This window comes from Ranitomeya imitator, chromosome 4 (assembly GCF_032444005.1).
Source record: "Ranitomeya imitator isolate aRanImi1 chromosome 4, aRanImi1.pri, whole genome shotgun sequence".
Taxonomy (NCBI): domain Eukaryota; kingdom Metazoa; phylum Chordata; class Amphibia; order Anura; family Dendrobatidae; genus Ranitomeya; species Ranitomeya imitator.
In genome coordinates this window covers 12,546,332-12,618,420 of record NC_091285.1, presented here as the reverse complement: position 1 = coordinate 12,618,420, position 72,089 = coordinate 12,546,332, and the positions used below count along the sequence as shown (strand labels likewise).

At 46.6% G+C, this 72,089-nt stretch overlaps 1 protein-coding gene, 1 long non-coding RNA gene and 1 pseudogene across 2 annotated transcripts; all 3 read right to left on the bottom strand.

The window, feature by feature from the left end:
- Positions 1-36,325: 36,325 nt before the first annotated feature.
- LOC138675099 (E3 ubiquitin-protein ligase TRIM39-like) lies at positions 36,326-39,944 on the bottom strand (annotated as a pseudogene).
- Positions 39,945-46,167: 6,223 nt separating this feature from the next.
- LOC138675083 (uncharacterized) lies at positions 46,168-61,978 on the bottom strand. The gene is made up of 3 exons (XR_011320639.1): positions 60,794-61,978; positions 60,195-60,284; positions 46,168-46,453 (listed from the first exon to the last, which is right to left on the bottom strand). It is a non-coding gene; the product is annotated as an uncharacterized lncRNA (long non-coding RNA).
- Positions 61,979-67,076: 5,098 nt separating this feature from the next.
- LOC138675075 (E3 ubiquitin/ISG15 ligase TRIM25-like) lies at positions 67,077-70,321 on the bottom strand. Its single transcript, XM_069763049.1, has one exon. It carries the CDS (start codon positions 69,923-69,925, stop codon positions 68,177-68,179), a length of 1,749 nt encoding a protein of 582 aa, XP_069619150.1. The 5' UTR covers positions 69,926-70,321; the 3' UTR covers positions 67,077-68,176.
- Positions 70,322-72,089: the final 1,768 nt, after the last annotated feature.

Sequence of the window (72,089 nt, the reverse complement as noted above, 5' to 3'; positions counted from 1 at the left end):
GGGGGGGGCGTGCAGCGCCCGAGTCCTGGTCATGCAGTATTGTCGCTCTTCCACCAGGGGGAGTGATGGTACGTCTGATTGTACTAAAAGAGTTCACCTGACCAGGCATCACAGTCACACACTACACTTCACACTCCGGCCACCAGGGGGAGCGGTTCTACTATTAGGCCACTCCTCACACTGTGGTAAAACTGGGGGTTGGATAGGAAGTTAGGCAGAAAGCAGCCTGGGAGAGTTCCAGGGAGGACCTGTCAAGTGTGGGATCCTGACAGTGGCCTAGCACAGAAAGATCGTTACGGAGCAGCGCCTGCACTGCACAGCGGCAGCCTCCTAAGAAAGGAAAAGAAGCGAAGTATATTGTGGAGAAGTGAGAAAGGAGATCACAGCATTAGGAGATACTGTATAACCAGGAGGATTCCTGCTCTACGATCGCGGCAACATCCTTCTGAGGCGCGTAGCCGGTGGCCGGAACACCGAGGGAGTACTGACTACACGCATTGCTCCAGATAGCGGCAGGGGCAGCTGTTGTGAATTCTGTTATCGAACTCCCTCCTGTGGTCATGAATGGTACTTCGGCGAGTTCTGTCCATGGACTCCCTCTGGTGGCTGTGAGTGGAGCTGCTGCTTCTGAGGTTCCTTCCACAGGTGACGTAGTTTATTCTTTGGCTGGCTGCTCTATTTAACTCCACTCAGATCATTACTCCATGCCAGCTGTCAATGTTCTTGTACTGGTTCAGTTCGCTCTTGGATCTTTCTGGTGACCTGTCTACTAAGTCCCTGCTAGTTAATTATTTGTTCATTGATTCCTTGTCCAGCTTGCTTTCATGATTTTGCCTTGCTAGCTGGAAGCTCTGGGATGCAGAGTGGCACCTCCGCACCGTGAGTCGGTGCGGAGGTCTTTTTGCACACTCTGCGTGGTCTTTTTGTAGTTTTTTGTGCTGACCGCAAAGATACCTTTCCTATCCTCAGTCTGTTTAGAAAGTCTGGCCTCCCTTTGCTGAAACCTGTTTCATTTCTGTGTTTGTGACTTTCATCTTAACTCACAGTCAATATATGTGGGGGGCTGTCTTTTCCTTTGGGGAATTTCTCTGAGGCAAGGTAGGCTTTATTTTCTATCTCTAGGGCTAGTTAGCTCTTAGGCTGTGAAGAGGCGTCTAGGCAGAGTTAGGTACGCTCCACGGCTATTTCTAGTTGTGTGATAGGATTAAGGGTTGCGGTCAGCAGAGCTCCCACTTCCCAGAGCTTGTCCTGTGTGAGTTTAACCATCAGGTCGTTTCGGGTGCTCCTAACCAACAGGTCCATAACAGTACAGCTGGCCCAAAGTATTAATGCATCTCAATAGAGGGATAAGAGAAGTTCTGAGACCATTTTTTTTCCTCTGCAGTGTGTTTTGTCTTTCTTTTCCCCTTAACCTCTGGGTGGTTCAGGACACAGGTGTAGATATGGACATTCAAGGTCTGTCCTCTTGTGTAGATCATCTCACTGCAGGGTACAAAACATTCAAGATTTTGTGGTTCAGAATCCGATGTTAGAGCCTAGAATTCCAATTCCTGATTTGTTTTCTGGGGATAGATCTAAGTTCCTGAATTTCAAAAATAATTGTAAACTGTTTCTAGCTTTGAAACCCCGCTCCTCTGGTGACCCCGTTCAACAAGTAAAAATTATTATTTCTTTGTTGCGTGGTGACCCTCAGGACTGGGCATTTTCCCTTGCGCCAGGAGATCCTGCATTGCGTGATGTAGATGCGTTTTTTCTGGCGCTTGGATTGCTTTATGATGAACCACATTCAGTGGATCAGGCAGAGAAAATCTTGCTGGCTTTGTGTCAGGGTCAGGATGAAGCGGAGGTGTATTGTCAGAAGTTTAGAAAGTGGTCTGTGCTTACTCAGTGGAATGAGTGTGCCCTGGCGGCAATTTTCAGAAAGGGTCTTTCTGAATGCACATCAGGAGGATATTCGCTTTTTGGTGTTACATAATCTGCATGATGTGGTCGATTTGGGTTTGCCATGGCTACAGGTCCATAATCCAGTATTGGATTGGAAATCTATGTCTGTGTCCGGCTGGGGTTGTCAGGGGGTACATGGTGATGTTCCATTGCTGTCAATTTCACCTTCCACTCCTTCTGAAGTCCCTGACTTTTTGTCAGATTACCGGGATGTATTTGATGAGCCCAAATCCAGTGCCCTACCTCCTCATAGGAATTGCGATTGTGCTATTAATTTGATTCCTGGTAGTAAGTTTCCTAAGGGCCGACTGTTCAATTTATCTGTGCCAGAGCACGCCGCTATGTGGAGTTATATAAAGGAATCCTTGGAGAAAGGTCATATTCGCCCGTCGTCATCACCGTTGGGAGCAGGGTTCTTTTTTGTGGCCAAGAAGGATGGTTCTTTGAGACCTTGTATTGATTACCGCCTTCTTAATAAGATCACAGTCAAATTTCAGTACCCTTTGCCGCTGTTGTCTGATTTGTTTGCTCGGATTAAGGGGGCTAGTTGGTTCAACAAGATAGATCTTCGAGGGGCGTATAATCTTGTGTGAATTAAACAGGGCGATGAATGGAAAACAGCATTTAATACGCCCGAGGGCCATTTTGAGTTCCTGGTTATGCCATTCGGGCTTTCTAATGCTCCATCTGTGTTTCAGTCCTTTATGCATGACATCTTCCGAAAGTACCTGGATAGATTCATGATTGTATATTTGGATGATATTTTGGTCTTTTCGGATGATTGGGAGTCTCATGTGAAGCAGGTCAGAATGGTGTTCCAGGTCCTTCGTGCAAATTCCTTGTTTGTGAAGGGGTCAAAATGTCTCTTTGGAGTTCAGAAGGTTTCATTTCATTTTTAGGTTTCATTTTTTCCCCTTCTACTATCGAGATGGACCCTATTAAAGTTCAGGCCATTTATGATTGGACTCAGCCGACATCTGTGAAGAGCCTGCAGAAGTTCCTGGGCTTTGCTAATTTTTACCGTCGCTTCATCGCTAATTTTTCTAGTGTTGCTAAACCGTTGACTGATTTGACCAAGAAAGGTGCTGATGTGGTCAATTGGTCCTCTGCGGCTGTAGAGGCTTTTCAGGAGTTGAAGCATCGTTTTTCTTCTGCCCCTGTGTTGTGCCAGCCAGATGTTTTGCTCCCATTTCAGGTCGAGGTGGATGCTTCTGAGATTGGAGCAGGGGCTGTTTTGTCGCAAAGAAGTTCTGACGGCTCGGTGATGAAACCATGTGCCTTCTTTTCTAGAAAATTCTCGCCTGCTGAGCGCAATTATGATGTTGCCAATCGAGAGTTGTTGGCCATGAAGTGGGCATTCGGGGAGTGGCGACATTGGCTTGAAGGAGCCAAGCATCGCGTGGTGGTCTTGACGGATCACAAGAATTTGACTTATCTCGAGTCTGCCAAACGGTTGAATGATAGACAGGCTCGATGGTCGCTGTTTTTCTCCCGTTTTGATTTTGTGGTTTCGTACCTTCCGGTCTCTAAGAATGTGAAGGCTGATGCCCTGTCAAGGAGTTTTGTGCCTGACTCTCCGGGTGTTCCTGAGCCGGCGGGTATTCTCAAAGAGGGGGTAATTTTGTCTGCCATCTCCCCTGATTTGCGGTGGGTGCTGCAGAAGTTTCAGGCTGATAGACCTGACCGTTGTCCAGCGGAGAAACTGTTTGTCCCTGATAGATGGACTAGTAGAGTTATCTCTGAGGTTCATTGTTCGGTGTTGGCTGGTCATCCTGGAATCTTTGGTACCAGAGAATTGGTGGCTAGATCCTTTTGGTGGCCTTCTTTGTCATGGCATGTGCGTTCTTTTGTGCAGTCCTGTGGGACTTGTGCTCGGGCTAAGCCCTGCTGTTCTCGTGCCAGTGGGTTGCTTTTGCCCTTGCCGGTCCCGAAGAGGCCCTGGACGCATATTTCCATGGATTTTATTTCAGATCTCCCTGTCTCTCAAAGGATGTCGGTCATTTGGGTGGTTTGTGATCGCTTCTCTAAGATGGTCCATTTGGTACCCTTGTCTAAATTGCCTTCCTCCTCTGATTTGGTGCCATTGTTTTTCCAGCATGTGGTTCGTTTGCATGGCATTCCGGAGAACATCGTCTCGGACAGAGGTTCCCAGTTTGTTTCGAGGTTTTGGAGGTCCTTTTGTGCTAAGATGGGCATTGATTTGTCTTTTTCTTCGGCTTTCCATTGTGAAGGAACAAATTAAGAAGGATTCTCCATTTTGTGCTTTTCGACTCCATTTTGTTGTTTTGAATATAAATTTTGTTAGTAGACTAAAGTTTACAGATGTTATGAAACCTTGATGAGACCTTGATTGCTGCAATCTGCCAGGACATGAGACTGAGGGTGCATTGTTCTACGAGACTTTGACGTACAGACTGTTCCTGCATTCTTATAGGTTAAGAAATGTGAACGTGTTCTTATGCTGATTGGTTGAAGTATAATTTCTATGACTATGAAAAGTCAGAGAATAAACGGGGGCCCAGAGATCTGCTTGATCCCCCCAAACAGAGACATTCATCTCCGTCTGGTCATTTTCAGTTGCCGGCAACGCCCTTTAGATTAATTTGGAAATCACTGAGTCAACCGTGAAGGATCACTTTAGATCCTCCCTCAACAGCTTGGCGCCCCAATGTGAAGGAACAAGTTAAGAAGGATTCTCCATTTTGTGCTTTTCGACTCCATTTTGTTGTTTTGAATATAAATTTTGTTAGTAGACTAAAGTTTACAGATGTTATGAAACCTTGATGAGACCTTGATTGTTGCAATCTGCCAGGACATGAGACTGAGGGTGCATTGTTCTACGAGACTTTGACGTACAGACTGTTCCTGCATTCTTATAGGTTAAGAAATGTGAACGTGTTCTTATGCTGATTGGTTGAAGTATAATTTCTATGACTATGAAAGTCAGAGAATAAACGGGGGCCCAGAGATCTGCTTGATCCCCCCAAACAGAGACATTCATCTCCGTCTGGTCATTTTCAGTTGCCGGCAACGCCCTTTAGATTAATTTGGAAATCACTGAGTCAACCGTGAAGGATCACTTTAGATCCTCCCTCAACAGCTTGGCGCCCATAACGTGGGGCCCCAGACAGGAACGCCTCTGCCCCCCGGAGGACAACAAGACAAAGGACCCTCGGAGCGGACACAGGCACTGGAAAATTGGGACTGATCATCCCCCACAACAACCACGGTAAGTTGGCAGTTATACTGTCCAGACTGACCGTTTGGTGTGGTTTTCCTGTGTTTGTGCTGCAAAGAGGATCTGAGGTTTGTCCCTGATGGTGGGGTGATTCTTGGGTGGAATCATATAGAGGTGTAGTTCCGCTGGGAGCCCAGTGCTCGAACCGTACCTCATAAGGGACGGACACCCCGGATTGACCAGTGATGTAATTCTCTTTATAGTCAAAATATCCTGAATTCCTGATCACTGTTAGAATCAGGCGCGGTGAGGTGATCGAAGATGGGTAGGATGCGTAACTCAGGAATATATAGAAATATATATGTATTTCTAGAGGTATCCGGAGGGTTAGTTTGAAACGCCCTCCTCCTTTCGCTGAGTACCGCGTTTTTGGGTTGTCCCAGAGGGGGACAGGTAAACCTAGTGGAACAAAACTAATACAGCTGCTCTGGTATTGTGCACGACTAAGTAAGGATATTTAGCTCTAAAGTAGAATCAGTTTCTGTGTGTGTGATGAATCTGATATTTTTAGCCCAAAGACAGGGAAAGAACTCTGTCAGGAATGCAGGAAAATATTCTGAATCATTGGTTTTTCTAAGGTGTTCTGGCATGTGAATTGTGTGATGAAGGTTTTGTAGAAATTAATTAAGTCTGAGAACTGCTGTATTCTGCTTCTGTGTGTAGATTTCCAAAATATCCGATGGGAGGGGTAGGTCAAACCGCTGCGCTATTGCTTTCTTTTGTGTTGAGGAATGCTGTAAATTCTTATCTGTTCCGTGTTTCTGGTATGGAGGGGGCGAGTCGCTGCGTCCTCTCCTTGTGTAGTAAGAATTATATTATTGTAAATTTAAAGTAAAATATGGTGTCTTGTTTTAGAAGGAATCCTGTAAATGAAAGTTTGGTTTTGTTTTTGTTACGTTGAAAAAGGGAAGCTGTCTACTACTATGACAAAGACTGAGAAAGTGGCTGAATGTTTTGTGGTGCAGGAAGGAATTGAGAAAGTGATTGAGGGTAATATGTTAGAAAGACAAATAATTAAAAAATAATAATCTGAAACAGGGGGGCTCCCTGTTAGATGATATGGTCCCTCCCGAGGAAATATTCTCCCGACTGTAAGCTCTGTGCCCCTTAACCCCAAAGCACCAATATATTCTGGGTTGCCAAAACTCAGTGCGCCCCCACCCTATGATCCTGCCGGGTGGATTTGTGATGTATGCGGAGTTATTAATTCTCAGTGGAGACAGGTCTGTTACAATTGTGGAGCGAGGAGACTCGGGGTCGTAGCCCCCACCTTTCCCTTGCTAAACGCTGACGGCACCTATTATCGGCCGCCGCCAGCACCAGCTCCTGTTATGCCTAGTATTGCGAGTGGTTATGAGTATCCGCCCCCACCTACCTTAGTCACTCGGTCAGAGACAGGATACACAGAGGAGATAGAAGATTTCCAGGAAATGTATTCTAATGTTATTCCTGGACCCCACAGCCATGATGTGCTCTTTAGGATAGGGACAGGGGATCTCACAAGACAATATGTTGGGGCCATAGTAAATGCCGCAAACAATCAACTTCACCATACTGGAGGACTGGCTGCAATGATTTCACAGAAAGGAGGACCCATGATACAGGAAGAATCTAATTCGTATATACAAACTTATGGCCAGGTAGAATCAGGACAGGTCGCAGCAACCAGAGCAGGACAGCTGCCGTGCCAATATGTGATACATGCAGTGGGACCACGATATAATCCTACCAACATTCCCAGGTCCCAACAGTTGCTTACTGAGGCTGTCCAGAACGCAATCCTGTATGCCTCCTCTGTTCCCCCCGATACGATGCCTCAGCGTACAATGGCCATACCATTAATCTCTGCCGGTATCTTTCAATATCCCAGGAAGGATGCCGCTATGGTCATAGTATCAGCAATAGAGCGCTGTATACAGGAAAACCCCATAAAATTGGAGGAGGTCCGATTTGTTCTCGATAGCCACCTAACGGCCTATCAGGCAATACAATTTGTAACTGTAACAGAGCCTCCTACCCCGCTTCTGCAGCAGATGTCTCTTACCGCCACCTCCTCCCGCCCCTGAGTCAGTAATATCAGAGCTTGAAGAAGATGATGTGAAACCTACTCCTGACAGGCCAAAGTATACCCCCTTTTCTCCATCCCAGATAGACCTTCCCCATGGCCTTCTATAGACAAATGGCAGCGAATCGAGAGATTTATTCCACTCCCCGGAGAGATCTGTTACACTTACTCCAGGTGAAGGCTGGGGAGGGATATTTTCCAATTATTGAGGGTGGCATAATCTATAATGTGAATTTGGACGGGGGAACCTATGAGAGTGGTGTTGATTTCTGTAATGCTTTAAAAGTTTGGGCACAAGATAGATTAGCGGACCAAGCTACCTCCCTCACAGATGTCACACAGGACAAGGGGGAGACTGCCGAGAAGTTTTATGGGCGTCTTATGGTAGTGTTTAAAGATTTGGGATTCTCATTGTATAATAAAGCCCATTCACACCTTTTTGCAGTAGTTTTGACGTCCGAGCCTTAAATCTGAATTGAAAGAGGCAATAATGTCAGTTAGACCTGACATTGAGACTTCCACTCCAGATGATGCATTAAAAATAGTAAAGAGTTTTCAAAAGAACTTAGCCCGTTCTGCATCAGCAGGAAAGGCAAAGGTTAAACCAGTAGCCACAGCGATCTCCACTCCAACTCTAGCCCCCACCCCAGGAACAAGGTCGCAGCTGGTTCCTTATCAGTGGCACACACAACAGACTTCAGCTCCAGTCCTCCCACCATACACGAATTCAGCTCTCTACTCCAGTATTCCTTTTAACCCTATGTCCGGGAATCTCACTCTCCAGCCCCGCCCTGCCAATTCTCGCTTGCAGTGTTGGTGCTGTGGCCGGCCCGGTCACTTTCAGAGAGATTGTCATACCCCTGCTGACAGATGTTACCTTCCAGTTCCCCCTTCTACCCGTAATCTGAATACTGGGAACTCTGGGGGATACTCTGGTTACAGACAGTCTCAAAATCCTGATAATCGCCCATACTGATGGGGTGGCAAACCAGGGTCTGCCATCACAATGTCCTCCACCAAGCCTGGGGCATGCTCATCCGTCACACTTCCTGTCGGGGACACCCTTGTCAAGTTTATGGTAGACACTGGGGCGGCCAATTCCATAATCAAGTCATCAGATGTACCTACGGATATCCCTATTCAATTCTCAGACCAAGAGCTTGTTTTAATTGGAGTAGATGGCAGACCCAATAAACATACTCTCACAAAACCCATCCCTGTGGGACCTTTCCCTGAAGTTACTGCTCAGTTCGTAATCTCTCCCTCATGTCCGGTAAATTTACTGGGGGCAGATGTATCATCACAGTTCCGCTCCAGAATATAATTCCAAGATGATGGTCAGATGGTATTTACGTTATATAACCCCTATGCAGATGAACATAATGACATGTATATCTTATATGCCCTTCCCACGGTTATGATGGCCCTGATAGGCCCAGATCCACCCCCAATAATGCCTGTTGAACCAGTAAAAGTGTTTCTCAAACCTGGTGCCCCTTTTCCCAAAGTCCATCAGTACCCTTTGAAACATGATCAGGAGCGGGGCCTCAAGGGTCAAATACAAACGTTACTCGATAATGGTGCCCTGGTACCCTGTGTTTCCCCATGTAACACGTCTTTGTTTCCCGTTAAGAAAAAGACCCCACCCGGCCAACCCCCTGTGTACCGGCTGGTACAAGATCTACGGGCAGTTAATGCAGTTACTGTTCTGGAAACTCCGGTGGTGCCTAATCCACATACTCTTGTCCCAGATATCTCAGGATGCTGCTTGGTTCAGTTATCGACCTCGCCAATGCCTTCTTCAGCATTCCATTACACCCAGATTGCCAGTTCCTGTTTGCATTCACTTATCAGGGATGACAATTGACGTGGACAGTTATGCCACAAGGGGCCCAAAACAGTCCCAATCAGTTTGCAAAAAATATGGGCGAGTGTCTTTTACCCTGGCAGTTAGAATATCCTTATGTCACGCTGCTTCAGTATGTTGGTAATCTTTTGTTGTGTGCACAAACAGAGCAGGAAGCCATTGTTGCCACTGTTAGCCTCCTCAAGTATCTGGCAGATCTGAACTGTCGGGTTTCGGCCTTGAAACTTCGGTTCTGCCTTGGTCAAGTGATATTTTTGGGTCACTGTCTCCTTCAGGGTGCCAGACACCTCACAGAAGAAAGAAAAATAGCCGTTAGCTCCCTTCCTTTCCCAAAAGATGAGACTGAACTCCAGCATTTTCTTGGACTATGTACTTATTGTTGTCAGTGGATAACGGACGTATCCCGCATAATGCAATCTCTCTACAATGCCCTGAAAGACTGTTCAAGATATGCTGATGATTTTGGCAGACTCCACACCGGATACACTGTTACTATGGAAGACACTGTAGTGCACGCAGCTGCACTCACTCCCTCCCACCCTGTCAGCACAAGAAGCAGAATTTCAGGATCTGTCTACTGCATGTGTTCTGGCCAAAGACAGGCGGGCTAATATATACACGGACTCACAGTATGCATTTGGTATTGCTCATGATTTCGGAGCCCTATAGGCTAATCGAGGATTTGTTACTACTGCTGGGACTCCAGTGAAGAATGCTGAAGCTGTTAAAGCCCTCATAGACTCAATCAGATTACCTACTCAGGTGGCCATTATCAAAATTAAGGCGCACGGTCCTAGGAACAGTCCGCAGACTGTTGGTAACGCCTTTGCGGATATGCAAGCAAAAGCTGCTGCTCTCCTACCCGTTGAATCGACCATACCAGCTATGGTGACCACACACTCTCAGCGTAAACAGTTACAAGAAACACTGACTCTACAGGAACCTGATGATGCACAACAGACTGAGGTTTTCTGCCGGACACCGCGAGACCGCTTAATGACGATGCAGAGAATGTCCCCAAAGGAAGAAGTGAAGCAGTGGAAGGCTGATGGAGCACGTATGGACAATGGTCTCTGGAAAAAGGACCAACTTGTGTGTCTCCCTAAGCGGATGTACCCTGCTATTGCCACGTGGGTACATGGGCCCACACATCGAGGAAAAAAAACAGGCCCTAGCCCTGGTACAAAAATTCTACTGGGCTCCAGGTATTTCTACAGTCCTGACAGCACTCAATCGTGCATGTAATATCTGTCAGACCTGCAATCCCGGCCAACTTCAACGTGCACCCCCGAAGCACCTTGCTAAGCCTGACTATCCTTTCCAAAGGCTCCAAGTGGACCACATCACGTTGCCTAAGTCTGGAAGGTATGAATATTGTCTGGTGGTTGTCGATATGTTCTCCAGTTGGCCGGAAGCATTGCCGGTTACCAACATGACTGCAAAAACTACAGCAAAGAAACTGGTGATGGAAGTTATATGCAGATATGGTGTTCCAGAAGTTGTTGAAAGTGACCAAGGCCCGGTCTTTTCTTCTTATGTGTATCAGGAGGTTCTGACAATGCTTGGATCCACTGTAGCCCTCCATGCTCCGTACCATCCACAATCCAGTGGGAAAGTTAAGAGGCTGAACGGCACACTGAGGGGACAATTGACCAAAATGATGCAGGAGACTACGGCTCCATGGCCAGGGCTCTTTACACATTCGTACTACCCCTATTGCAAAACATGGCCTGTCCCCATAGGAGATATTGTTTGGTGCTAGGTCCTCGGTTGCAAATTTCCAGTCTCAGTAGTTGTCAGAAGAAACTGACCATGCTGTTCAATATGTTATTCAGCTTAGTAAAAATGTTGTTAACACCCATGTTTTAGTTTCTTCTTCCTTTCCAGATTAAGCAGAAACCGACACTTGTCACAATTTGAAGCCTGGTGGTTTATGGTCGTGAAAAGCTATGTCAGAAGACACGGACTAGAACCCTTGTATGATGGTCCCTACCAAGTCCTCCTCATTACTCCTATGTCAGTAAAGCTGGAAGGAAGACCGACGTGGATCCACGTATCGCAGTGCAAGCTGGTCAAACAGACTAGTAGCAAATAAGGGGGACAATGTTTTGGTTTTTCGTATTTCCATATAATAATATTGGTAACCGCATGGGACAGCCTAAATTCCCCAATATCCTTGAATAATAAGTTTGTATAATATCATGAAAGATTAGTAGTACAGATGGGTATAGCCAATAACATTGTCAGTTCTATTTCCATTTACCCTATGATTACACAAATGTGGGATAAATTGCTTAGGGTCACAGATTATCTAGATGATCAAATTTGGGGATATATTGGATATATTTAATACTACTGTTGCTGTCCAAAACCAACCTATCATAGTCACTAATCAACATACTGTAGTACTGGACTACTTAACAGGAGCACAGGGTGGTATGTGTCAGGTTATTGGACCCGCTTTCTGTTATTATACAGATCCCAATAGTACTAAAGTGAGAGGATATTCAAAGACTCAGAGATCAATATGATAAAGACAATGACCGTAATAGGGACAGTTGGTGGGCAGACACCTTCTCCTTTCTTAATCCAGCCAATTAGTTTGAGGGACTTGCGGCTGGATAGCTGGAATCTTGCAAAGTTTGTTACATATCGCTGCCTTGTCATGTATGTAATACTAAAACTTGTTTTTTGGTGTATTTCTGTATGTATTAGGAAATTCTGCACTAAGACAACTAATGATGAAACCAAAAGTGTTGCCACCCCTGCTCTTCTCTACACCGATTTCACAAAGTTACCTGATGAAGATGTTGAAGCCAAGCGCATGGCTATCTTCAAAAGATCCTAACCACTGTTATCAATAATTGTTATTCGTAAATTCTAGTATACAGGGGGGATGGGTACGCCGCAACAGCCATGGCTGGTAACATGGCACCAGTCATGTGAAGACCAGTACCCCTCGAGCTTATAGCTTGGGATAGTACCTCTGATGCTGGACATTAATTAACAAAATTTATCTAGGGGGGAATGTGAAGGAACAAATTAAGAAGGATTCTCCATTTTGTGCTTTTCGACTCCATTTTGTTGTTTTGAATATAAATTTTGTTAGTAGACTAAAGTTTACAGATGTTATGAAACCTTGATGAGACCTTGATTGTTGCAATCTGCCAGGACATGAGACTGAGGGTGCATTGTTCTACGAGACTTTGACATACAGACTGTTCCTGCATTCTTATAGGTTAAGAAATGTGAACGTGTTCTTATGCTGATTGGTTGAAGTATAATTTCTATGACTATGAAAAGTCAGAGAATAAACGGGGGCCCAGAGATCTGCTTGATCCCCCCAAACAGAGACATTCATCTCCGTCTGGTCATTTTCAGTTGCCAGCAACGCCCTTTAGATTAATTTGGAAATCACTGAGTCAACCGTGAAGGATCACTTTAGATCCTCCCTCAACACCATCCTCAGACAAATGGCCAAACCGAACGAAGTAATCAGACTTTGGAAACATATCTGAGATGCTTTGTTTCTGCTGATCAGGATGATTGGGTGTCCTTCTTGCCTTTGGCTGAGTTCGCCCTTAATAATTGGGCCAGCTCGGCTACTTTGGTTTCACCTTTTTTCTGTAATTCTGGTTTCCATCCTCGTTTCTCTTCAGGGCAGGTTGAGCCTTTGGACTGTCCTGGTGTGGATACTGTGGTGGACAGGTTGCAGCAGATTTGGACTCATGTAGTGGACAATTTGACATTGTCCCAGGAGAAGGCTCAACGTTTCGCTAACCGCCGGTGCTGTGTTGGTCCCCGACTTCGTGTTGGGGATTCGGTTTGGTTGTCGTCTCGTTATGTTCCTATGAAGGTTTCCTCTCCTAAGTTTAAGCCTCGTTTCATTGGTCCGTATAAGATTTCTGAAGTTCTCAATCCTGTGTCATTTCGTTTGGCCCTTCCAGCTTCTTTTGCCATCCATAATGTGTTCCATAGGTCGTTATTGCGGAGATACGTGGCGCCTATGGTTCCCTCCGTTGATCCTCCTGCCCCGGTGTTGGTCGAGGGGGAGTTGGAGTATGTGGTGGAGAAGATTTTGGATTCTCGTATTTCGAGACGGAAACTCCAGTACCTGGTCAAGTGGAAGGGTTATGGTCAGGAAGATAATTCCTGGGCTTTTGCCTCTGATGTTCATGCTGCCGATCTGGTTCGTGCCTTTCATTTGGCTCGTCCTGATCGGCCTGGGGGCTCTGGTGAGGGTTCGGTGACCCCTCCTCAAGGGGGGGGGTACTGTTGTGAATTCTGTTATCGAACTTCCTCCTGTGGTCATGAATGGTACTTCGGCGAGTTCTGTCCATGGACTCCCTCTGGTGGCTGTGAGTGGAGCTGCTGCTTCTGAGGTTCCTTCCACAGGTGACGTAGTTTATTCTTTGGCTGGCTGCTCTATTTAACTCCACTCAGATCGTTACTCCATGCCAGCTGTCAATGTTCTTGTACTGGTTCAGTTCGCTCTTGGATCTTTCTGGTGACCTGTCTACTCCAGCAGAAGCTAAGTCCCTGCTAGTTAATTATTTGTTCATTGTTTCCTTATCCAGCTTGCTTTCATGATTTTGCCTTGCTAGTTGGAAGCTCTGGGATGCGAAGTGGCACCTCCACACCGTGAGACGGTGCGGAGGTCTTTTTGCACACTCTGCGTGGTCTTTTTGTAGTTTTTTATGCTGACCGCAAAGATACCTTTCCTATCCTCAGTCTGTTTAGTAAGTCTGGCCTCCCTTTGCTGAAACCTGTTTCATTTCTGTGTTTGTGACTTTCATCTTAACTCACAGTCAATATATGTGGGGGGCTGTTATGACCTGGTGGTTAGGAGCACCCGGAATGACCTGATAATTAAACCTCATACAGGACGAGCTCTGGGATGTGGGAGCTCTGCTGACCGCAAGCCCTAATCCTATCACACACACTAGAAATAGCCGTGGAGCGCTCCTGACCAGACCTAGGCACCTCGTCACAGGCTAAGAACTATCTAGCCCTAGAGATAGAAAATAAAGCCTACCTTGCCTCAGAGAAATTCCCCAAAGGTAAAGGAAGCCCCCACATATATTGACTGTGAGTAAGATGAAAGTCACAAACGCAGAGATGAAACAGGTTTCAGCAAAGGGAGGCTAGACTTACTAAATAGACAGAGGATAGGAAAGGTAACTTTGCGATCAGCACAAAAACCTACAAAAGACCACGCAGAGTGTGCAAAAAAGACCTCCGCACCGACTTACGGTGCGGAGGGGCCACTCTGCATCCCAGAGCTTCCAGCTAGCAAGACAAAATCATGAAAACCAGCTGGACAAGAAAACAGAGAACAAAATAAGACTATAAGGAACTTAGCTTCTGCAGGAGAAGGCAGGTCACCAGAGAGATCCAGGAGCGAACTGAACGAATGCAAAAACATTGAAAGCTGGCATGGAGTAACGATCTGAGAGGAGTTAAATAGAGCAGCCAACCAAAGGATAACCCACGTCACCTGTGTAAGGAACCTCAGAAGCAGCAGCTTCACTCAAAGCCACCAGAGGGAGCCCATAGACAGAACTCGCCGAAGTACCATTCACGACCACAGGAGGGAGTTCGACAACAGAATTCACAACAGTACCCCCCCTTGAGGAGGGGTCACCGAACCCTCACCAGAGCCCCCAGGCCGATCAGGATGAGCCAAATGAAAGGCACGAACCAGATCGGCAGCATGAACATCAGAGGCAAAAACCCAGGAATTATCTTCCTGACCATAACCCTTCCACTTGACCAGGTACTGGAGTTTCCGTCTCGAAACACGAGAATCCAAAATCTTCTCCACCACATACTCCAACTCCCCCTCGACCAACACCGGGGCAGGAGGATCAACGGAGGGAACCATAGGCGCCACGTATCTCCGCAACAACGACCTATGGAACACATTATGGATGGCAAAAGAAGCTGGAAGGTCCAAACGAAATGACACAGGATTAAGAACTTCAGAAATCTTGTATGGCCCAATCAAACGAGGCTTAAACTTAGGAGAGGAAACCTTCATAGGAACGTGACGAGATGACAACCAAACCAAATCCCCAACACGAAGTCGGGGACCAACACAACGCCGGTGGTTAGCGAAACGTTGAGCCTTCTCCTGGGACAATGTCAAATTGTCCACCACATGAGACCAAATCTGCTGCAACCTGTCCACCACCGCATCCACACCAGGACAGTCCGAAGGCTCAACCTGCCCTGAAGAGAAATGAGGATGGAAACCAGAATTACAGAAAAAAGGAGAAACTAAAGTAGCCGAGCTGGCCCGATTATTAAGGGCGAACTCAACCAAAGGCAAGAAGGACTCCCAATCATCCTGATCAGCAGAAACAAAGCATCTCAGATATGTCTCCAAAGTCTGATTAGTTCGTTCGGTTTGGCCATTAGTCTGAGGATGGAAAGCCGAAGAAAAAGACAAATCAATGCCCATCTTAGCGCAAAAGGACCGCCAAAACCTCGAAACAAACTGGGAACCTCTGTCCGAGACGATGTTCTCTGGAATGCCATGCAAACGAACCACATGCTGGAAAAACAATGGCACCAAATCAGAGGAGGAAGGCAATTTAGACAAGGGTACCAAATGGACCATATTAGAGAAGCGATCACAAACCACCCAAATGACCGACATCTTTTGAGAAACAGGGAGATCAGAAATAAAATCCATGGAAATATGCGTCCAGGGCCTCTTCGGGATCGGCAAGGGCAAAAGCAACCCACTGGCACGAGAACAGCAGGGTTTAGCCCGAGCACAAGTCCCACAGGACTGCACAAAAGAACGCACATCCCGTGACAAAGAAGGCCACCAAAAGGATCTAGCCACCAAATCTCTGGTACCAAAGATTCCAGGATGACCAGCCAACACTGAACAATGAATCTCAGAGATAACTCTACTAGTCCATCTATCAGGGACAAACAGTTTCTCCGTAGGACAACGGTCAGGTCTAACAGGCCTGAAACTTTTGCAGCACACGCCGCAAATTAGGGGAAATGGCAGACAAAATTACCCCTTCTTTAAGAATACCCGCCGGCTCCGGAACACCCGGAGAGTCAGGCACAAAACTCCTTGACAGGGCGTCAGCCTTCACATTCTTAGATCCCGGAAGGTGTGAAACCACAAAATCAAAACAGGAGAAAAACAGCGACCATCGAGCCTGTCTAGGATTCAACCGTTTGGCAGACTCGAGATAAGTCAAATTCTTGTGATCCGTCAAGACCACCACACGATGTTTAGCTCCTTCAAGCCAATGTCGCCACTCCTCGAATGCCCACTTCATGGCCAACAACTCCCGATTGCCCACATCATAATTGCGCTCAGCAGGCGAGAATTTTCTAGAAAAGAAGGCACAGGGTTTCATCACCGAGCCATCAGAACTTCTTTGCGACAAAACAGCCCCTGCTCCAATTTCAGAAGCATCAACCTCAACCTGAAAAGGGAGCGAAACATCTGGCTGGCACAACACAGGGGCAGAAGCAAAACGACGCTTCAACTCCTGAAAAGCCTCTACAGCCGCAGAAGACCAATTGACCACATCAGCACCTTTCTTGGTCAAATCAGTCAACGGTTTAGCAATACTGGAAAAATTAGCGATGAAGCGACGATAAAAATTAGCAAAGCCCAGGAACTTCTGTAAGCTCTTCACAGATGTCGGCTGAGTCCAATCGTAAATGGCCTGAACTTTAACAGGGTCCATCTCGATAGTAGAAGGGGAAAAAATGAAACCCAAAAATGAAACCTTCTGAACTCCAAAGAGACATTTTGACCCCTTCACAAACAAGGAATTCGCACGAAGGACCTGGAACACCATTCTGACCTGCCTCACATGAGACTCCCAATCATCCGAAAAGACCAAAATGTCATCCAAATATACAATCATGAATCTATCCAGGTACTCTCGGAAGATGTCATGCATAAAGGACTGAAACACAGATGGAGCATTAGAAAGTCCGAATGGCATAACCAGGTACTCAAAATGGCCCTCGGGCGTATTAAATGCTGTTTTCCATTCATCACCCTGTTTAATTCGCACAAGATTATACGCACCACGAAGATCTATCTTGGTGAACCAACTAGCCCCCTTAATCCGAGCAAATAAATCAGACAGCAGCGGCAAAGGATACTGAAATTTGACTGTGATCTTATTAAGAAGGCGGTAATCAATACAAGGTCTCAAAGAACCATCCTTCTTGGCCACAAAAAAGAACCCTGCTCCCAATGGTGACGACGAAGGACGAATATGACCCTTCTCCAAGGATTCCTTTATATAACTCCGCATAGCGGCGTGCTCTGGCACAGATAAATTAAACAGACGGCCCTTAGGAAACTTACTACCAGGAATCAAATTAATAGCACAGTCGCAATCCTTATGAGGAGGTAGGGCACCAGATTTGGGCTCATCAAATACATCCCGGTAATCTGATAAAAACTCAGGGACTTCAGAAAGAGTGGATGGCGAAATTAACAGCAATGGAACATCACCATGTACCCCCTGACAACCCCAGCTGGACACAGACATAGATTTCCAATCCAACACTGGATTATGGACCTGTAGCCATGGCAACCCCAAAACTACCACATCATGCAGATTATGCAACACCAAAAAGCGAATATCCTCCTGATGTGCAGGAGCCATGCACATGGTCAATTGAGTCCAGTACTGAGGCTTATTCTTGGCCAAAGGCGTAGCATCAATTCCTCTCAATGGAATAGGATACTGCAAGGGCTCCAAGAAAAAACCACAGCGCCTGGCAAACTCCATATCCATCAAATTCAGGGCAGCGCCTGAATCCACAAATGCCATAACAGAATAGGATGACAAAGAGCAAATCAGAGTAACGGATAATAGAAATTTAGACTGTACCGTACCAATGGTGGCAGACCTAGCGAACCGCTTAGTGCGCTTAGGACAATCGGAGATAGCATGAGTGGATTCACCACAGTAAAAACACAGCCCATTCCGACGTCTGTGTTCTTGCCGTTCAACTCTGGTCAAAGTCCTATCACACTGCATAGGCTCAGGCCTATGCTCAGAGAATACCGCCATATGGTGCACAGCTTTGCGCTCACGCATGCGCCGATCGATCTGAATGGCCAAAGACATAGACTCACTCAGACCAGCAGGCATGGGAAATCCCACCATGACATCCTTAAGGGCTTCAGAAAGACCCTTTCTGAAAATTGCCGCCAGGGCACATTCATTCCACTGAGTAAGCACAAACCACTTTCTAAACTTCTGACAATACACCTCCGCTTCATCCTGACCCTGACACAAAGCCAGCAAGATTTTCTCTGCCTGATCCACTGAATTTGGTTCATCATAAAGCAATCCAAGCGCCAGAAAAAACGCATCAACATCACGCAATGCAGGATCTCCTGGCGCAAGGGAAAATGCCCAGTCTTGAGGGTCACCACGTAACAAAGAAATAATGATTTTTACCTGTTGAACGGGGTCACCAGAGGATCAGGGTTTCAAAGCTAGAAACAGTTTACAATTATTTTTGAAATTCAAGAACCTAGATCTATCCCCAGAAAATAAGTCAGGAATAGGAATTCTAGGCTCTAACATAGGATTCTGAACCACAAAATCTTGAATGTTTTGTACCCTTGCAGTGAGATGATCCACACAAGAGGACAGACCTTGAATGTCCATATCTACACCTGTGTCCTGAACCACCCAAAGGTCTAGGGGAAAAGAAAGACAAAACACAGTGCAAAGAAAAAAAAATGGTCTCAGAAGTTCTCTTATCCCTCTATTGAGATGCATTAATACTTTGGGCCAGCTGTACTGTTATGACCTGGTGGTTAGGAGCACCCGGAATGACCTGATAATTAAACGTCATACAGGACGAGCTCTGGGATGTGGGAGCTCTGCTGACCGCAAGCCCTACTCCTATCACACACACTAGAAATAGCCGTGGAGCGCTCCTGACCAGACCTAGGCGCCTCGTCACAGCCTAAGAACTATCTAGCCCTAGAGATAGAAGATAAAGCCTACCTTGCCTCAGAGAAATTCCCCAAAGGTAAAGGAAGCCCCCCACATATATTGACTGTGAGTAAGATGAAAGTCACAAACGCAGAGATGAAACAGGTTTCAGCAAAGGGAGGCCAGACTTACTAAATAGACAGAGGATAGGAAAGGTAACTTTGCGATCAGCACAAAAACCTACAAAAGACCACGCAGAGTGTGCAAAAAAGACCTCCGCACCGACTCACGGCTATTTCTAGTTGTGTGATAGGATTAGGGGTTGCGGTCAGCAGAGCTCCCACTTCCCAGAGCTTGTCCTGTGTGAGTTTAACCATCAGGTCGTTTCGGGTGATCCTAACCACCAGGTCCATAACAGGCAGCCAATTCCAAGTCAGCTGTCCACCCTTTACACCTATGAAGACAACGGAGGCAAGTTTGTGGGAGAGGGGCGTCTCTAGGGTCCCTATAAATTAACTCCAGGCCTACCCCGTCATACGGGTGCGTCCTATCCATATCATCTGGGGGACAAAGAGAGGACATCAGAACAGATAACGAGGTTGTGAGGACTATCCCGTGGTGCTCAGCAGGGAGGTACTACAACACACCCAGGCGCTGGTAGGAAGGCTACTGATTTCCACCTGCAAAGGGAATTCTGGATGTGCCTTCGGACCGGCCGGTCTCAGCCAGCCCTGTTAGCAGTGTTCTGGGTTGTGGATGCAAAGTCTACAGTAAAAGGGAAAGAGACTGCAACCCTGTGTCCTCGTTATTTATTGCGACCTACACCTTTAATTGGACGTCCCTTAGCAGGGCCACGGACCGGGTCGGACCACAGTGACATCCCCAGAAGTAAGACAGACAGACCCGGTACCGAGTACCCCGCGGCCCTGCGTCTAGGGGCGATCCATGTATTCGTTTGTTTTTGCCTCCTGTTGACACTGATGACATTCGGATATGGTCGGTGAATATTTGACTAATAAATCGTCGAATATTCCAAAATTGGCTATCGTAATCCGAACCGAACATTGAAATATTCGCTCATCTCTAGTTATAGGTTGCAGCCCCCAGCTGTCAATTTTGCCTGGCTCGTTATCAAAAATACAGGGGAACCCACCCTGTTTTTTTTAATTCTTTATTTAGAGCGCAGGCACTGGCTGATGAATACTTCCATCAGCCGCCACCTGTTCTCACTTCCATTAGTGGCAGCAGGCTTTGGCTGATGGGAGCAGTAGTAAACTTTTTACCAATGATCATTTGACAGCATGGGAACCGTGGCTGTCTGACTGTCGGTAATGATTTTGCCACAGATCAGATGTAGTGTTTGCCTCACGGTTATGTACATGTCAGCACGACAAACACCTGGTGTTCGGTTGGCTGAACTACAACAGTTACATGGACTCCTGGTGAAGTCCATGATCGGTGTCCGAACAGTAGGTTTTCGGTACGAACGCCGAACTTTAGTGTTCAGGTTCGCCCATCTCTACTTCAGGATGTAGGTCCCTGAAGAGCACCGGCTTCATACACAAGGCATCTATGCAATAACTTGGAAAACATGGTTGAAATCACAGGGTATTGCAATTAAAACAGATCACTGCTTCCAATAAAGCAGTCACTGGTCTGTGTGCAGTCTCTGAGTGCGGCCGCTGTGGTGCAGTACAAATTCTTTAAAGCAGTAAAGACTGACACTTTCTAAGGTAATTTTCTCATCTACTTCCTGTAACATCAACAGTATATGATTACGGTCTTCCATATGTACAACTAAATATCCCGTTCGTGACGCCACTTCTGTGGTAACCTCATGTGGTGTAGGGCAGAGGGTGCTACTCCTGGCTCTTTATAATGCATACCTCCCAACCATCCCAGATCCAACGGGACTGTCCCAATTTTGACAGTCAGCGCCGCAATCCCGGGCGGGACATTAGTTGTAAAAAAGCTAAAAGCTCTCATTTTTCATATTTTCAGTGCAGTAATGCAGTTCAAATTTTGTGTTTTCAAGTTTGCATGTTTTGGCGCTGCAGTGTGCTGCCCTATTTACTTAAATATATACGAGTTGGCGACTCTGGGTTCAGCACCTGTTCACACTGTGTCTATGTTTGGATGTGCAGATCAGGTTTTTTGAAATGTATTCTCTAGCCTTCTGATCGTGCACTCCCCGCCTCCTAGCTTCAGGTGTTTTAATTATAATAGGTCCAATACCCCTCCACAGTGAGAGAGAATTTGAGTCCAAGGAGAGGTTTCACATGTACCCATTCAGATGGAGACGTTTATTCTCAGAGAGGTAGGTCAAGCGTAGGGCCTCGTATAAGAGAGATGCCTTATCGTGGCTACGAGGTACACATAAAATTGGCCATTTTTATGCGCTAAAAGCTCTCATTTTTCATGGTTGGGAGGTGTGTATATCACCCGGTCAGCTCCCTGAGCCCCTGCACCCGCAGAGCAGCATATTGGCTGCTCTGTACACACAAGACCTGTGATGAAGTCACAGGATGGGAGGAGTCAGGGGGTCACATGATCGGAAGGACCTCCGTGCACAGGACTCTGCTGGTTGTCATGGCGCTGGAGGAAGGTAAGCGTATGTGTGAGCTCAGGAGGTGTTTACAGTGTGGATGTAGCATAGCCGTGTGTGTACGAGGTATATGGAGTGGAGCAGCGTGTGAAAGGTTTATGGAGCAGATTCGTGTGTGTAAGACGTGTACGGAGCGGAGCCGTGTGTGTGCAAGTTATACGGAGCGGAGCAGCGTCTGCAATGTGTACAGAGCGGAGCCGTGTGTGTATGAGGTGTATGGAGCGGAGCCATGAGTGTACGAGGTGTACGGAGTGGTGCCATGTGTGTACGAGATGTATGGAGCGGAGCCATGTGTGTATGAGGTGTACGGAGCGGAGCCGTGTGTGCAAGGTATACGGAGCGGATCAGCGTGTGCAATGTGTACGGAGCGGAGCTGTGTGTGTACAAGGTGTACGGAGTGGAGCAGTGTGTGTACGAGATGTATGGAGAGGAGCTGTGTGTGTATGAGGTGTACGGAGCAGAGCCGCATGTGCAAGGTGTATGGAGCGGAGTCGTGTGTGTACGAGGTGTATGGAGCGGAGTCGCATGTGTACGAGGTGTATGGAGCGGACGCTGGCTGTGTCGGATCGGAGCAGATATTGCTCCTCGCTCTGACACTGACTGGCACAGGAGACATGGAGAGGTCTTTATCAGTGGCGTATCACAGCTGCAGCAACGTGAGCAGTCTGCGGTGCAGCTGGATGACACCATTCAGCGCCGTGGGAGTGGAAGCTGCCGGCTGCTGCGAGGGAGCGTGGTGAAAGGTGTGTGTGTGTGTGTGTAGTGCTGGAGAAGGCAATGATAGGGGTGGGGTAACCATGTGTGGCCAGTATACTGTACCCAGCATTGTGTGGGGCCATCATACTGTATGGAGCATCGTGAGGGGCCATTATACTGTACCCAGCATTATGTGTGGCCATTATACTGTACCCAGCATAGTGTGGGGCCATTATACTGTACGCAGCATCATGTGGGGCCATTATACAGTATGGAGCATAACGTGGCTATTATACAGTATGGAGCATTATGTGTGGCCATTATACAGTATGGAGCGTCATGTGTGGCCATTATACAGTATGGAGCGTCATGTGTGGCCATTATACAGTATGGAGCGTCATGTGTGGCCATTATACAGTATGGAGCACTGTGTGGCCATTATACAGTATGGGGCGTCATGTGTGGCCATTATACAGTATGGGGCGTCATGTGTGGCCATTATACAGTATGGAGCACTGTGTGGCCATTATACAGTATGGAGCGTCATGTGTGGCCATTATACAGTATGGAGCATCATGTGTGGCCATTATACAGTATGGAGCACTGTGTGGCCATTATACAGTATGGGGCGTCATGTGTGGCCATTATACAGTATGGAGCACTGTGTGGCCATTATACAGTATGGGGTGTCATGTGTGGCCATTATACAGTATGGGGCGTCATGTGTGGCCATTATACAGTATGGAGCGTCATGTGTGGCCATTATACAGTATGGAGCGTCATGTGTGGCCATATTTTTTTGTTTATAATTATTGTTTACGAAACATTGTGATCAGAAGTGCTAAATGGGTGTGGTTGGGGCATGACTAGTTGTGAAATGGGTGTGGTCAGAGGTGTGGCCTAAAATTTGCCGCGGCGTGCTGAGCGCACCGCTGACTTTGTCCCTCTTTCCCTTCCTCGAAAGTTGGGAGGTATGATAATGTACCTCCCGGCGGCCATGCTTTCTGTTTCCATGAGCCTCTTCCTCTCACAAATTACACTCACACAAAGTTCCACAATCTCAGGATTGCACAGCACCTGTCTCTTTAAGTAGAGGATGATGGTGGTGATAGTAGTTTGTGCAACTATTCCCCAATCAAGAAGAAGCCGCATGAACTGTAACAGAACGGTCTCATTACTGATGATAATGGGCGAGTAATTATGTACAAATGGTAGAATTAGTGTCAGGTTCTCACTCACAGGTAATGACGGACTTGTACCTGCGGACAGGCAGATCTCGTTCTTCCTAAGCGCTGGGCAATGATTCTGCCCTGAGGTCGTCTTTCCTCAGGAGGCGCACTAGGACTTGTCCTAATATGAAGGCCGTCCACCCCGTATTTTATTAGTCCCTGCTAGACCCGGCAGTCCGGGGGAAGGAAACTCCTCTTCCTACAAAATGGCTTCCTCATCTCGCTCCTCTCACAAAATGTCTGACCTTCAAGTCTTAACTACCTCACAGGATTTAGCTCCTCCCACTCCCATGTGACTCTTACAGCTGCGATCATTGGCTTGTAATGACCAGAGGTCCGAATAAGATCCAGTGAGTCACAAACCAAGACCAAGGCAGAAATCTCCAACGGTATTTACTCAAAGGCAAAATAATCAAGGTAATATGGAGAATATTAAGGCAGATGCACCCCAAAGATACACTAATTCAGCAGCAGCTGAAATCACTGTGCCACTCAAAGGTCTCCTGAGAACTGTGTACTACAACAGACTAGTAAGAAATTTACCTAACAGGCAACTAAAAAACAGGAACAAGTGTAAATTGAATGTAGTGTTATTAAGGGAGCCCCTGGAATGGCACATTGAGTATAACTTACACAACTCTAATATAAGATACACCTCTAAAGTAACAATTTAACACTCTGAGCAGAGATACCCGGGTATCTATAACTATGGTACCGTATCCTGAGATGGATTTCCTCTCAGGCAGGAATCCGCACAGGCTGTAGCCAGTTCATATTTTCAGCGCCAATAAGTTACAGCAAACTCCTCTTGTCTTGTCTTGTCGGCCGATGCCGAGCCCAAACGCCGGGGACTTAGTTAGTGGTCTCACGATGTAGTCTCTGCTTCTGTAGCTCCTAGGAATGCTTCCACGACAATCCGTCCGTCTCTGTATCAGCCGTCTGTCCAGACTTGGTTCTCCACTCAATGCACAGGGAATCCACAGACTTCCAAATACGTACTGGGTTCTTAGCAAAGTCTCCGTCTTTTGTTAAATAAAGGGTTAACTCCTCTCCAGGAAACGTTAGCCACACAAGTCTCTCACAGAGTTAAACAAAAGGTTAATTCTTCTCCAGGGGAACGTTAGCAACAAAAAGTCTCTCAAAAGCTTCTTTTCCTCCAAAAACACTTGCAGTAAATCCACACACAGTCTCTCTTTAAGATATCACAGCAGCTTCTGCCTTTGCTTCCCGCCTTTTTCTCTCTCAGCTCTCACTTCCAAGTTTCACTTTACACCCGAGACACTAGACCCCACCCCCCAGCACACATTGTCTCTGGGAGTTTTGCACGGTCTGTTCTCTTCTGCAATAGGCAAAAACCACAGGGTCCTAGTGCCCTCTCAGTGGGACTACAGTTCACCCTCTTACATGCCACCCCACTAGAGGTTGGCGTCCTCGACATACCTTCCCACTCAAATTCATCTTGAGCATATCGCTGAGGCGGTATTCCTGCCGTAGATCGTGTAGTTCTCCTGAGTCCTACATCAACAGGTGCGACCTTAGAGGGAGCTAGAGTCTCTTCCATGGTCGTGTCAGTGGGCGTAAGTGGAGTTGTCTCCTCCTGCGGCTCGATGTCCTGTGATACAGCGTCAGGACCAAGCAGTTGACCTGATGCACTCTCCTCAACAACATCCTCCATATCCCCAACATTCTCATCACCCGAGGCCAGATCGGTCACAGGGGGCAAATAAGCAGGCGCAGGAGTAAGCACACCATCAAACTCAAGATCATTCAGAGCTTCCGCCCCTTGAAACATGGCCTCTGGCTCTAGGGGGGTAGGCGCCGAATCTTCAAACCAGCACCGCTGTAACATGTTACGATGCAAATTACGGGTTGGCCCCCCTGTCCCCACCGGTTCGACCTCGTACACTGGAATCTCAGGGTTCACCTGTTTTTTTATCAGATACGGTATCGCCTCCCATCGGTCACTCAGCTTTCCTGACCGTCGTTTTGTCCTCACCAACACTCTGTCTCCCGGAGAGAACAGCTCTGTTTGTACAGGTCGCGTGTCCTTATGGACCACCTGGCGAAGGCGGTCACCCACCACCTGATGCACCACCCTCAACCGCCGCCGATGCTCTCGTACCCACTCGGATGCAGTCCAAAGGGGGGCGGAGGAGGGATCTGGCATGCTCAAATCCTCAATGTCTCGGCCAGGTCTACCAAACATCAACATGTGTGGTAAGTAACCAGTAGTACTGTGCACCCTGTTATTGTAAGCCCACATCAATTCGGGGAGATACTCAGGCCAGCATGTCTGTTGCTGACTCTCTAAGGACCTCAACATTTGCAACAGGGTCCGATTAAAACGCTCACACGCCCCGTTACCCTGAGGGTGGTAAGGCGTTGTTCTCGACTGCTCGATACCATAGAGCTGGTGCAACTCTTTCATCAGCGTTCCCTGAAAGCAGGCCCCTTGATCTGAATGTATTCTCTGCGGACACCCGAACACTTGGAAGAAATGTCGGCACACTGCCTCAGCCGCCGACTTGGCCGTCTGATCTCTTGTCGGCACCGCTACAGCATACTTGGTAAAGTGATCTGTCATCACCAGGCAGTAGGAGTACCCTGATGTAGAGTACCCTATCAACACGTAGTCAATCATGAGTAGTTCCAGTGGAGCTGAAGTCTTAATAGACTGTGTGGGAGCCCGCTGCTCAGGGCTTTTGTTGAGCCCACAAATTCGGCACTGCCGACACGCGTCGGCCACCATCCCTCCCAACTCAGGGCAGTAGAGGACTCGCTGCAACCACTGAAGTGTCTTTTCACTTCCAAAATGGGCCCCCTTCTCATGCGCCTCACGAGCGACCAACGGCCCCATCCCCACAGGAATTATCAGTTGGTACCGATGCTGCAGCTCCGATGGCAGGTACACCTTACGATACAAAAGACCTTGTTCCACACACAATTTATCCCATTGTCGAAGGAGTTTCATTCCTTCCATGGACAACTGAGCCTTGTCCTCTGCACTGGGCCAGGCCTTGTTTTGTACCCAACGGCGCACAAGTGCAACGTCCGGACACTCATCCTGGACTCTTGTCCAATCTGAGGGTGTTTTACCCAGGACACAGGGCATCCCGGTGGCCACCCCACTTGAGTGTACCACACTTTGGAAGATAGGTATTTGCCCCAAAGCTGGAGTTTCAGTATCCTCAAGTTGTTCATCAACATCTTCCCCGGATGACCCAAGGGGCACTCTTGACAATGCATCTGCATTGCCGTTCTCTCGACCAGAGCGAAATTTAATGCGGTAATTGAACTTGGCCAGTCTGTCGACCCACCGCTGCCCCAACGCCCCCAGTTTTGCATTCTCTAAGTGAGCTAGCGGGTTGTTATCTGTCATGACTAGCACCTCAGCTCCTGTTAGATACTCGGCGAAGCGTTCTGTCATTGCCCACACCAGGGCCAGCAATTCCAGACGGAATGAGCTGTAGTTAGCCGGATTTCGCTCGGAGTCTCTTAAAGATCTGCTGCCATAAGAAATCACTCGTTCTCGGCCGTCCTGCACCTGTGCTAGTACTGCCCCCAACCCATGAAGACTACCATCGGTATACAACAAAAAAGGGGTGTCAAACCGGGCGTAGGCCAGCAATGGGGCACTCGTTAGGGCGGTTTTCACTCCATCAAATGCCTTCTTCTGTAGGGGCCCCCATGGAATGGGGCGATTTCGAGGACCCAGCGCTGTCCCTCTCAAAAGTTCATTCAAGGGACTCACCACTTGTGAGAATTTAGGCACAAACCGCCGATAGTATCCTGCTAGGCCCAGGAAGGCCCGCACTTCTCGCAGGTCACAAGGAGGTGGCCACTCTTGTACCGCCTTAATCTTACTGGCTAAAGGTAGTACCCCGTCCGGGGTCACCAGATGCCCCAAATATTCAATCTGGTTTCGTAACAGCTGACATTTTTTTGGCTTTATTTTCAGGCCGTAGCTCTTGAGCCGCCGGAGAACTTGACGCAGCTTCTCCAGATGATCTTCAAATGAGGTTCCGAACACCACAATGTCGTCCAAATATATCAGGACTGATTCAAAATTTAGATCACCCAAGCAATGTTCCATCAGGCGTTGGAAGGTTCCCGGGGCGGTAGCGAGGCCAAAGGGCATCCGGTTGAACTCAAAGAGCCCCATTGGCAATACAAACGCCGTCTTGGCCCGATCTTTTTCAGCCATTGGGACCTGCCAGTACCCGCTTGCCAAATCCAACGTTGAGAAATACTTGGCCCGACCCAGGGCCGACAGGGATTCTTCAATACGGGGTAAAGGATAGGCGTCCCGTACGGTGTGGGCATTCAATTTCCGATAGTCCACACAAAATCGGAGTGTCCCATCCTTCTTGCGGACCAAGACTACAGGGGCCGCCCAGGGACTCCGGCTCTCTCGGATCACTTGGTTGTCCAGCATACTGGCCACCATGCTCTTCACCTCTTGATAGAGCGCCGGAGGAATTTGGCGATATCTTTCTCTAATGGGTGGAGTATCCCCCGTTGGAATCTCATGCTCAATCGTCTGGGTACACCCGAAGTCCTCTCCATGTCGGGAAAAGGTCTCTTGATGTTCCCACAAAACTCTCTCCAACTGCTCCAACTGCACGGGGGTCAGCTTCTCCCGATCCACTCCCATCTGCTCCATGATCACATGAACATTCCATTCCTCCGTAGGAGGTTCAGTCCGGCCTACCTCGACCGCGAATGTCCAGGATGACTGTTGGTCTGGTCGCAATTCGAACCCTGCATTTTCCGGCACCTTCTCTGCCGGTACGAACAGTTCAGCCAGTATGGTCCCAGCGGGAATTGCAACAGCTTCATCTAAAACATTGATGCATCGGACCGGTACTCGTCCATTCTTCACAATCGCCAAAGAACGGGCCACATGTACCTTGGCAAATGAGGAACCCTCTCGGGCGGGCTCAAGTAGCACTTCAAGCCCATTCAATCTCTGTGCAGCTCCCACAGGCAGCATTAAGAGTTCCTCTTGTCTGGGTCCCAGCAGGATCGGGGCCCTCGAAGTCACTCGGACCCGGCCCACCCGGCCACCTGGGACCGCACTTTTCAGCAAGTCGCAACTCAGCACTAGACGGTGTAGAATTCTCTGTGTGGGTCGGTGTCTTGTCGCACGGGCCCAGTATCGGGGTCCTTCACTGGCATACATCTGGTGATTCAAATCTCGCAGCACGTTCATTCCGAGCGTCACTTCCATCCCTCTTCTAGGGGGGTGATCCACCAGTACTACCCCTTTCTGCCCCAGCTCTTGACCAAACATTTTTAGTTGCATCCACACGATCCCTTTTACTGACAATTGACCATTAATTGCGGCGGTCAGTCGTATCACTCGGCCATCCTCTGGAATCACTAGTCGACTGAAGTATCTCTCATATACTTCTAGAGGCATTATAGTACATTCGGATCCCGTGTCAACCAAGCACCTCATCTTCCGCCCTTCAAACTCTGCTTCTATCACTGGACTACATGCAAACAAATCTTGTTCATTCCGTCGAGGGCTTTGTGTGGGTGGGGCCGCTGCTGCTTGCCCTCTCATGGCAGCGGCCGGAAGTTTAAAGCCGGCGACGGGGTTTCTGGGGCTGTAAGCGCCCGGCAGTAACGCGAGATGTGTCCCTGGCGGCCACACTTCCAGCAGGTGATTGTTCCTCGTGGGCGAGGGCTTGACTCATTCTGATAGGACGACCTGGCCATTTGCGGGGTCACCGTTCCAGGGGGTGAGGCAGGAGGTTCCCGCGAGGGGGTAGAGGCGGGATCAACTGTCAGTTGAGACAATTTCAGCTTCAACTCCTTCACCTCAGCACGCAGAGCTTGTACCACGCTTACCAGCCCCTCTCCCCTCGACCCTGATGAACCACCTTCCTCCAGCTGGGCACTGTTCACTGACCCCTCGGGAACATAGGCCGATTTCTCTTCCCTTTCCACTGCAGCTCGGTAAATCTGCCAGAAAGATAACTCTGGTGCAACCCGGGCCATTTCCAACAGTTTGTCCCGGAGAAGTCTATTGGCTACACCGGTGATTAATTGGTCCCGGAGCAAGCGGTCTACCTCCCGGAATGCCCCCATGGCCCCCGGGTCTAGTCGCTGCATCTCATTCAACATCTCTTGCAAAATATTAGAGTACTGCATCAGGGACTCACACTCTCTCTGGGGACGATTAAAGAATAGGGACCGAAGCTGAGCCACACGCGCTCGGCCCCCCAAACTCCCCTCTAACAGTTCCAAAATCTTTTCTAATGTATCCCTCTCTGATTCTGGGCGCACCATCACCATACGCCTAATATCACCCTCCAGTGCATTTAATGCCAGCTCAGCGCGTAACGCGGGGGTCAAATTACACATGCGCAGAATACTCCGGATTCTCTCAGCCCAATCTTGCAACGCCATATTGCGCCCATCGTATTTCGGCATGTGCTGAAGTAAAGCCCCTACAGGCACATACCCTCCCGGAGTCGCAGCGGCTGCCAAGGGAACCCCAACCCCTGAGGAGGATGCGGATACAGCGGGGTCATTTCCACCCTCGCCCTCGTCCATGTCAAACACTGGATCCTGCCGACTACGCCAAAAATGTAATGACCAGAGGTCCGAATAAGATCCAGTGAGTCACAAACCAAGACCAAGGCAGAAATCTCCAACGGTATTTACTCAAAGGCAAAATAATCAAGGTAATATGGAGAATATTAAGGCAGATGCACCCCAAAGATACACTAATTCAGCAGCAGCTGAAATCACTGTGCCACTCAAAGGTCTCCTGAGAACTGTGTACTACAACAGACTAGTAAGAAATTTACCTAACAGGCAACTAAAAACAGGAACAAGTGTAAATTGAATGTAGTGTTATTAAGGGAGCCCCTGGAATGGCACATTGAGTATAACTTACACAACTCTAATATAAGATACACCTCTAAAGTAACAATTTAACACTCTGAGCAGAGATACCCGGGTATCTATAACTATGGTACCGTATCCTGAGATGGATTTCCTCTCAGGCAGGAATCCGCACAGGCTGTAGCCAGTTCATATTTTCAGCGCCAATAAGTTACAGCAAACTCCTCTTGTCTTGTCTTGTCGGCCGATGCCGAGCCCAAACGCCGGGGACTTAGTTAGTGGTCTCACGATGTAGTCTCTGCTTCTGTAGCTCCTAGGAATGCTTCCACGACAATCCGTCCGTCTCTGTATCAGCCGTCTGTCCAGACTTGGTTCTCCACTCAATGCACAGGGAATCCACAGACTTCCAAATACGTACTGGGTTCTTAGCAAAGTCTCCGTCTTTTGTTAAATAAAGGGTTAACTCCTCTCCAGGAAACGTTAGCCACACAAGTCTCTCACAGAGTTAAACAAAAGGTTAATTCTTCTCCAGGGGAACGTTAGCAACAAAAAGTCTCTCAAAAGCTTCTTTTCCTCCAAAAACACTTGCAGTAAATCCACACACAGTCTCTCTTTAAGATATCACAGCAGCTTCTGCCTTTGCTTCCCGCCTTTTTCTCTCTCAGCTCTCACTTCCAAGTTTCACTTTACACCCGAGACACTAGACCCCACCCCCCAGCACACATTGTCTCTGGGAGTTTTGCACGGTCTGTTCTCTTCTGCAATAGGCAAAAACCACAGGGTCCTAGTGCCCTCTCAGTGGGACTACAGTTCACCCTCTTACAGGCTGACTGCCTGGGAGCTTTTGTTCCAGAAGCTTCTGCAAAGCTGAGTCACATGATGAAGTCTACGAGGGGAAGATTAACCCTTTTTGTGCTGCTTCCCTGCAGGTCTCACAACGTGATTACAATATACAGATTACACAGCATTTGTATGGGACGCCCTCTACTTCCTGTGTCCCTTAAAAATGGCCCCTTATTGCTATACTGCTATACTGCGCTGCGACCAACATATAGGAGCTTCAGCCTTATTATTTCCAGTTTATTCCAGAATTTTATACTTTCAAATAATTTTTTTAATTGATATTTCTAAATAAAAATTATACTTTTATTATTATTTGTCACTTCTATTTTTGCACCGGGGGTAAATACCAGACGTCTGGTGTACATTTTTGGCTTTGAATATGTCCTAAGTGCGGCCCAGGAATTAAGAGCAATTTTGGTAAAGTGGAGAACTAATGCTGTAAAATCAAAAGTTGGAAAGGTGATGTGCTACTTTTTATACTTTAGAGTTAGACATATTAAAGAAATTTGCAGCCCAAACGTTGAAAGCAGCGTTGGTGCAGCCGCATAGGGGCCCACGAAGTAAGGAGTTACTTCTCCATATCCAAAGCAGCAAGGAGCGCCTGTCATAGCAGAACTATTGGACTCCAAAGGGCCCATACACCTTTCTTGCACAAAGTGTTAATATATAATGTGAGTAGCTCCTTGTCCAGGGTAAGCAAAGGGTTAGACTTGGGATAGTATGAAAACTGTTCATATAGCTAAGTGGCTTAGCAACATATAGGACATAAGATGAGGATAATCGGTTCAATCTATAGGATAGGATATAGTTAATGGAACTTGCCCAGTGGGTGAGGACTAGTGCTAAGGCAGATAGGCAGATCAGATAGGGAAATGAAGTGACAAGGTCAAGTACAATGGGCTGCTAGGGCCAGCACATACCAGTTGTTCAAAGCAGTGGGACGCCTTACTGAAATCTTAAGTCCCCTGTAATGTTCGGATCCAAAGGTCTGACATAGGGGCTGCCAGTCAGTGGGCTTAGGAATTGTCCAGGATGGATGAATAGTAGGGCTGAGGATGCGTTGTGCTAAAAATGTAAGAAGTATGTAGTGAAGTCACAACTGGATGAACATGAACTGACCAGTAAACGTTTCGAGGCTGCAATGTCCTATGAATTGTGTATAGCGGCTCCTGAAGATGGAGGCCTGGAGACAGCAGAGTCCTGTGGCCTACAAGTGAGTGTGATGTCCCTGAATTCTGTACAATGGCTGCTGAGGATGGAGGCCTGGAGACAGCAGAGTCCTGTGGCCTACAAGCGAGTGTGATGTTCCTGAATTGTGTACGGTGGCTGCTGAGGATGGAGGCCTGGAGACAGCAGAGTCCTGTGGCCTATAAGCGAGTGTGATGTTCCTGAATTGTGTACGGCAGCTGCTGAGGATGGAGGCCTGGAGACAGCAGAGTCCTGTGGCCTACAAGCGAGTGTGATGTTCCTGAATTGTGTACGGCAGCTGCTGAGGATGGAGGCCTGGAGACAGCAGAGTCCTGTGGCCTACAAGCGAGTGTGATGTTCCTGAATTGTGTACGGCAGCTGCTGAGGATGGAGGCCTGGAGACAGCAGAGTCCTGTGGCCTACAAGCGAGTGTGATGTTCCTGAATTGTGTACGGTGGCTGCTGAGGATGGAGGCCTGGAGACAGCAGAGTCCTGTGGCCTACAAGCGAGTGTGATGTTCCTGAATTGTGTACGGTGGCTGCTGAGGATGGAGGCCTGGAGACAGCAGAGTCCTGTGGCCTACAAGTGAGTGTGATGTCCCTGAATTCTGTACAATGGCTGCTGAGGATGGAGGCCTGGAGACAGCAGAGTCCTGTGGCCTACAAGCGAGTGTGATGTTCCTGAATTGTGTACGGTGGCTGCTGAGGATGGAGGCCTGGAGACAGCAGAGTCCTGTGGCCTATAAGCGAGTGTGATGTTCCTGAATTGTGTACGGCAGCTGCTGAGGATGGAGGCCTGGAGACAGCAGAGTCCTGTGGCCTACAAGCGAGTGTGATGTTCCTGAATTGTGTACGGCAGCTGCTGAGGATGGAGGCCTGGAGACAGCAGAGTCCTGTGGCCTACAAGCGAGTGTGATGTTCCTGAATTGTGTACGGCAGCTGCTGAGGATGGAGGCCTGGAGACAGCAGAGTCCTGTGGCCTACAAGCGAGTGTGATGTTCCTGAATTGTGTACGGTGGCTGCTGAGGATGGAGGCCTGGAGACAGCAGAGTCCTGTGGCCTACAAGCGAGTGTGATGTTCCTGAATTGTGTACGGTGGCTGCTGAGGATGGAGGCCTGGAGACAGCAGAGTCCTGTGGCCTACAAGTGAGTGTGATGTCCCTGAATTCTGTACAATGGCTGCTGAGGATGGAGGCCTGGAGACAGCAGAGTCCTGTGGCCTACAAGCGAGTGTGATGTTCCTGAATTGTGTACGGTGGCTGCTGAGGATGGAGGCCTGGAGACAGCAGAGTCCTGTGGCCTACAAGCGAGTGTGATGTTCCTGAATTGTGTACGGCAGCTGCTGAGGATGGAGGCCTGGAGACAGCAGAGTCCTGTGGCCTACAAGCGAGTGTGATGTTCCTGAATTGTGTACGGCAGCTGCTGAGGATGGAGGCCTGGAGACAGCAGAGTCCTGTGGCCTACAAGCGAGTGTGATGTTCCTGAATTGTGTACGGCAGCTGCTGAGGATGGAGGCCTGGAGACAGCAGAGTCCTGTGGCCTACAAGCGAGTGTGATGTTCCTGAATTGTGTACGGTGACTGCTGAGGATGGAGGCCTGGAGACAGTAGAGTCCTGTGGCCTACAAGTGAGTGTGATGTCCCTGAATTGTGTACGGTGGCTGCTGAGGATGGAGGCCTGGAGACAGCAGAGTCCTGTGGCCTACAAGCGAGTGTGATGTTCCTGAATTGTGTACGGCAGCTGCTGAGGATGGAGGCCTGGAGACAGCAGAGTCCTGTGGCCTACAAGTGAGTGTGATGTCCCTGAATTGTGTACGTTTGCTGCTGAGGATGGAGGCCTGGAGACAGCAGAGTCCTGTGGCCTACAAGTGAGTGTGATGTCCCTGAATTGTGTACGGTGGCTGCTGAGGATGGAGGCCTGGAGACAGCAGAGTCCTGAGGCCTACAAGCGAGTGTGATGTCCCTGAATTGTGTGCTGCGGCTCCTGAGGATGGAGGCCTGGAGACAGCAGAGTCCTGTGGTCTACATGTGAGTGTGATGTCCCCTGAATTGTGTACGGCAGCTGCTGTGGATGGAGGCCTGGAGACAGCAGAGTCCTGGGGTCTACAAGCGAGTGTGATGTCCCCTGAATTGTGTACGGCAGCTGCTGAGGATGGAGGCCTGGAGACAGCAGAGTCCTGTGGTCTACATGTGAGTGTGATGTCCCCTGAATTGTGTACGGCAGCTGCTGAGGATGGAGGCCTGGAGACAGCAGAGTCCTGGGGTCTACAAGTGAGTGTGATGTCCCCTGAATTGTGTACGGCAGCTGCTGAGGATGGAGGCCTGGAGACAGGCCACTAACATGGAAATATTATTTGTTCCATGTCAAAGGTGGCCGCAGCCTTTAAAAGGAATTGTTTAATCTTATTAAATTAGTAAAATTGCAAATTGTTTTAAAAACAATCAACTTTACAAGTTACTTCTTATTAAAATTCCTCTCCTTTATCAAGGACAGAGATATTTTTTATTTTATAGCTTTCATTTCATTGGCTAAGTTACCCGCAACCTGTACAGCGCAGGCAAGGAGTGCACCGAGTGCGCACATGTCTGCCATGAGAAGGATTGCTCCATGCATTTGTATCTATGATATAAAACACTGTTTTTAACTACTTTTGTGAGGGTAACATCCCTTTAAGCCACCTCCGTGGGCAAGGTGTTTGGCAGTTTTCACAGCAGTATTGTGCAGTACCTCCTCTCAGTGTTAGAGATATCAGCAGGTGCGGAGAGGAGATTGTATGTGGCCGATCGGGGGGTATAGGTGGTGGGGGATGGAAAAAAATTGATTTTCAGGAAGTGGAGATCACAGAGGATCTATGGTATCAAAGTGTATAGAGTGTGAGAAACGCACAGAGTATATAACCGAGAAAAAGTATCAGAGAGGAGAGAAGACATTGAAAACATCTGGTAGGTGAAAGTCAAGCATTTTATGATATAAGAGGATCTCATCACAAGGAAATAGTGATCTATCATGGGCTGTAAGAGAATAATTTGTATCTGCTGTAGCTTCTGTACAGAAGGGGAAATCATTCCAGGAATGAAGCTGTGCTGATACATACGATCTGGAGAAGAGAGCAGCATTTTGGACACATTGACCTCATACCCAGCCTGTATTACAGGGAGGGACACAACCACTGGATAAATGTCTGAAACAAGATAAAGTGCATATCAGGTAGTCTAAGAATGAATGATAGGATGAAAATTACAGTCTGAAACACATTAGATGGCTGTCAGCCGAACAATGCTTTGGCCAATCAATTGGCCGACAGCTACCTGAGCCGACTCTACCAAATATAGGAAAGCTCATTCGACTCCTGTGTTCTCTATGAGAAAGCCACCGACTTACACGTTGGTCTGATGGCTAATCTCAGGGAGAACAATGTAATCGGCCATCCGAAATTAGACATGACTGATCGATAGCACTCCAGACCATCCATCGGCCGGTGCTCCCATACACATTAGAATGTCAGCCAACCCCGGCCGGGTCCCCAACAGGTTCGGACGACATTAGTCTAATTTGTATGGGAGCTTTTAGCCACTAACACATCCACAAATCATCTCCTCCATGTCAGAGGAGTCAATAGACATTGTTTCATCTTATTATACTGTTAAAATTGCGAAGTGCCTGTAAAAATAATAAACTCTATAATTTACCAAGTGTGACAACACTCCATTCTCCTCTGTAACTCAATAGTGTACAGACACACCTAAGTATATCCTATATATAGGGCCATGAAGCAATATGCCAGATAGATCACCAAAAAAGAAGAATATCTTCACATACGGCCAATAAAATAAACATAATCTTTATTAATAAAACACATATATCTGTACAACAAGTACATAACCACAGGCACAGGTAACAGAAGGTGGGAAACCCCAGGTAATGACTCCAAAATTTTACAAAAATATATATAATAGCTCACAACAAGTGTAATATAACATTTGACACAAGTACCACGTCTGACAACTGTGTAGCCATGCACATTCAGGCACAAGACATAAGACAGTTTTATATAAAAAAAAAAACCTAGCAGCGCAAATCCAGTTACCGTATATACTCGAGTATAAGCCGTCCCGAGTATAAGCCGACCCCCCTAATTTTGCCACAAAAAAACTGGGAAAACTTAATGACTCGAGTATAAGCCTAGGGTGGAAAATGCAGCAGCTACCGGTAAATGTCAAAAGTAAAAATAGATACCAATAAAAGTAAAATTAATTGAGACATCAGTAGGTTAAGTGTTTTTGAATATCTATATTGAATCAGGAGCCTCATATAATGCTCCATAAAGTTTGATGGGCCCCAATAGATGCTCCATATTAAAATATGCCCCATATAATCCTGCATAAAGGGTAATAAGGGCCCCATAAGATGCTCCATAGACACATTTGCCCTATATAGTGCTGCCCAAGCGTTATGGCCCCATAAGATGCTCCCTACAGTCACTTGCCCCATATAGTGCTGCACAAGTGTTATGGCCCCATAAGATGCTCCGCACAGCCACTTACCCCTTATAGTGCTGCACAAGTGTTATGGCCCCATAAGATGATCCATACAGTCACTGTCCCATATAGTGCTGCACAAGTGTTATGGCCCCATAAGATGATCCATACAGTCACTGCCCCATATAGTGCTGCACAAACGTTATGGCCCCATAAGATGCTCCGTACAGTCACTTGCCCATTATAGTGCTGCACAAGTGTTATGACCCCATAAGATGCTCCGTACAGTCACTTGCCCCTTATAGTGCTGCACAAGTGTTATGACCCCATAAGATGCTCCGTACAGCCACTTGCCCCATATAGTGCTGCACAAGAGTTATGGCCCCATAAGATGCTCCGTACAGTCACTTGCCCCATATGCTTTTGCTGCGATAAAAAAAAAATAAAAAATCACATACTCACCTCTCTTCGCTCAGGACCCTGGCACTGGCAATATTTACCTGCTCCTCGTGCGGCTCCGTCTTCTACACTGACGTTCAGCAGAGGGTGCGCACTGACTACGTCATCGCGCCCTCTGACCTGAGCGTCACTGCCAGAGGACGCTGAAGACAGAGCCGCACTGGAACGAGGAGAGGTAAATATCGCGCAGCACTGCGCTGCACTCCCCCTCCCCGTATACTCACCTACTGCTGGCGCTGCGTCCCTGCTTCTTCCACCACTGCATCTTCTTCCTGTATTGAGCGGTCACAGTTACCGCTCTATGGGAGGTGGAGCCGCATATTCATTTCTGTAATGAGCGGTACCATGTGACCGCTCAGTACAGGAAGAAGCTGCAGCACTGGAAGAAGCAGGAACTGCAGGGACCGCGCCGGGAGCAGGCAAGTATAATTACACAGCCCCCGCTCCCCCTCACCTGCCGACCCCCGGGTATGAATTGAGTATAAGCCGAGAGGGGGACTCTCAGCCCCAAAAAATGGGCTGAAAATCTCGGCTTATACTCGAGTATATATACGGGTACTACAGAATCTGCCGCCCCCTCTCTTCTGCCGCCTGAGCCAAAGAGCTCAAATCGCCTAATGGTAGCAGCGTCACTGGCAATAATCTACGATCACATATTTAATACGGAAATTGTATTGCCTATCAGATATAGTGTTCTATGGGGCATTAAATGACCAAACATAATATAGAGAGAAAAGTAAAGGACTAGGAGTAAAGAAGTAACAAAAAAAATGTAAAAAAAAAGAAAAAAAACTAATTTTTGTCGGTTCTCTGGAGATATGCTCCCCATTGGCTGATTGCTCCGCCAATCATATTCTAGTCTCAGTCGCTGAGCAGATTTCATCTATAAAGATGTTTCCTCACAGCTCCCCCTGATATCTTTATAGAACCATCGTATACATATAACACAGCATGAAGGGGCTCAGAGAAGGCGGCAGTGAAGGTGTGTAAGTGTCTGATGGGGTCACACAGCGCATAGAAGGACAACTGCCCGGCCTCATAATCCAGATATATCCTGACCCCATCACTGGAGATCTGGTGAGGTAACGGGATCACTTCACTGTCATGTATCACTGAATACTGATTATTATTCACCATCCCCCTATATAAACCCCATGACTTGTTATTTTTTCCAATAGGTAACTGACGCCCTCCTGTCTATACTGGGGTAACACATCCCCACACTCCACAATACAGATCTACTGATCTCCACATCCCAGTAATGTCGTCCTGAGGTAAATCTCCTCCCGCTCATCACCTGATTATACTGGAATCTCTCTGCTGTTTCTGGACGATTCTGTCTTATTCCTGTCCAGGTCGCAGTTTTCAGGTCGTCTGATATAATGAGATTATTATCAGCCGTGTTTGCATCCAGTAATATGTCTGCAGGATCCTGTACAGAGAAGATCATGTTTATATCTCTTATCATATCAGATAATGTGTGTGATATGTGTGAGATCAGCTCCGCACCCCAATCTCCTCCATCATGTCCCCATCTGTCCTCATCACCTCCCTCCTCCTCCTCAGGATCACACAAGTCACCGGTGTCTGGATCCTGTAAGACAGTCAGTGGATCCGTCATGTTACACAGCTCCTCAATGTGCCTCATCTTCCTGGACAGCTCGTCCTTCTTTATTTCCAGCTTCTGGATCCCATCAGACAGTGACAGTGTCCTCCTCGCTTCCCACTTGGAGACCTCACTCAGGATCCTCTTCTCCAGGTCGTCCACCCGTCTCTTGATGTCTATAAACAGGGCAGTGACTCTCTTGGCTTCTTCAGGTGCTTTTTCTTGAGCTTTTCTCTTGCGCTTCTCTAAAGTCTGGACTTTTTCCTCAGTTTTTTTCCTCTTTGTGATCAGTTTCTGGAGACCATTTCTCAGTTTCTTCTTCTTCTTCCCATAGGCCTCATCCATCATCTCCACCCGGTGTCCCCGATGTTCTCCAACCAAACTGCAGGATGCACAAATACAAGCAGCGTCCTCAGTACAGTAATATTCCAAGATCTTCCTATGGATGGAGCATTTTCTGCTTTTCAGGGAAGTGCTGGGTTCTGTTAGGACGTGATCTGCTGATGTTTCTATGTGAACTTTCAAGTGTTTAATACACAGAGAAGCTTCACACATGAGACAGGATTTAGCAGCAGGAACAGGAGAGTCCACACAGTAAGTGCAGCAGATCCCGGTGGTCTCCTCATGATGTGTCTGAATAGACAGGAAATTCTTCACAACATTACACAGAGTTATGTTCTTCTGTAGTGGAGGCCGTTTGTGAAATGTTGCTCTACATTCAGGACAGGAATATTCTCCATACCCGCCCTCTGTATCCCGCACTCCATCAATACAGACCCGGCAGAAGTTGTGTCCACATCTCAGGGTTACAGGATCTGTATAAATGTCCATACAGATAGAGCAGTTCAGCTCCTTTCTTAGACCAGAAGACGCCATTGCTCAGAGCGGAAAGAAGGAATGTGTGATTCATGTTTACCAAAAAAGGCAAAAGGCGGGCTAAACTTGTCCAGTTCGGTTATAACAAGTATCATTACTTTGACCAGGGTTGCAGTGTGATTTTTTTTTATTTTTTTCCTGAGCTGCACTTTTTTCTCTATTTTGCCTTTGTGCCTTTATTACTAGGAGTTTAGATTGCATTGTAGAAACTCCATAGAATGTGAAACTGATTGGAAATAATCAAGCACATTGTCCGACTATCTTCTGCCGGTGCATAAAATATGAACAAAATAGTGTCTCACGTGTGATCACCTCTTTATTCCCATGGGGCATTTCACAGCCCTGTTCTCGGGACTGGTGGGAGTCCCACACCAAGGTTGTAGAACAAGAGAAGATGAGTAGGTTGATATATATGGATTCAGCAGTTTTTCATTTACGTCTCTGCTTATTTTGAGCTCAGTTAAAAGGAAGGTGCCAAAAATTAAAAAATCCTAGAATGTAGAGTTGGAAGGGACCTCCAAGGTCATCGTGTCCAACCCACTGCTCAATACAGAATTCACTAAACCATCTCAGACAGATGTCTCTCCAGCCTCTGAAGAATACCATTGAAAGAAATGTTTGGTATTTCCACTATTAAACACTAGGGGGAGCAGCTGCTGAAATTTACCATGAAAACCTAGTGTATAATTAGCTCACATTACGACTGCAGTAAATGTGGGCGGGGTCTGATCACCTGTGTGTGACATCGCTCCTCTCCTCCCCTTCTGGGTGTTTGCAAAAAGTTAGGAAAGAGTTAAATTTAGGATCACAGTGCGGAGCCATTTTGTTGGTGACCGCCGGGTGATACTGACAAGTAGACAGGTTCACCGAGGTAGGACGGCAGCGCTGATTCTGTTAGTTATTGCGGCTCTCTGTATCATAAGCTGGGGTTAGATACGTGGTGTGTATCTCGAGCACGATTAATTTCACTGTGGGTTACATTCCGCATATCTGGATACAGAGCTCAGTGTCTTTGTACCACATGATGTGATTAGATACACTGGTCTGGGGCGTATCCATCAAGATGGGTTTAGATACACTGGTCTGGGGCTTATCTCGCATGATGGGATTAGATACACGGGTCTGGGGTGTATCACCCATACCCATGATGGGATTAGATACATGGGTATGGGGCAAATCACACATGATGGGTTTAGATACACAGGTCTGGGGTGTATCACACATGCCAATGATGGGGTTAGATATGTGGCGCCCCAGGGTCCTGGTCATCACAGTAATGTCGCTTTCCTCACGGGGAGAGTAATGTTACCTTTGGAGGCAATGAAGGAGATCTCTTCACCAGGTAAACACAATGCATGCAACATATTCACACTCCAGACCAGAAGGGGGAGCTCTAAGCCTGTTTAAGGTGAACTCCCCTTTAAGATCATCTTGATCTGGAGGAAAGCAGTTCAGTTCCTGTCAGAGAGACAGAGGGAAAGGAAGGAGAGGAGTCCTGTAGCCAGAAGTGCTACAGCTCCTGGGAAGAGACACACACAAAGCCGAATGTATTGCAGTGAGCGTGCAGGAGAGCAAAGAACAGAAGAGGAATATCAGAAGGGGACCAGCTACAAGCAGGCTGCCTCCTTCTGAGGCACAGAAATCCGGTAGCCGGGATACCGAGGGAGTAAGTACCTCTATGCTTTACTTCAGAGACCAGCAGGACAGCTAATTGTACGTTACCTGTCCGTACCTATACCCAGGAGGCACGGTGGCACCCCTCAGAGGCTGGGACATCCTAGCGTTCCTATAAACCGCCTCAAGCCACCAGACATGCGGGTTATGTCTTATCCGACCACGGGGACAGAGAGAGAGACATTACATCTATGAGGACTAGTGTTGAGCGATACCTTCCGATATTTGAAAGTATCGGTATCGGATTGTATCGGCCGATATCCGAAAAATATCGGATATCGCCGATACCGATACCCGATACCAATACAAGTCAACGGGACACAAATATCGGAAGGTATCCTGTAATGGTTCCCAGGGTCTGAAGGAGAGGAAACTCTCCTTCAGGCCCTGGGATCCATATTCATGTAAAAAGTAAAGAATTAAAATAAAAAAATATGGATATACTCACCCCTCCGACGGCCCCTGGCTATAAGCGGTGTAACCGGCAGCCTCTGTTCCTAAGAATGCAGGGTGAAGGACCTTCGATGACGTCGCAGCTTGTGATTGGTCGCGTGACCGCTCATGCGACCAATCACAAGCCGCGACGTCATCGCAGGTCCTTCACTTGCTCAATCTTAGGAAGGGAGACTGCCGGTTGCAGCGGTTTCAACCAGGGCGCGTCCGAGGGTGAGTATATCAATATTTTTTATTTTTATTCTTTATTTCACACATGAATATGGATCCCGATACCGATTCCCGATATCACAAAAATATCGGAACTCGGTATCGGAATTCCGATACCGCAAATATCGGCCAATACCCGATACTTGCGGTATCGGAATGCTCAACACTAGTGAGGACCTTATTTGAAGCTTATGCAGTAAGGGACTACACCACTACAGCGCAAGGGAAGGCCATTGATTTCCACCTGGATAAGGGGACTCTGGACTTGCCTCCAAACCGGCCGGACTGTGGCTGCTGAAACCAACAGTAAACAAGGTAAAGAGACTGCAAACCTGTGTCTTCGTTCTTCACTGCACCTCTCACTATTCTATCATCTATCTACTGGGAAGCTTTGGGGACATACTTCACCTGTGGGAAGTTATACCATCTTAGCTGCCATAACATCACCCCAGCGGACCCCCTAATGCAGCGTCGGCCACCCTGACTCAATACCACAGGTGGCACCACGAACATAAACTCTATTCCCCTTTAAAGACCTTTCCCCCTTTTACATGGGTGCCCAGGACCACGGACCGGGTCACCACCGTGACATCCCCCTGTGAACCACCGGACCCGGTACCGAGTACCCCACGGCCCTGGCGGGCGTTCCATTTATATGGGTCTTGGGTGTATAACCTATGCCCATGATGGAATTAGATACATGGATCTAGAGTGGATCTGGAGTGTATCACCTATGCCCCGATGGGATTAGATACACGGGACTGTGGCATATCACGCATGCTCATGATGGAATTAGATACATGGTTCTTGGGCGAATCACGTGTGATGGGGATTCTGGCACTTTGTCTTCACTCTTCCCGATTTCCCTGGTGCAGTGGCAGTTGGGGTAATGGCAGTTGGGGATGATATCAGGTATGATTTGTTAAAAATCACAACTGGCATCAACCTCTGGGGTCAGTAATGGAGAGGGGTCTCTCAGACATCAAGGCCTGGGGTTAGTAATGGAGAGGGGTCTATCAGACATCAAATTCTGGGGTTAGTAATGTAGAGGGGTCCACCAGACATCAAATCCTGGGGTCAGTAATGGAGAGGGGTCTATCAGACAACAAGCCATGGGGATATTAATGGAGAGGTGTCTATCAGACATCAAGCCCCAAGGTTAGTAATGGGGATCAAAATAAAATAACATTTTACAAATGGTGCTGATGTAAAGCCGACATGAGGGAAATGTTATTTATTAATGTTTTGCTATGGTATGACTATCTGGATTAAAGGGATAATCATTCAAAGTTTGAAAATTGCTAATTTTTTAACCTTTCTTGTCAAATTTCTGATTTTTTTTATAAACACAAAACATATCAACCTAAATTTTCCATTATCATAAAGTATAATGTGTCATGAAAAAACAATCTCAAAATCACTGGGATTTGTAGAAGCGTTCCAGAGTTATTACCACATAAAGAGACACTGGTCAGATTTAAAAAATTTAGCTCCATCACTAAGGGGTTAAAAATGTAGCAGTAGTTTTCCATTTTTTCAAGGAAATATGCAAAATTTATTTTTTAGGGGCCTATCCAGGTTTGAAGTGCCTTTAGGGGTCCTATATATTGGGAGACCATTTTAAAAACAGCACCTCCTGACATACTGAAAACTGCTGTCAGGTGGTTTATTAACCCTTCAGGTGCTTTTCTGGAATTAATACAAAGTGGCATGATAGGAATGAAAAAGTTGATTTTTACCACCTAAATGTCATTGACTTTTTAACAGGCCGCTGTAGCCGGCAGACTCTAAGGACATTATTTGGCCGTGAACTGCCATGACAAACATCAGGACCACACAATCATGGTGTCAGGGTGCTGATGGGGATAACGAGGGAGAAGCCACACTGTTTTAAACATTTATATGATATAGTCATTATTGGCAGCAGTATCTAAGGGGTTAAACAGATATGGGCGGCGCAAACACTGATCGTGACTGCAGCAGGTTGTCAGCTATAGTGGACAGCCGGCAGCTGCTGGATTGTCTCCTGTATGGGGAGGATAGTCTCTTATATCTCAGGTCAGTTTCAAGACGTATCAGCGGTCATTAAGGAGTTAAAACAGATCACTGCTTCCAATAACGCAGCCACTGGTCTGTGTGCAGTCTCTGAGTGCGGCCGCTGTGGTGCAGTACACATTCTTTAAAGCAGTAAACACTGACACTTTCTGAGGTAATTTTCTCATCAGCTTCCTTCAACATCCACAGTATACGATAACTCAATCTTCAGTGTATATAATGTACGGAGGTAATATCCCGCTCGTGACGCCACTTCTGTGGTAACCTCATGTGGTGTAGGGCAGAGGGTGACACTCCTGGCTCTTTATAATGTACCTCCCGGCGGCCATGCTTTCTGTCACCATGAGCCTCTTCACCTCACAAATTACACGCACACAAAGCTCCACAATATCAGGATCGCACAGCAGCCGCCTCTTTAAGTAGAGGATGATGGTGGTGATAGTAGTTTGTGTATTCCCCAAACATGAAGAAGCCGTATGAACTCTAACAGAACGGTCTTGTTACTGATGATAATGGGGCAAGTAATTATAGACGAACGGTAGAATTAGTGTCAGGTTCGCACTCACAGCTGAAGACGGACTTGTACCTGCGGACAGGCAGATCTCGTTCTTCCTCAGCTATATGCAATGATTCTGCCCTGAGGTCGTCTTTCCTCAGGAGGCGCACTAGGACTTGTCCTAATGTGAAGCCATTCGCCTCATATTTTATTAGTCCCTTCTAGTCCAGGGGAGGAAACTCCTCTTCCTACAAAATGGCTTCCTCATCTCGCTCCTCACAAAATGTCTGACCTTCAAGTCTTAACTACCTCACAGGAATTAGCTCCTCCCACTCTCATGTGACTCTTACAGCTGCGGTCATTGGCTGACTGCCTAGGAGCATTTGTTCCAGAAGCTTCTGCAGAGCTGAGTCACATGATCAAGTCTACGAGGTGAAGATTAACCCTTTTTGTGCTGCCTCTTAGCAGGTCTCACCACGTGTTTACAATATACAGTTTACACAGCATTTCTATGGGACGCGCTCTACTTCCTGTGTCCCCTGGAAATGGCCCCTTATTACTATCCTGCTATCGTATATCTGCTACCAATATATAGGAGCTTCAGCCTTCCATTATTTCCATTATTAAATTGATTTTTCTAAATAAAAATGATAATTTTATTATTTGTCACTTCTATTTTTGTGCTGATGTAACAGGCCAGATTAACCCCTCCACCTAGAATATACCCGGGGTTAAAGTGGCCTAGGCAAGATTATACCCCTCCAGGTCAGAATATAGCCCAGCTGCTGTAGATCAGATTTTACAGGCTTTTGAGTACCACTGAGTGATATACTCAATAACGGGGCCCCAGTCAGCAAGCGGGCCACAGGCAGCATGTGGGGGCCTCAGGCAGCACACAGGGAGGCAGAGACAGTGACCGGGGCCCCTGGTAGCACATGGAGGGCAGAGACAGCAAACGGGACCCCACACAGCATACAGGGGCCCCAGGCAGTGCACAGGGGATCCAGGCAGCACACGGGCAGAGACAGCGAACGGGGCCCCAGGCAGCACACTATACCCTGGGGTATAAATTGGCCTAGGCCAGATTATACCCCTCCAAGGCCAGAATATACCCCAGCTGCTTTACATCAGATTTTTCACGCTTTTGAGAACCACTGAGTGATACACTTAATAATGGGGCCCCAGTTAGTGCAAATGGGCCCCAAGCAGCACACAGGGGCCCCAGGCAGTGCACATGAGGGCAGAGACAGCACATGGGGCCCCAGACAGCACAAGAGGCCCCAGACATGGTGCAATTCTATACTCACAGAACAATCGTTAATATGTTTGTTTTGTACCCATAGATCATCATGGTATCAGTATGACATATCCTTTATCATGCAAGGTATAATTTACACCGCAGAGCAAGACCACGCCAATTTGTGCTCTGATTAGGAAGCTGCTCAAAAAAAATTACTTAAGAGTTGAAAATATTATGGAGCAACACCACAAGTGCTACTTGTGATACCTTGGAGGACGCCACACTTTCACAAGTTGCAGTATAAATGCAAAAATCGTGTAGTGTTGTGAAATTTTGGGGGGGATCCATCAGCATCTTTGTGTGGACACAGAAATCACAACTCGTCACCATGGGCTTCACGGATTGTCGTCCTGTAGACTGTTCTGTAGGAAATTTAGAAAATAGAAATATATTCAACTATTGGCAACAAAGAAATATATGGAAAATGGTGAAGAATGAATACAGAAAGTCCCAAAAAGTTGCAGAACTTCACGTTCCACAAAGACTAAACGTCACACAGACCCTAAACCGCTCATCAGAACCTCAGGCACCGCGTTTTCTCATCGATGGCTTTTATTGCATATTAATCAAATTAACGATAAATCAATCATTGATCTGTAAGGGTTAATGACACAATCACAATATAACTGTTCACAGCATGGCGGATGATGGTGATATTTTCAAACCTCGTACTGGAATCACAGAGGTGATTATCGGTGAAGATCGGTCACACATGAGGCTCTGGGATGTCACCACGGTGGCCGTAACCAGTGACCCAGTAATCATGGTCCCTATTGTATCACAACTGGGACAGATTATATAATGGTGACTCTACAATGGAGGGGCAGTCACATATATAAGGCTCTTGCCACTATACTACTGTAGGCTTATAGATTATAGACCCGGCCCCAAGGGATAAATATTTCCTACACGTCATTATACATTAGTAAAGGATCCATCATTAGTAACAACATTGAGTTCCAAGCTTTTCACATTCATGCTCCCTGTAATGTAAAATACATTTTTGCATCTCCCCAGGAATCTTAGACTTTCTTCTTGTCATGATCCGTTTCAGGGTTTATTAGTGTCTGCCCTTTTTTGGACGGATCATATCAAGGGTTAACTTTGCTCTGCCTCATTCTGGGTTCGGGTTTGCTATTTAGCTCCCATGAATCTTGCTGGCAGTGTCAGTTATAGTTCTGTCTTCGGCCTGTGAACCTGACTCTAGAAACCCTTGGTTTGTCCTGCTGTTAAAACCCTGACTTGTCCTGTGTCTTTAATCCCCCTCTGTCTGCCCTTTCCCTGCGTTTGTCTGTTCTGATTGATTCTCTGATGCTGATCTCCTGGCTTGGTTATTGACTCTGTCTTGATTTGTCCCTATTGTACCGTATTTTGCTCGCTCTGGTTTACTGATCTCCTGCTATGTCCTGACTATCCTTTCTGTTTAATCCTTTTTGTACCGATGTGTTATCTTGTGTCCTGACTCGGCTTTTTCTGACTACTCTCTTGCCACTAGGTGGCATCTGTTCAGCTGCTCAGTGTGTGCAGTCTCGCATCCCTATTAAACTCCCCTGGGTGTTAGTTGCACTGTATTGCACTGCAGCTGCATGACATTTCTTCATTGCACTTTCTCTTGATTAAGTACATGATACAAAAAAATATTCCAAATAGTTACTTAATTCATGAAATTTTACATTTCCCCGTGCCCTCACCCTTTTTCGTTGGTGATTTTTGACCTTTTAGTCAAGAAAGGCCTGATCTGTACAGACAGTGATTCCCTGGATGGTTCCTGAATTCAGTTGTACGTCAGCTATCGATAAATAGAGGGAAGGAGGCGCCAAGAATGTTAATAACTAGGGTTGAGCGAAACGGGTCGAACATTTTCAAAAGTCGCCGACTTTTGGCTAAGTCGGGGTTTCATGAAACCCGATCCGACCCCTGTGCGGGGTCGGCCATGCGGTACGCGACTTTCGCGCCAAAGTCGCGTTTCAATGACGCGAAAAGCGCCATTTCTCAGCCAATGAAGGTAAACGCAGAGTGTGGGCAGCGTGATGACATAGGTCCTGGTCCCCACCATCTTAGAGAAGGGCATTGCAGTGATTGGCTTGCTGTCTGCGACGTCACAGGGGCTATAAAGAGGCGTTCCCGCCGACCGCCATCTTACTGCTGCTGATCTGAGCTTAGGGAGAGGTTGCTGCTGCTTCGTCAGAAGCAGGGATAGCGTTAGGCAGGGTCCATTAACTACAAAACCGCTTGTGCTGCAGCGATTTGCACTGTCCAACACCACCTTCGGTGTGCAGGGACAGTGGAAGTTAATTTTTTTTTTTTTTTCCTCAGCGCTGTAGCTCATTGGGCTGCCCTAGAAGGCTCCCTGATAGCTGCATTGGTGTGTGTACGCCGCTGTGCAAACCAACTGCTTTTTTCAAAGCACAAATCCTCTTGTTCCTTCCTTTCTGCACAGCTATCTTTTTTGTTTGTCCACACTTTTTATTTCATTTGTGCATCAGTCCACTCCTTATTGCTGCCTGCCATACCTGGCTGAGATTACTGCAGGCAGGGAGATAGTAGCTGCCTGCCATACCTGGCTGAGATTACTGCAGGCAGGGAGATAGTAATTGTAGGACAGTCCCTGTTTTTTTTTTTTTTTTTTTGGTGGGAGATTAAGATTGGCAATTTGGCATTTCTGCTAGAGTGCCATCCCTGTGTGTGCCATCTCTCTCACATAGTGGGCCATAGAAAGCCTTTTCATTTTTCTGTATTTTTTTTTGTGGGGTGTATAAATTCTCCCTGATAAAAATACAGTGGGAGATTAATATTGGCCTTTGGGCTTGTGTGCCAGTCCTGAGTGTGCCATCTCTCTCTCAAAAAGTGGGCCATAGAAAGCCTATTTTATTTTTTTTGTTGTTTTATAAATTCTCCCTGAAAAAAAAGGGAGATTAATATTGGCCTCTGGGCTTGTGTGCCAGTTGTGAGCGTGCCATCTGTGCCAGTCCTGAGCGTGCCATCTCTCTCACAAATAGTGGGCCATAGAAAGCCTATTTAATTTGTTTTTGGGTTTTCTAAATTCTCCCTGAAAAAAAGGGAGATTGATATTGGCCTCTGGGCTTGTGTGCCAGTCCTGAGCGTGCCATCTGTGCCAGCCCTGAGCGTGCCATCTCTCTCACAAATAGTGGGCCATAGAAAGCCAATTTTTTTTTTTTTTTTGGTTTTAGAAATTCTCCCTGAAAAAAAGGGAGATTAATATTGGCCTCTGGGCTTGTGTGCCAGTTGTGAGCGTGCCATCTGTGCCAGTCCTGAGCGTGCCATCTCTCTCACAAATAGTGGGCCATAGAAAGCCTATTTAATTTTTTTTTGGGTTTTATAAATTCTCCCAGAAAAAAAGGGAGATTAATATTGGCCTCTGGGCTTCTGTGCCAGTCCTGACCGTGCCATCTGTGCCAGTCCTGAGCGTGCCATCTCTCTCACAAATAGTGGGCCATCGAAAGCCTATTTTATTTTTTTTTTGGTTTTATAAATTCTCCCTGAAAAAAAAGGGAGATTAATATTGGCCTCTGGGCTTCTGTGCCAGTCCTGAGCGTGCCATCTGTGCCAGTCCTGAGCGTGCCATCTCTCTCTCTCAGTCAGTGGGCCATAGAAAGCCTATTTTTGGTTTTATTTGTTTTCTAAATTCTCCCTGAAAAAATCATTTTATTTTATTTGGTTTCTAAATTCTTCCTGATAAAATCATATTTTTTTTATTATTTTTTTTTCTAAAGTCTCCCTGAAAAAAAAAAAAAAAAAAAAAAAAACAGTGGGAGATTAATATTCGCCTTTCTGCTTGTGTGCCAGTCTTGACTCCTGGGTGTGCCATCTCTCTCTCTCTCTCCAATTGTGGTCCATAGAAAGCCTATATTTTTTTTCCCTTGATTTGGGTTCCAAAATCTACCAGAGAAAATAACTACATCAATCATTGGTAGAAAAATATTGGCCTCTGGGCTTGTGTGCCACTCCTGACTCCTGTGTGCGTCATCTCTCACTCAGTGGGCCATAGAAAGCCTATTTTTGGTTTTATTTGTTTTCTAAATTCTCCCTGAAAAAATCATTTTATTTTATTTGGTTTCTAAATTCTTCCTGATAAAATCATATTTTTTTTAAATTTTTTTTTTCTAAAGTCTCCCTGAAAAAAAAAAAAAAAAAACAAACAAAAAAAAAACCGTGGGAGATTAATATTGGCCTTTATGCTTGTGTGCCAGTCTTGACTCCTGGGTGTGCCATCTCTCTCTCTCTCTGTCTCTCTCTCCAATTGTGGTCCATAGAAAGCCTATTTTTTTTTCTTGATTTGTGTTCCAAAATCTACCAGAGAAAATAACTACATCAATCATTGGTAGAAAAATATTGGCCTCTGGGCTTCTGTGCCACTCCTGATTCCTGTGTGCGTCATCTCTCACTCAGTGGGCCATAGAAAGCCTATAGTTTGTTACATTTGTTTTCTAAATTCTCCCTGCAAAAATCTTTTTTTTTTTTTTTTTTGGTTTCTAAAGTCTTCCTGAAAAAAAAAAAAATAAAAAAAATAAATAGTGGGACATTAATATTAACATTTGTGCTTCAGTGACAGTCCTGCGTGTGTGGCATCTCTCTCATTTGCAGCCACCAAAAACAGAGTGTGTAACATTGGGCCTGATTTTCGCTGTGGTCTCACCAACCTGTAAAGGGGTAGCTAAATCATACTGAAGTTATAGCTCACCGTGTAAGTTGTGTGACTGCAACAAATACCGTTAGTTTGGTTACGTTTTTAAAACAATGAGGAAGTCTAGTGGAAGAGGTCGTGGCCGGGGGCGTTCATTGTCAGCTGGTAATGAGGGTAGTGGTAGTGGTGGAGCATCAGGTGGTCGTGGGAAAAAAAATATTGCACCTAAGTCTGGAGCTGTGGAGCCAGGTTCGTCGTCTGGCTACACAAGGCCTCGAACGCTCCCTTTTCTGGGATTAGGAAAACCGCTTTTAAAGCCGGAGCAGCAAGAGCAAGTTTTGGCTTATCTTGCTGACTCAGCCTCTAGCTCTTTTGCCTCCTCTCGTGAAACTGGTAAATGTAAAAGCAGCGCGTCGTTAGTGGATGTTCACGGTCAGGGACAAGTCACTTCCTTGTCCTCTTCAGCAAAAACAACTACAGAGAAAAATGCAGCAGGCGACACAACGGGTTACTCCATGGAGCTCTTTACACATACCGTCCCTGGCTTAGAAAGTGAAACAGTTAACAGGCCATGCCCATTACAAGTAGATTCTGACATGGAGTGCACTGATGCACAGCCACAGCCAGACTACTATGCTTGTCCTTTGACTAAGACCACAACCTTGCCCTCGCAGGGTAATGATCAAGAATCAGACCCTGATGAGACTATGTTGCCCCATCACGAACGCTATACCACCGAACGACACGGTGACACAGACGAAGTTGCGCAGGAGCTACAAGAAGAGTTATTAGATGACCCAGTTCTTGACCCAGATTGGCAGCCATTGGGGGAACAGGGTGCAGGCGGCAGCAGTTCTGAAGCAGAGGAGGAGGAGGGGCCGCAGCAGGCATCAACATCGCCACTGGTTCCATCTGACGGGCCCGTATCTTGCCCAAAACGCGTGGCAAAGCCAAAACCTGTTGGAGGACAGCGTGGCCATCCGGTTAAAGCTCAGTCTGCAATGCCTGAAAAGGTATCCGATGCTAGAAAGAGTGCAGTCTGGCATTTTTTTAAACAACATCCAATTGATCAGCGCAAAGTCATCTGTCAAAAATGTTCTACTTCCTTAAGCAGAGGTCAGAATCTGAAAAGTCTCAATACAAGTTGCATGCATAGACATTTAACCACCATGCATTTGCAAGCTTGGACTAACTACCAAACGTCCCTTAAGGTTGTTGCACCCTCGGCCAATGAAGCTAGTCATCAACGCAACATCCCTTCCGGCAGTGTAGGGCCACCATTTAGCGCACCACCTGCTGTATCTGTGCAGGTTTCTTTGCCAGGCCAAAGCAGTCAGGGTCAGGGAATCACCAGTTTCGTAGTAGGAAACACTGCATGTAGGGCACCGGCGGCAACAATACCATCTCCCACCGTCTCTCAGTCTGCCATGTCCACCGGCACCCCCGCTAGTTCCACGATCTCCAGCTCTCCAGTCCAGCTCACCCTACATGAGACTATGGTTAGAAAAAGGAAGTACTTAGCCTCGCATCCGCGTACACAGGGTTTGAACGCCCACATAGCTAGACTAATCTCGTTAGAGATGATGCCCTACCGGTTAGTTGAAAGCGAAGCTTTCAAAGACCTGATGGACTACGCTGTACCACGCTACGAGCTACCCAGTCGACACTTTTTTTCCAGAAAAGCCATCCCAGCCCTCCACCAGCATGTTAAAGAGCGCATCGTCCATGCACTCAGGCAATCTGTGAGCACAAACGTGCACCTGACAACAGATGCATGGACCAGTAGGCATGGCCAGGGACGTTACGTGTCCATCACGGCACACTGGGTAAATGTGGTGGATTCAGGGTCCACAGGGGACAGCAAGTTTGGGACAGTTCTGCCTAGCCCACGGTCTAGGAAACAGTTGGCTGTAGCCGTTCGCACCCCCTCCTCCTCCTCCTCCTCCTCGTCCTCCTGCAGAAGCAAGAGCTCGTCCACAGACCGCAGTCGCACAACCACTCCATCCGCACCTGCCACTGTTGCACACCAGGTCTCCCATTATGGGGCAGCTACTGGCAAACGTCAGCAGGCTGTATTGGCTATGAAGTGTTTGGGCGACAACAGACACACCGCGGAAGTTCTGTCCGAGTTCTTGCAGCAAGAAACGCAGTCGTGGCTGGGCACTGTAGATCTTGAGGCAGGCAAGGTAGTGAGTGATAACGGAAGGAATTTCATGGCTGCCATCTCCCTTTCCCAACTGAAACACATTCCTTGCCTGGCTCACACCTTAAACCTGGTGGTGCAGTGCTTCCTGAAAAGTTATCCGGGGTTATCCGACCTGCTCCTCAAAGTGCGTGGACTTTGCGCACATATCCGCCGTTCGCCTGTACACTCCAGCCGTATGCAGACCTATCAGCGTTCTTTGAACCTTCCCCAGCATCGCCTAATCATAGACGTTGCAACAAGGTGGAACTCAACACTGCACATGCTTCAGAGACTGTGCGAACAGAGGCGGGCTGTTATGTTTTTGTGGGAGGATACACATACACGGGCAGGCAGTAGGATGGCAGACATGGAGTTGTCAGGTGTGCAGTGGTCGAAGATTCAAGACATGTGTCAAGTCCTTCAGTGTTTTGAGGAATGCACACGGCTGGTTAGTGCAGACAACGCCATAATAAGCATGAGCATCCCCCTAATGCGTCTGCTGATGCAAAGTTTGACGCACATAAAGGATCAGGCGTCTGCACCAGAGGAAGAGGAAAGCCTTGATGACAGTCAGCGATTGTCTCGTCAGGGCAGTGTACATGACGAGGTACTGGGCGAAGAGGAGGTGGAGGATGAGGAGGATGATGGGGATGAGTATATTTTTAATGAGGAAGCTTTCACGGGGGCACTGGAAATTGGTGGCGTGGCAAGGCCGGGTTCTGGTTTTTTGAGGGACACAAGTGACGTAGATTTGCCTGCAACTGCCCCTCAACCAAGCACAACCGCAGATTTGACAACTGGAACTTTGGCCCACATGGCGGATTATGCCTTGCGTATCCTCAAAAGGGACACACGCATTACAAAAATGATGAACGATGACGATTACTGGTTGGCCTGCCTCCTTGATCCTCGCTATAAAGGCAAATTGCAAAATATTATGCCACATGAGAACTTGGAACTAATATTAGCAACAAAACAATCAACTCTTGTTGACCGTTTGCTTCTGGCATTCCCTGCACACAGCGCCCGTGATCGTTCTCACACGAGCTCCAGGGGCCAGCAGACCAGAGGTGTTAGAGGGGCAGAAATCAGAAGTGGCGTTGGCCAGAGGGGTTTTCTGACGAGGTTGTGGAGTGATTTTGCTATGACCGCAGACAGGACAGGTACTGCAGCATCAATTCAAAGTGACAGGAGACAACATTTGTCCAGTATGGTTACAAACTATTTTTCATCCCTTATCGACGTTCTCCCTCAACCGTCATTCCCATTTGATTACTGGGCATCCAAATTAGACACCTGGCCAGAATTGGCAGAATATGCATTGCAGGAGCTTGCTTGCCCGGCAGCTAGTGTCCTATCAGAAAGAGTATTCAGTGCTGCAGGTTCAATACTAACAGAAAAAAGGACTCGTCTGGCTACCCAAAATGTAGATGATCTAACCTTCATTAAAATGAACCACAACTGGATTTCAAAATCTTTTGCCCCACCCTGCCCGGCTGACACCTAGCTTTCCTATGAAAAGGTCTTGCCTGTGGACTTTTCTGAATGACTTTTCCAATCTCGTAATTTTCTGCACCTGATTGTCCAGCATACGACATGTTTCCACCTCACTAAATGGCCAAACTCCCCACACGGGGCCGTGGTATCGCCACTTTGCGCTTGGACCCTTGAGAGTGCTGTTTGTCTGAAGAGGTGGGTGTGGCCGCTTTTGGTCGACGGCACTGCCACTGGGTCCCTCATAGTACAATAAAGTGTCTCTGGCGGTGGTGGTGCGCACCCAACGTCAGACACACCGTTGTAATATGAGGGGCCCTGTGCCTGTACCGCCGGCCACAAGACAGTTCCCCCCCCAGCTCAAATAGTGCTCTACCACTAGCAAAATTATCTCTCACAGCTTCACCAATGTGTAGTCTATGCGCTGACATCCTTCAATGCCTGACACTGACAATACCATTGTTTAGACATTTTTCTTATGTTAGGCCTTCGAAGCCTGTCTGCGGTCCGTTCTTTCTACAACTACTACACTGACCAGGCCACTGCTGGCCGTGTTACCCTGGAACCAATTTAAAAGTGCCTACAGCCAGCCCAATTGTGTTATGTTAGGCCTTCGAAGCCTGTCTGCCGTCACTCCTTTCAACTACTACTACACTGACCAGACCACTGCTGCCCGTGTACCCCTGGAACCAATTGAAAAGTGCCTACAGCCAGCCCAATTTTGTTATGTTAGGCCTTCGAAGCCTGTCTGCCGTCACTCCTTCCACTAGACTTCCACTGACCAGACCACTGCTGCCCGTGTAACCCTGGAACCAATTGAAAAGTGCCTACAGCCAACCCAATTTTGTTATGTTAGGCCTTCGAAGCCTGTCTGCCGTCACTCCTTCCACTAGACTTCCACTGACCAGACCACTGCTGCCCGTGTACCCCTGGAACCAATTGAAAAGTGCCTACAGCCAGCCCAATTTTGTTATGTTAGGCCTTCGAAGCCTGTCTGCTGTCACTCCTTCCACTAGACTTCCACTTACCAGACCACTGCTGCCCGTGTACCCCTGGAACCAATTGAAAAGTGCCTACAGCCAGCCCAATTTTGTTATGTTAGGCCTTCGAAGCCTGTCTGCCGTCACTCCTTCCACTAGACTTCCACTGACCAGACCACTGCTGCCCGTGTACCCCTGGAACCAATTTAAAAGTGCCTACAGCCAGCCCAATTTTGTTATGTTAGGCCTTCGAAGCCTGTCTGCGGTCACTCCTTTCAGCTACTACTACACTGACCAGACCACTGCTGCCCGTGTACCCCTGGAACCAATTTAAAAGTGCCTACAGCCAGCCCAATTTTGTTATGTTAGGCCTTCGAAGCCTGTCTGCCGTCACTCCTTCCACTAGACTTCCACTGACCAGACCACTGCTGCCCGTGTAACCCTGGAACCAATTGAAAAGTGCCTACAGCCAGCCCAATTTTGTTATGTTAGGCCTTCGAAGCCTGTCTGCCGTCACTCCTTCCACTAGACTTCCACTGACCAGACCACTGCTGCCCGTGTACCCCTGGAACCAATTTAAAAGTGCCTACAGCCAGCCCAATTTTGTTATGTTAGGCCTTCGAAGCCTGTCTGCGGTCACTCCTTTCAACTACTACTACACTGACCAGACCACTGCTGCCCGTGTACCCCTGGAACCAATTTAAAAGTGCCTACAGCCAGCCAAATTTGGTTATGTTAGGCCTTCGAAGCCTGTCTGCCGTCACTCCTTCCACTAGACTTCCACTGACCAGACCACTGCTGCCCGTGTTCCCCTGGAACCAATTTTAACTTGCCTACAGCAAGCCCAATGTTATTATGTTAGGCCTTCGAAGCCTGTCTGCCGTCACTCCTTCCACTAGACTTCCACTGACCATACACTGCTGCCCATGTACCCCTGGAACGAATTTTTACTTACCTACAGCCAGCCCAATGTTATTATGGTAGGCCTTCGAAGCCTGTCTGCGTCCCGTTCTTTCAACTACAACTACACTGACCAGGCCACTGATGGCCGTGTTCCCCTGGAACCAATTTTAACTTGCCTACAGCCAGCCCAATGTTAGGCCTTTGATGCCTGTCTGCCGTCACTCATTCCACTAGGCCTCCACTGACCTGTCTACTGCTGCCCGTGTACCCCTTGAACCAACATCTTAAAATAAAAAAATAATTATTTTGATTATAAAAAAGAAGATACTGGTGAGATCTCAAATGCAGACATTTTAACATTAAAAACAAACACACAACAAAAATCTGGAACTGTACTAAAAAGGTCCACCAGCTACAATTACTTTCTCCTGCAAGAAGTTAACTGAAAGGTTTTTTTAATTGAAAACACAGATATGGCATCCACCGACTGTTGTCCTGTCGCGTCTTCTTTATATTATTGCCAAGAAGATGTTAAACAATGAAATTAATAAAATCAATAATTACAAAAATAATCGAGTAAGTCAAAAGCACATTGCAAATAAACATTCATTACAAATAAAGAAGCAGGGCGCGTCCGAGGGTGAGTATATACCTACAAAAGAACCACTCAAAGCAAATAGTATCAGGATCCTAGAAAACAACCAAAAAAAAAACAAAACGCAACAAGGATCCTTAAAATATAACTTTTAATATTTAAAGCTAAAAAAGTTTGTTCCAATATATGCAACAAAGGTATTACAAGTTATAACCCATGAAAGTCAGATACAAACTACCTTACCCTGTCTGGTAGCCTATTCTCAATCACTACCTGACAGCGGAGGTTGGCACCCTAAGTTTCTGCGGTAGGCGCCCCCGCTCCTCGACGACTGGCCCTAATAGCCCTAAATAGACCCTATATTCCCTAAAAAAGGCGTGTCAAATCTATCCACCCCAGAAAAAATGAAAGAAATATAAAAAATCAAAACACTACACAAATAAATTTTCTTGATCCGTCGAATCAGAGAGTCCCTTAAATAGGGATATTTGGAAATGTCACTGCCAAAGGGGTAGAAAAAACACCCATGTCTCTTTAATCCAGAAAGATATCAGCGGGCCACACCATCACATATATATACTTCAGGGTGATCATGTGCTTCTGTACATTCAATGATGTTTCCCAAAAAGGGAAAAAAAAGATATCAGCGGGCCACACCATCACATATATATACTTCAGGGTGATCATGTGCTTCTGTACATTCAATGATGTTTCCCTTTTTGGGAAACATCATTGAATGTACAGAAGCACATGATCACCCTGAAGTATATATATGTGATGGTGTGGCCCGCTGATATCTTTCTGGATTAAAGAGACATGGGTGTTTTTTCTACCCCTTTGGCAGTGACATTTCCAAATATCCCTATTTAAGGGACTCTCTGATTCGACGGATCAAGAAAATTTATTTGTGTAGTGTTTTGATTTTTTATATTTCTTTCATTTTTTCTGGGGTGGATAGATTTGACACGCCTTTTTTAGGGAATATAGGGTCTATTTAGGGCTATTAGGGCCAGTCGTCGAGGAGCGGGGGCGCCTACCGCAGAAACTTAGGGTGCCAACCTCCGCTGTCAGGTAGTGATTGAGAATAGGCTACCAGACAGGGTAAGGTAGTTTGTATCTGACTTTCATGGGTTATAACTTGTAATACCTTTGTTGCATATATTGGAACAAACTTTTTTAGCTTTAAATATTAAAAGTTATATTTTAAGGATCCTTGTTGCGTTTTGTTTTTTTTTGAGTATATACCTACTAAGAATATAATCACCCTCGGACGCGCAATGCTTATTTCCAACAGCCTTCCTTCCTAAGAATCAGCCCTTCCGTGGTGTAGAGAGAGGTTGTGTTACACTCCAAGGTGTTCCCCAGGTTGCCTTTCCTGAGCTTCGATCTTCCGGCTCTCGTTTAGTAGTTGTTGGAAACTACGCTGCATTAGGCCTACAAATTTGGTATGGGGTGTAGAGAGAGGTTGTGTTACACTCCAAGGTGTTCACCAGGTTGCCTTTCCTGAGCTTCGATCTTCCGGCTCTCGTTTAGTAGTTGTTGGAAACTACACTGCATTAGGCCTACAAATTGGGTATGGGGTGGAGAGAGATGGTGTGTTACACTCCAAGGTGTTCCCCAGGTTTCCTTGCCATTGCTTCGGTCTTCCGACTCTCGTTTAGTAGTTGTAGAAAAGTACACTGCATTAGGCCTAAAAAATGGGTATGGGGTGGAGAGAGATGGTGTGTTACACTCCAAGGTGTTCCCCAGGTTGCCTTTCCTGAGCTTCGATCTTCATGCTCTCGTTTAGTAGGTGTCGGAAAGTAGGCTGCATTAGGCCTACAAATTGGGTATGGGGTGGAGAGAGATGGTGTGTTACACTCCAAGGTGTTCCCCAGGTTTCCTTGCCATTGCTTCGGTCTTCCGACTCTCCTTTAGTAGTTGTAGAAAAGTACACTGCATTAGGCCTACAAAATGGGTATGGGGTGGAGAGAGATGGTGTGTTACACTCCAAGGTGTTCCCCAGGTTGCCTTTCCTGAGCTTCTATCTTCAGGCTCTCATTAAATTGTGGTTAAATGGAACAACTGCATTTGGCGTACTAGTTGGTTTGGGGCCTACTATCGGTGTCTGCCACTCCTTGCTGTTCTCCTGGTTTCCTGTCCTGAAATTCCATTTTCAGGCTCTCGTTAAGTAGTTGTTAATGTTAGACTGCATTTGGCCTACTAGTTGGGTTGGGGCCTACTATCGGTGTCTGCCACTCCTTGCTGTTCTCCTCCACTGAACAAAGCTGTGCCGCCTGTTTACTACGGTTGCCAATTTTGAACTGCATTTCGACTACTTACTGATTTGGCCCTACTCTCTGTGTCAGCCTCTCATTCCAGTTGTCCTCCACTGCAATGCCCCCTGGTTATTCCTGTGTTACCAATTTTGAACTGCATTTAGCCCACTTTCTTCTTTGGGCCTATATCTGTGTTTCCACTTCATCGTGCCCATTGCCCAGCCAGTGATAGATGAGTCTGCTGGTACATTGACCCATAACGCAACATTCCCCGTGCACGCTACACAACAACATTGTGACCCTGCTGAAAGTCAGGTTGCTCTTCCCGCATACCATACCACCTTACACGGGGACAAAGAGGAAGGTGCAGATGAAAGTGCAGGTTCCTTCATCAGGTGGGGGGAGGAATACTAGTTGGCGACTTCACTGGCACAGGGCCTCTCATAGTACGCAAAAGTGTTGCTGCCGGTGGGAGGCGCCCCCGCCGTGCAAACACACCGCTGTACTTTGAGGGGCCCTGTGCCAGTGCCAATGCCAACGAGTGGGCCCCCCCTGCTTGCTCAGGTTCACAGCACTTGCAAAGTTGAAATACTTACCTCTCCCTGCTCCACTGCCGTGACGTGGTCCAGATTTCCTGGGCCCACTAATTACTTGAACCAGCCCTACCCCCCACAACTTTAGCCAAATGACCCCCAATTTCAAATGCCTTCCAATTATTATAAGGTAAATTACGCTTGACAAGCTTCATTAAGAAGAATGGATGGTTTTGACATTAAAATGGGCACTCTAGGTGTTTTCCTGGCCCCCACTCACTGCCGACTATGCTGCCCCATTGACTTGCATTGGGTTTCGTGTTTCGGTCGATCCCGACTTTACGTCATAATCGGCCGATTTCACTCGACCCGACTTTGGAGATAGTCGGGTTTCGCAAAACCCGGCTCGACTCTAAAAAGGTCAAGGTCGCTCAACTCTATTAATAACTCAAGAAGGCGGAGTTCTGTTAAGTGCATTCTGCTACCCATAGCACTTAACACCTCACTTACATGAAAACGTGGAATTCTCAGCTGCTGGCCTGAACTGTCAATCTTCAGAATACCAACTTTTTTCAAGCAGGAAGTTGGGAGTGTGTGATCCTGAAGAAAAGAAGATGAGAACAAATCCTGTAACCACTTGGTACAATGTGGTCACATAACCAGTAGGCTTTAATGAAAACAATATTCGACAACCCTGGAAAACATGGACTGGCTGCGAGTTTCCTGACCCAAACATACATGAAGCTGTCAAGTTCTTGGCAGGAGACCCCTGGCCAGTTCCGCATAGCAGTCCGTACTTGGACCATGATATACAGATGACTGAATTCAGCTGAAGGTAATAAAGCCAAACAACAAAAACCTTATGTTAGATTGGAGAAACACAAGAAAAATTGGTAAAAAAATGTGAAAAATTAGAAACAAACTTAAAAACCCCAATATAATGTTCTAATTTCTGTAATCACAAGATGCCGTAAAATAAAGTTATTGTCATTTATACATGCAGTGATCGGCATAGACATGCAAACAATAGAATTTAATTTTTAACCAACTTCCACCCAAAATTATTAAAATTAAGCCTCACATTATATTTAGCACAAACAAATATTTACCAAAAATTCTTCATTAGAATTGCTTTCTGCAGTAAAGTCTGATACTTTCACGTAGCTGATGCTTTCACGTAGCTTAAGACTTGGATGACAGCACTTTGTTCTCTGCTCTTCTCCTACCTCCTCTCAGTGTTAGAGATTGCAGTAGGTGCGGAGAGGAGATTGTACGTGGCCGAACAGAGGGTATAGGTGGTGGGGGATGGAAAAAAAACAGATTTTCAGGAAGTGCAGATCACACAGGATCTATGGAATCAAAGTGTAAAGCGTGTGAGAAACGCGCAGAGTATATAACCCAGAAAAAGTATCAGTGTGTAGAGAGAGGAGAGAAGACACTGAAAACTTCCAGTAGGTAAAAGTCAAACACTTCATGACATAAGAGGCTCTCATCACAAGGAAATAGTGATCTATCATGGGATGTAAAATAATTTGTATCTGGTATAGGTTTTGTATAGAAGGGGAAATCATTCCAGGAATGAAGCTGTGCTGATTTATATGATCTGGAGAAGACAGCAGCATTTTAGACACACTGACCTCACAATCAGCCTGTATTACTGGGAGGGACACAACCACTGGATAAAGGTCTAAAACAAGATAAAGTGCATATCAGGAGGTCTAAGAATGAATGATAGAATGAAAATTACAGCCTGAAACACATTTGATGGTTGTCAGCCGAACAATGCTTTGACCAATCGTTTGGCTGACAGCCATCTCAGCCGCCTCTACCAAATATAGGAAAGCTCATTCGGCTCCTGTGTTCTCTACGAGAAAGCCACCGACTGACATGTTGGCTCAATGGCTTGACTATTATAATTATTATTTATTATTATAGCGCCATTTATTCCATGGTGCTTTACATGTTAGGAGGGGTATACATAATAAAAACAGGTACAATAATCTTGAACAATACAAGTCACAACTGGTACAGGAGGAGAGAGAACCCTGCCCGCGAGAGCTCACAATCTACAAGGGATGGGTGAGGATACAGTAGGTAAGGATAGAGCTGGTCGTGCAGTGGTTTGGTTGATCCGTGGTTACTGCAGGTTGTAGGCTTGTCGGAAGAGGTGGGTCTTCAGGTTCTATTTGAAGGTTTCGATGGTAGGTGAGAGTCTGATATGTTGTGGTAGAGAGTTCCAGAGTAGGGGTGGTGTGCGAGAGAAATCTTGTATGTGATTGTGGGAAGAGGAGATAAGAGGGGAGTAGAGAAGGAGATCTTGTGAGGATCAGAGGTTGCGTGCAGGAAAGTACCGGGAGACGAGGTCACAGATGTATGGAGGAGACAGGTTGTGGAAGGCTTTGTATGTCGTGGTTAGGCTTTTGTACTGGAGTCTCTGGGTAATGGGGAGCCAGTGAAGGGATTGACAGAGGGGAGAGGCCGGGGAATAGCGGGGGGACAGGTGGATTAGTCGGGCAGCTGAATTTAGAATAGATTGGAGGGGTGCGAGAGTGTTCAAGGTGAGGCCACAGAGCAGGAGGTTACAGTAGTCGAGGCGGGAGATGATGAGGGCATGGACTAGGGTTTTTGCAGATTCTTGGTTTAGGAATGTACGGATCCGTGAAATATTTTTGAGTTGAAGGCGGCAGGAAGTGGAAAGGGCTTGGATATGCGGTTTGAAGGAGAGATCAGTGTCAAGGATTACCCTGAGGCAGCGAGCTTGTGAGACTGGGGAGAGTGGGCAGCCAGTTACTGTAATGGATAGGTTCGCTGGGGGGGTCATGTAAGATGGGGAAAAGACAATGAATTCTGTTTTGTCCATGTTAAGTTTTTAGAAATCTAGCGGAGAAGGAGGATGAAATAGCGGATAAACATTGAGGGATTCTGGTTAGTAGGGTTGTGATATCTGGTCCAGAAATATAGATCTGTGTGTCATCAGCATAGAGATGATACTGAAAACCGTGAAATTCTATGAGCTGTCCCAGGCCAAAAGTGTAAATGGAGAAGAGCAGGGGCCCTAGAACTGAACCTTGCCGGACTCCGATAGGGGGCTAGGTGAGGAGGTGGTGTGTGACACTGAATGTTTGGTCAGTTAGGTATGACGAGATCCAGGATAGGGCCAAGTCTGTGATGCCAAGGGATGAGAGGGTCTGTAGTAATAGGGAATGGTCCACTGTGTCAAAGGCAGAGGACAGGTCCAGGAGGAGGAGGATAGAGTAGTGTTGCTTGCTCTTGGTGGTTAATAGGTCATTGGTGACCTTAGTTAGGGCAGTTTCAGTGGAGTGGTGTGACCGGAAGCCTGATTGTAAGCAGTTGAAAAGGGAGCAGGAAGATAGATGGGAGTACAGTTCAAGATGGACATGTTGTTCCAGTAGTTTTGAGGCATAGGGGAGAAGTGATATAGGGCGATAGCTAGATACAGAGGATGGGTCAAGAGAGGGCTTTTTGAGGATAGGTGTGATTGAGGCATGTTTAAAGCTTGAGGGGAAAACACTGATAGGTTGAAGAGATGGGTTAGAGTTGGGATGAAGACTGTGGCGAGGTTTGGGATGAAATGGGAAGGGATCGGGTCAAGTGCACAGGTGGTGAGATGCGATCTTGAGAGTAGAGCGGAGAATCGATCTTCTGTAACAGTGGAGAAGTTGGTTTTGGAGGTGGAGGGCTGGGTAGTTGGGAAGAAGGGCTCTGGGGGTTGTCGACTAAAACTGTCTCTGATGTTCTCAATCTTCTGCTTGAAAAATGAGGCAAAGTCTTCAGCTGAGATGAGTGGGGAGGGAGGAGGTGCTGGGGGACGGAGGAGAGAGTTGAAGGTGTTGAATAACTGTTTAGGGTTGTGAGACAGGGAGGATATGAGAGATGGGAAGTAGGTTTGTTTAGCTGTGGCAAGTGTGGTCTTGAAAGTAGTGAGGGACTGTTTGAACGCGACAAAGTGCTCGTTGGAGTGGGATCTTTTCCTTCTCCGCTCTGCAGCCCTGGAAGCTCGCCTCAGTTCTTTGGTCAGGCTGGTGTGCCAGGGCTGTCTGTTGATTTTGCGAGCTTTGGTATGTGTGAGAGGGGCAAGAGATTCCAAAGCTGCAGCTATTGGGGTGTTATATAGAGCGGCAGCGTCATCCGCTCCGTAGGGAACTTATGTCTGTGAGAGGGAGGAGAGATTCAGAGAGTGAATGTAGATCAAGGTGTTTAAGATTTCTGCGAGGGTGTGCGAGTTTGTGGGGTGGGGATTGTAGACAAGGAGTGGAGAGGGAAGAGAATGTGAGTAGATTGTGGTCAGAAAGAGGAAGAGGTGAGTTAGAGAGGTTAGATAGGGAGCAGAGACGGGTGAAGATGAGGTCCAATGTGTGACCATCTTTGTGAGTGGCTGCAGAAGACCATTGAGTGAGGCCGAAGGAGGAAGTGAGAGATAGAAGTGGCAGCTGAGAGGGAAGTGTCAATGGGGATGTTGAAGTTGCCCATGATGATAGTGGGGAAATGAAGTAGCCAGGTGGTGAAGTGGTCAAAGAAGGTGGTGGCTGGCCCTGGGGGGCGGTAAATGACAGCCAGTTGGAGGTTGGTGGGGGCATAGATGCGCACAGAGTGCACCTCAAAGGAAGGGAGGGTAACAGAGGGTGGCAGTGGGATTGGGGTGAAGGAGCAGTTATCTGACAGGAGAAAACCAACTCCTCCGCCATGCTTGCTGCTAGGGCGGGGTGTGTGAGAAAGGTGGAAGCCACCATAGGAAAGTGCAGCAGGAGAGGCTGTGTCAGAAGGGGTGAGCCAGGTTTCGGTGATGGCGAGGAAGGAAAGTTTGGTAGTAACAAAAAGATTGTGGATGTAGGAAAGCTTGTTGCAGACAGAGCGAGCATTCCACAGAGCTCCTGTTAGTGGGACTGGGGAAGTGGGGGCTGGGCGAATGGGTATAAGGTTAGAGAAGTTACGGAAATTTGTGATAGAGCGTGTATGGGAGGTAGAACTGACTGTGGGGATGTGGTGAGGAGGACCAGGATTTGGAGAGATGTCGCCAGCAGTGAGAAGGAGCAGCGAAAGTGTTAGCAGGTGAGAGCAGGAGAGGGCATGAGGAGGATGTCTGTGCTTGGAGACAAAGGATTGTATGTTAAGGAACAGTTCTGAGGAGGAGGTGAGATTAATAGGGAGGATTGAGGAAGAGATGAACAGTTCTTTACTAGGAGTAGGGATTAGGGGAGTTTGCAGAAAGTGAAGAATTATAGGGGTGAAAGTGAAAACAAACAGAAACATTGTTTACAGTGACTGGCCAGTTACCTTCAGTTCCCTTCTGGTTCAATTCTGGTTTGAATTCTAAATTAATCTTCACACTTCTAGGACACACTTAGAGGAATCACACAGCAGACTAAAGTCATTGCAGACTTGTACTATGCAATATATGTACAACTAAGTGCATTCAGGAGTGGTCTCTGCTCATCTTGGTCAGAGAATTAAGGGTGGACCAGATGCATACAATCAAGCCAGAGTAACCAAGGTAATAAATAACACAGGTTAAGCTGGGGTTAGCTGAAAGGGATACAATGAGAATGCTAGGAGCAGAGGGACGTCTGTGTGGAAAGTTGGGTGATGTACTATGTGCACTTCATAGACAGACAAGGCAGGACTTCAGGCTGAGTGCATGAACATACCATGAGAATGCTAGGAGCAGAGGAAAGTCTGTGTGGAAAGTTGGATGAACTATGTGCACTTCTTAGACAGACAAGGCAGGAGAGCAGGCTGGAGAGCTGGGTGCATGAACATACCATGAGAATGCTAGGAGCAGAGGAAAGTCTGTGCGGAAACTTGGGTGATGTACTATGTGCACTTCATAGACAGACAAGGCAGGAGGGCAGGCTGGAGAGCTGGGTGCATGAACATACTTGTAGGAAGAATAGACATGCTGGATAGAGTGCGATGGTGACAGATAGCAGGGCATAGTCTGTATACATCCTTCAGGTTTTAATTCTAAATTAACCCTTTAGTGACTGAGCCAAATTTTTGAAATCTGACCAGTGTCACTTTATGTGGTAATAACTCTGGAACGCTTCAACAAATCCCAGTGATTTTGAGACTGTTTTTTTGTGACACATTATACTTTATGATAATAGTAAATTTAGGTTGATATGTTTTGTGTTCATTTATAAAAAATATCAGAAATTTGAGAAATATTTTAAAAAATTAACAATTTTCAAACTTTGAACGATTATCCCTTTAATCCAGATGGTCATACCACAGCAAACCATTAATAAATAACATTTCCCACATGTCGGCTTTACATCAGCACCATTTATGAAATGTTGTTTTATTTTGTTAGCTTTTTAGGAGGTTTCAAAATGTAGCAGTAATTTTTCATTTTTTCAAGAAAATTTACAAAATTATTTTTTTAGGGACCTATCCATGTTTGAAGTGCCTTTAGGGGTCCCATATATTGGGAAAACCCCAAACGTGATACCATTTTATAAACAGCACCCCCTGACATATTGAAAACTGCAGTCAGGTAGTTTATTAACCCTTCAGGTGATTTTCAGAAATTAATGCAAAGTGGCATGACAGAAATGAAAATGTGCATTTTTTACCATCTAAATGTCTCTAACTTCTGAACAGGTCACTGTAGCCGGTAGACTCTAAGGCCGCTATTTGGTCATGAATTGCCACCGCAAACATCAGGACCACACAATCATGATCTGAGGGCACCAATTGGGATAAAGATGAAGCCCCCACATTCTGTTAACCATTTATATGATGTAGTCACTATTGACAGGAGCATCTATGGGGTTAAACAGATATGGACGGTGACAACACTGACCATGGCTGATGCAGCAAGTTGTCAGCTATAGTGTACAGCCGACAGCTGCTGGATTGTCACCTGTATGTGGATGCTAGTCTCTTATATCTCAGGTCAGTTAAAAGACGTATTGGCTGTCATTAAGGGGTTCTTCACACTTCTAGGACACACTTATAGGAATCACACAGCAGACTAAAGTCTGAACTCAGGGAGATCAATGCCTGATCGATAGCACTCGAGGCCATCAGTTGGCCGGTACTCCCACATACATTAGAATGTCAGCCAAACCTGGCCAGTTCCCCAACAGTTTCAGACAAGTTTAGTCTAATTTGTATGGGAGCTTTTAGCCACTAACACATCCACAAATCATCTCTTCCATTTCAGAGATGTCAATAAATGTTGTTTCATCTTATTATACCGTTAAAATTGCCAAGTGCCTGTAAAAATAATAAACTTTACAATTTACCAAGTATGACAACATTCCATTCTCCTCTGTAACTCTATAGTGTACAGAATTCATCCAAAAAATAAAGTAAAAACAACAAATCTTTATTAATTAAAAAAAATGCTAAAAACACATAAAACAAAGAAATACAATTCAGATAATAAACAGGTGGAATCTTAGTTACATATAAAAAATTAATGGCAGATTAAAAATAGGTTAATAAGCCTCTGGCTCCAATGGAGAAATTTATAGATTACATATAAATATATACAAAATAAAGATGGTAGCTATACTCCACTGCTTGGAAAAGACACATATATGTAAGTATGTAAATAATGAATTTTATAAAAGTCTAAAGAAACACAATTGTAACACAATCATTGTAAATCCAAGCCATGAGAAAATAGTATCCATCTACAATACAACAGCTTGATCTGCTGTGCAAAAGCCTATAAGGTGCTAGTTGTTATAAGTAATGTGTTAGTGGCTTTAAATATGCAAAAAAGGGAGAAAACAGCCCGTCATGAAATATGCAATAAAATGCTGGTGAAGTAGAATATATTATTTACAGCATAGAATAAATAAGCGCTATTAAGAATGCACATATATAACTGCATGGGTTGCAAGAAATGATTTTTATGTTTAAATAATGAATTTGGCTGGTAAGGAAAGGAAATAAGATAGTAAATCAAAGTAAGATAATATATTTACCACCAGTCACCCCGACGCGCGTTTTGCCTTTTGGTTTCCTCAGGAAGGGTGTGAGTGGAGGAGCCATGCCTGTTTTTATATATGTGGAATTCCTTTCCAGTAGTTTTAGTAGCTGTGTGCTCCTCTGATGTGGGGTGCCAGCATCACCCTGCAATTACATCTGGCAGCCCTGTACTGCGCTGACGTAGGCCACCACCATCACCGGAATCTCTGACCGTGGTGTCAGATGGCGTCCCGATGTGTCCTCCGTGTGCACCCAGTGGAAAACTGAGGCATAATAAAACCATTTTGTGGTTGAAAGACAGACTGCAATTGTGACTGCAAATATGATCAGGTATTTGTTGCAGAAATTGTATTGACTATCAGATATAGCGTTCTATGAGGGCATTAAATGACCAAACATAATATAGAGAGAGAAGTAAAGAATTATGAGTAGAAAAGCAACAAAATATATATATACTGTATATAAAATACAAATAAAAATAAAAACAAAAAAGAAGAATTCTCTTGTCGGTTCTCTGAAGAAAAGAAAGCCTAGATGTTGGCCCTCTCACTGGTGCTCCCCACTGGCTGATTGCTCCACCAATCATCTTTTAATCTCTGTCGCTGCGTAGATTTCTTCTGTGATGACGATTCCTTTAAGCTCCTCCCTGATATCTTTATAGAACCATTACATACATATAACAGAGCATGTAGAGGCTCGGAGAAGGCGGCAGTGAAGGTGTGTAAGTGTCTGATGGGGTCACACAGCTCAAAAAAGGACAACTGCCCGGCCTCATAATCCACATATATCCTGACTCTATCACTGGAGATCTTGTGAGGTAACGGGATCTCTTTACTGTCATGTCTCACTGAATACTGATTATTATTATACCACAGCCCTTCATATAAACCCCAGGACTTGTTATTATTTCCAATCTGTGACTGACTCCCCCTCCTGTCTATACTGGGGTAACACATCCCCACCATCCACAATAGAGATCTACTGATCTCCACATCCCAGTAATGTCGTCCTGAGGTAAATCTCCTTCCGCTCATCACCTGATTATACTGGAATCTCTCTGCTGTTTCTGGACGATTCTCTGTTATTAGTGTCCAGGTTGCAGTTTTCAGGTCGTCTGATATAAGGAGATTATTAGCAGCCGTGTTTACATCCAGTAATATGTCTGCAGGATCCTGAACTTGGAAGGTCACATTTATATCTCTTATCATAGCAGATAATGTGTGTAACATGTGTGAGATCAGCTCCGCACCCCGATCACCTCCATTATGTCCTCCTGTGTCCTCATCACCTCCATCATGTCCTCCTGTGTCCTCATCACCTCCATCATGTCCCCCTGTGTCCTCATCACCTCCCTCCTCCTCAGGATCACACAAGTCACCGGTGTCTGGTTCCTGTAAGACAGTCAGTGGATCCGTCATGTTACACAGCTCCTCAATGTGCCTCATCTTCCTGGACAGCTCGTCCTTCTTTATTTCCAGCTTCTGGATCACATCAGACAGTGGCAGTGACACCTCCTCTTCCTGCCTTTTGATGTCACTCAGGACCTTCTCCTCTAGGTTGTCCACCTGTGTCCTGATGTATATAAACACGGCAGTGACTCTCTCGGCTTCCCCAGATGCTTTTTCTTGAGCTTTTCTCCTCCGCTCCTTCAGGCTCCGGACTCTTTCTTCGGTCTTCATTCTCTTTGTGATCAGTTTCTGTAAAATATGTCTCAGTTTACCCTTTTTATTCTCTGACGCCTCCTCCAGCATCTCCACCCGGTGTCCCCGATGTTCTCCAACCAAACTGCAGGACACACAGATACAAGCAGCGTCCACAATACAGTAATATTCCAGGATCTTCATATGGATGGAACATTTTCTGTTTTTCAGGGAAGTGCTGGGTTCTGTTAGGACGTGATCTGTTGCTGTTTCTATGTGAACTTTCAGGTGTTTCTCACACAGAGAAGCCTCACACATGAGACAGGATTTAGCAGCAGGTACAGGAGAGTCCACACAGTAAGTGCAGCGGATCCCGGTGATCTCCTCCTGATGTGGCTGGGTAGCAAGGAAATTCTTCACGACATTACACAGAGTTATGTTCTTCTGTAGTGGAGGCCGCTTGTGAAATGTTGCTCTACATTCAGGACAGGAATAATCTCCATACCTGCCCTCTGTATCCTGCACTCCATCAATACAATCCCAGCAGAAGTTGTGTCCACATCTCAGGGTTACGGGATCTGTATAAATGTCCTTACAGATAGAGCAGGTCAGCTCCTTTCTTAGACCAGCAGATGCCATCGCTCAGAGCAGAATGAAGAAAGAAGAAATGTGTGATTCATGTTTACCAGAAAAGGCGCATCTAGACTTGTTCTCCTGGTTTTATTCCAAGTTCAGTGATAATGAGGATCATTTTTGTGGCCAGGTCTGAATTGTGATGTTTGGTATTTCCACTAATAAACACTAGGGGGAGCAGCTGCTGATATTTGCCATGAAAACCTACTGTACAATTAGCTCATATTAAAACTGCAGTAAATGTGGGCGGGGTCTGATCACCTGTGTGTGACGTCACTCCTCTCCTCCCCTTCTGGGTGTTTGCCGAAAGATAAGAAAGGGTTAAATTTAGGATCACAGTGCGGAGTCATTTTGTTGGTGACTGCAGAGTGATACTGACAAGTAGACAGATTCACTGAGGGCGGATGGCAACGATGATTCTTTTAGTTAGTGCTGATCGATGTATCATAAGCTGGGGTTAGATACATGGAGTGTATCACGTGCACAACTAATTTCAGCGTGGGTTACACTCCGCATATCTAGATACCGGGGTCAGTGTATTGTATCACATGATGTGATTAGATACACTGGTCTGGGGTGTATCCTTCAAGATGGGTTTAGATACACTGGTCTGGGGCATATCCCGCATGATGGGATTAAATACACAGGTCTGGGGTGTATCACCCATGCCCATGATGGGATTAAATACATGGGTATGGGGCATATCACACATGATGGTGGATCGCCCCATCAGGGCAGCGGGGTACTCGGTACCGGGTTCACAGGGGGATGTCACGGTGGCTGACCCAGTCCATGGCCCTGGAACGTCCGTGTAAAAGGGAAAGGTCTTTGAAGGGGAAATGTTCGTGATGCCACCTGTGGTATTCGGTCAAAGTGACCGACGCTGCTTTGAGGGGTCCACTGGGGTGATGTTATGGCAGCTAGATGGTATACCTTTCCACAGGTTAAGTATGTCCCCAGGGCTTCCCGGTGTGTAGATGGTGGATGGTGTGTTGTGATAGGCAATTCAGTATCACAATGGACATAGCGGTCAGAGCACATACAGTGATCTGACAATAACCCAAAATAATAGAACGAGCTCTGAGACGTGGGAACTCTGCAGACCGCAATCCCTAATCCTCTCCAAACAACACTAGAGGCAGCCGTGGATTGCGCCTAACTCTGCCTATGCAACTCGGCACAGCCTGAGAAAGTAACTAGCCTGAAGATAGAAAATAAGCCTACCTTGCCTCAGAGAAATACCCCAAAGGAAAAGGCAGCCCCCCACATATAATGACTGTGAGTTAAGATGAAAAGACAAACGTAGGGATGAAATAGATTCAGCAAAGTGAGGCCCGACTTTCTTAACAGAGGGAGGATAGGAAAGATAACTTTGCGGTCTACACAAAACCCTAAAGAAAACCACGCAAAGGGGGCAAAAAGACCCTCCGTACCGAACTAACGGCACGGAGGTACACCCTTTGCATCCCAGAGCTTCCAGCAAAACAATTAGACAAGCTGGACAGAAAAAAATAGCAAACAAATAGCAAAGAAGAACTTAGCTATGCAGAGCAGCAGGCCACAGGAATGATCCAGGGAAAAACAAGTCCAACACTGGAACATTGACAGGAAGCATGGATCAAAGCATTAGGTGGAGTTAAGTAGAGAAGCACCTAACGACCTCACCAGATCACCTGAGGGAGGAAACTCAGAAGCCGCAGTACCACTTTCCTCCTCAAACGGAAGCTCCCAGAGAGAATCAGCCGAAGTACCACTTGTGACCACAGGAGGGAGCTCTGCCACAGAATTCACAACAGTACCCCCCCCTTGAGGAGGGGTCACCGAACCCTCACCAGAGCCCCCAGGCCGACCAGGATGAGCCACATGAAAGGCACGAACAAGATCGGGAGCATGGACATCAGAGGCAAAAACCCAGGAATTATCTTCCTGAGCATAACCCTTCCATTTAACCAGATACTGGAGTTTCCGTCTTGAAACACGAGAATCCAAAATCTTCTCCACAATATACTCCAATTCCCCCTCCACTAAAACCGGAGCAGGAGGCTCAACAGATGGAACCATAGGTGCCACGTATCTCCGCAACAATGACCTATGGAATACGTTATGTATGGAAAAAGAATCTGGGAGGGTCAGACGAAAAGACACAGGATTAAGAACCTCAGAAATCCTA

Excerpts from the sequence above, each read along its gene's own strand:
- LOC138675075 (XM_069763049.1), bottom strand. The coding sequence starts at position 69,925 with ATGGCATCTGCTGGTCTAAGAAAGGAGCTGACCTGCTCTATCTGTAAG.